Source organism: Rhinolophus hipposideros (assembly GCF_964194185.1).
Source record: "Rhinolophus hipposideros genome assembly, chromosome: 7".
NCBI lineage: Eukaryota > Metazoa > Chordata > Mammalia > Chiroptera > Rhinolophidae > Rhinolophus > Rhinolophus hipposideros.
Window position 1 is genome coordinate 89,274,625 of NC_138053.1, and position 72,089 is coordinate 89,346,713.

Sequence of the window (72,089 nt, forward strand, 5' to 3'; positions counted from 1 at the left end):
GCTCTCGGAGATCTTATGATCTAATAGGAGAGACCAGAGGTGGATTTATCCTGGAGCCCAGGCAGCCAAGCATCAGGGCCCCTCACTTGCACAAGTCTTTCCAATAGGATCTTGTTCCTAATTTTGCACTCATGATTTTGGATTATTTTCTTTAAACAGGTTACTAAAATTGTGTAAGCTTTAGGCCCCAACAACATTTGGATTTACCCCTCTATTGCACAGAGAGTAAGTGAGAAAACATATAAACAAGATACTAATTTCAAGTACTGACAAGTGCTATACAGGAAACAGAAGTTGATTTGATAGAAAGTGACACAACTATTTTAAAATGGAAGATCAGAGAACTCATGAGCTAAGACCTAAATAAAAATGCCTTAGAGGGATTTGCAAGAATGACTGAAAGTTTTTAAGCATTACTTTGTATTGAGTTTATTTACATACTTACCGTGTATTAGCTAAAAATTTATTCTTGCAGTAGAATGATGTTAAATTTGGAGAGATTAATAATAACCTTGTAGAAGTTAAGCCCTGTTCATATTTTGATTTTCACAGGTTTGTTCACTAGGATTCACAGAAATCGATCTCTTTTATGACTTACAGACTTTATAATGAATGCATTGGCGTTTGTTCTAGTTATTTTTATTCTAATATCTCATAATTCTTCTACTAGAAACATTTGAATATTTAAAATATATGTATATAATATATATATATTACATATATACCGTGTTTCCCCGAAAATAAGACTTAGCCGACAATCAGCTCTAATGCATCTTTTGGAGCAAAAATTAATATAAGACCTGGTCTTATTTTACTATAATGTAAGACCGGGTCTTTAATATATAATATAATATATATAATATGTTATAATGTAATATAATACCCATCTTATATAACATAAGAACGGGTCTTATATTAATTTTTGCTCCAAAAGACGCATTAGAGCTAATTGTCGGCTAGGTCTTATTTTCAGGGAAATAGGGTGTCTGTATGTATATATATCTATATATATATGTATGAATATTTTAGCAAGCCTAGTAAACTAAATTATTCTGAATTAAAACCACAATGTGTGTATTTGTATGTCTATGTGTGTCTAGCTCTGGCTTTATCATTGTTTTCATTATTCATTACAGTCATGCACTAAATAAGGACTTTTCAGTCAGTGAAGAACCACATATAAGACAGACTATATATCTGATGGTGGTTCCACAAAGTTATAATGGAGCTGAAAAAGTCCTATCTCCTAGTGACATCGTAGCCATCATAACATCATAGCATAACACGTTCTTCACATATTTGGGGTGACACTGTGTAAATAAACCAACCGTGCTACCAGTTGTATAAAAGTCTAGCACATACAAATACAGTAGTAGGCTAGACCACCCAGGTTTATGGAAGTACACACTATGGCATTTGCATAACAATGAAATCACCTAACGATGCATTTCTCAGAATGTATCCCTGCATGAGTATATTATCTAATACATGGGAAAAATAAACAAAAAACTTATATTGAAAGTAAAGTGTAGAATTAATGTTCATATAATCTTTAAGTGGCTTTTATATCTCCTACTGTAAATGGGATAATTAGGAAGTAGGAAATGGTTACATTCTAAACACCATTTTCCAGTTCTGATAACAACATAAAAATATTAACCATAGTAATTTATATTCATACCAACCAAGTAGCATTCTTTGTCTCTTTTCATATTAAAAATTAGAGATACCTGATGATGTCCTAGGTAATGGATGTTAACTAGATTTATTGTGATGATCATTTTGCAATATACACAAATATCAAATTATCATGTTGTACACCTGAAACTAATATAATACTGTACGATTCCATTTATATGACATACTTAAAGTAGTCAAATATTTGAAGACAGGAAGTAGAAAGGTGGTGTCCAGGATCTGGGGGGAGTGGAGAATGGAAAGTTATTGTTTAATGAGTACAGAGATTCAAGTTTGCAAGATGAAGAAAGTTCTGGAGATTGGCTGCACAACTATGTGAATTGACCCAACACTATTGAACTTTACACTTAAAAACAGTTAAGATGATAAATTCTGTTACATGTATGTTATCACAATTAATTTTGTTTTTAACTGTTAAAGGAAAAAATATAGATGTTTATTGTAGCATTATTCACAATGCTAAACCACTAGAAAAAAATAAAAGTCTATCACTAGGAGAGAATGGCTGAACAATTAATGACACATCCACATCATAGATAATATGAAGAAATTGATTTAAGGTAAATCAGTTGGTTTGGAATGATTTCCACAAAGTCTAACTGAGCAAGAAAAGTGAGAAGAACATTTTGCATTTATGTACACATTTTTAAAAGCAAACTATCAACAAATGTAATAATATAATAATTATACTAGTCATTGACATTATTGAGTATTCATTATACACCAGGTACTTTTGTAAACACATAGCAGAGAACATGACTAAATCTTCACAACATCCCTGTTAACCTCCCTTTCAAAGTAAGAAAACTGTCAAAGACATAAGAAATCTTCTCCAAATTCACACGGCCAGTGCCACATCAAGGTGCAAATCCAAAAAATTGACTTCCAGAATCCTATCCTTCAATGTGTGTATGTGTGGGTGTGTCTTCACATGTCTGATTCCAGATGAAATGTATGGAGTGATATGTAACATATTGACTATGTGAGTTAAGTGGAGTAGTGAAGGGAATGCTAACATGGGCAAAAGAATGCTAACGTCACAGGTGTGTAAGGGAAAATATTAAAATTCCAAAGAAAAAGAGTGACTAAAATTCATTCTGAAGATTTTTTTCTTGAAACATCAGCAATGCTGTTTATGAAAATGAAGTTTGAAATTATCAGACACCATAGACAAAGTTATGTAATTGTATTTATTTTGTATAGTTGAATAATGAAATGGAAATCAAGTATATGTGACTTTTTTTGGGGGGTGGGGAGGGTACAGCTCAAAGTAGCTCATGCGGGGATCGAACCAGCAACCTTGGTGTTGGTAGCAACACGCTCTAACCAACTGAGCTAACCAACCACCCTTGTGACATTTTATACACACTTTTCACTTTGTTTCAAAAGTCTGAGATTAGTCCTACCAGTATTTCCAAAAATAATAGCAAACATGAATCCATGGTCTATGAAAAGATACTTGGTGTTTGTGGCTGGGGGTGGGGTTGGGGAGGAAACATGCTTCATGGTCAAACCAATATGGAAGATATGGAGTTAAAGAAAGTTAAACAGATCATTAGTACCTCAACTCATCCTATTTTAGTTAACATGCTATTTATTGCAAATCTCCAAAGGAAACTAAAATACTCATCACTTTCCAAACTTCTTTGGCTAAGAGAGTACTTTTTTTTAATGTGACGCCAGTTAAATATTGTCCAAAAAAATGATTCTACAAAATAGAACCTAGGAGCCAATTACCTACAATATAGCTTTTCTTAACCTTCAAAACTTTCACAAAACCCTTCTGGAAGAAGGCAATGGGAAAAATAAATATTGAATTACAGAAAGGTTTTGCGTTTTGTTTTTCACAATTCACCAAATAACGTTTTCACGTTTGATATTTTACCATACACAATATATTGATAGCAGAAAACCAAACATAAGCTCAGAAAAATGTTTCACTTATTTGAAAATAAGGAGTTTGCTCACATAATAAGTCAATTTATTGGCCAATAGTATTATAGTACCTGATTTTCATGTATGAGCTTTCTATGATTTACAGAAATCATAGATTATTATTTTATAATAATTAATATATATTAATATAATATTGGTATTATTCTGTAATGTCAGCCTAGAGATATCTTTATGTTAATGTCTATTTTATTAGGTTGGTGCAAAAGTAATTGCGGTTTAAAAGGTTAAAAATAATTGCAAAAACCGCAATTACTTTTGCACCAACCTAATATGTCAGTTTACTATGTTGAAAGTTTTGTTATCAAGCTTTAATAACCTACTTCAAAGGAATAAAAAGAGTCCCCAAACCAAAAAAAAAAAAAAAAAATCGCAAAGCAAAATCAGCTAAGACCCTTATAACTGCTCTGGTGCAGTCATTACCACTTAGGCTGTAATCAGTATTTAAACTTACATGATATTGATTCAATAAGTATCTATGTTTAAGGCATATCAGTAGGGGAATCCTAAAACAAAGAATACCTTGTATTTCCCTCAAAGAGTTTATAATCTACTAAAGGAAGAAAATCTGCCCAGTGACTGAAATATGTTTAAGGAAATACGAATAAAAAGGAAAGAAAAAGACTTTTAAACCTGGTCAGAGGTCATGTCTACTAAGCAGCCACCCTCCTTAGAGATTTGACAAACATGCTGGCAGGAATACTAACGTATAATGAGATCTTATCTTAAAAGACTGTTATCATTCCACTTTCTAAAGACTACGACCCACTTTTGAGACAGGCACAGGTATTCCTGCTCTTTCAACTTTGTTGGGTTTTCATGAGGATCCAGTGATAAACAGATATGAAAGAATCTTGAAGATTTCCTAAACATAAGATAATTTTATTATTAGAACTGAAGACTATGCTTCTGTTACATGATTTATAGGCATCAACAGGGTTCCATGACAGATACTCCTGCTTTTCCTTCTAAATCTGTCTTCCCTTTGTCTTTTCATGGGACTGGCCACATATTTAATTTCTCTCCCAAGCTTAGGTCTCAATTTTATAAGCATGCCTCATCCAAATCTTCTTATCCTTAGTGCCACCTGGAATTCTTTGCAACCAACTTTCCGCAGATGGATGATGATCTCAGACAAGTTGCCATTTCCTGATTTCTAAAATGAAAGCACCTGGCTAAATTAGTGTTTTAACAAAGGTGCTTCACAAAACCCCAGTTTTTACATTTGACATCATATCAGAGGGCAGTTTTGGTAGAAGAGGAAAGGATGGAGGCCTGGGGAGGAGGAAAGCATAAGAATTATCAGGCTGTTGGTTTGCAGACCCCTCATTTATTTCCTCATTACCAGTGCAACTCACTGTTTTATATATTGTGCATCTAAAGGGTATTTCAACAAAGAATCCTTCAATTAAAAATATTTGTCAAAAACCACTAAGCTATAAAATCGTAAGATACATTTACTTTCTGAAATTCTGTACTCACAGGTGTTTAAAGTTTCTGAGTAGTGACGATGGATTTTTCTTTAAAATATCTGTGTAGTTTTCCTCATTCGACCTTTGTGATTAGTGACACATATTTAATAAGTGATCTAAGTTAGTCATAGAATTCATGATTATAAAATGTAATTTCTTTGTGCAAATTAACTAGGCTATCCAGAGATTTAAGTCATGATCTTGACCTCATTAATTGTACTTGAACCATCTGAGCTAAGACATATTTCGACATACTTAATGCATTCATCAATATGTGTTTGGTATCTTTAATATTTGTTTTGGAAGAATCCTAAATGAGTAATAAAATGAATTATTCTATCATATATTAATATCTCTTTGACCCCATCCTATGTTTCTTGTAAAGGTATCCATTATATGTCATTCTGCCATATTGGCAAAATCTTTTCTTTGACACATTGACAATCATAATCTGATAAATCTAGATACCCAAGATTATTTTTAAGAGATACCATTTCTTGTTGTCCAAATTTCATTCCTTTTGATTGTACAATATAACACTCATAAACTTATGTCTAAGACTCAATCTTTAGCACTCTTTAAAAACTTAAGTAGACAATCTTATTTTTAACAATTTCTCAATATTCATTATCTGTAGACATGTTCAATTATCCTCCAATATGTTTATTTTAAAATATATATAAACCAGCACTGACAACAAAGCTCAATCAAAAATGGCAGCTCCAGACCCCCAAAGCACTCCTAGCTGATGCCTTGGGATATAATCCTTAATAATATATTATTTTGCGTCAAATCATTATTATAAAAAGTCATGGTTAAAATATATACAAAATATAATAGTGTTTACTTATTTCATTAACTTTATGTCATGGAATTTTATGTTCTTTAGGACATTAAAAATGACTTTTATCAATTGCCATAAATTTCAGATACAAGTATCTGGAAAATGTCTATTACAGTAGATTCAGAGGCTTATGCTTCTTACCATGCTGTAAGTCTAGAGACTGCAACTTTGGCATAGGTTCAACATCTCAGGGAGGTCAAGGTTGGCTTCTCTAGGTTTAAAGGCATTTCCATCCTGGGCACAAGAAGGATAAAATCACTCCAGGCACCATATACATGCCCAAGATAGAAGAGCAGTAGAAGGTTCAGTGACACTGACATAAATTTGTCTCATTAGGAAAGCATATGCTTTCCAAAAAGACCTCCAGAATTCTAAGTAGTATTCTTTGGGAAAAGGAATATTTCAAATGACTCTCCCAGTATGGTAAGAAAGACTGCTCAGGGGGGACATTTAGGTTTTCTGAATTTGCCTCAAGTCCCAACGTCGTCCTGGAACCTGATAAAAGATATGATGTTGAATCAGTTGGGGTTTTTTGCTCAGCCATATGTAGCTTTAGAGGTATTTTTACTGTCTGTTTCAGGTGGTTATAGTCATGAAAAATAAACCTCCCAAAACTCAGTAGCAGACAGAATTCTGGGTGGCCACAGGGTTCCCGCCCGTCACTGGGTTGCAGGCCCTGTGCCCCGCTCTGCCCTTGTGCATGGGCGGTCACTCCCTTGATGAGATTAGGAATCAGGTGACTGAGGAAATCCCAGGAGATTCTCCAACCCACCGTGTTCCCACCTCCTGAGCCCTTTATAAGGGATAGGGCTTTCCAGAAGTCCCACAGATCCTGGATCCCAGGGGATAGTACAGGAGGCAGATTCTCCATTGCCAACTTTGAGGAAGGCCCCACAACGAGATTTCTGACCTCCAGACTGTAAACCAGTAAGTCAGTGGGGATATCTGTGGGCATTGGTTATCAATTGATAAAAACTAAGAGCAAATCTGACCTTACCTCTACTTAACATTCCTGTTGCCGGTCTCTGACCAGACAGCCCCAGCCTGAGGCCCCGCATCCTCCAGCGCTGGATGGACAAGACCAGTGCGTTGCCCACGGACAAAGGTGGGGTCAGAGGTGTGTGAGATCAGCCTCCTGCCATACTCATGGGCACTGGAATGGAATGTGACCATTCCAAGCCAGTGACCCCAATGGAATCCCGGGGCACTGATTTGAGGAACTGGGAGGAACTCTGACTTCCAAGGTGGGCTGGGGCGTCAGGATGGCCCGGACCTGAGGGCAGGTACGAGGGCAGTCTCTTTCTCACCTGTTCCTGCAGCCAAAAGACTGAAGAGAGACACTGAGTCAAAAGAAAGAGAGGAATCAGAAAGTAGATGAAGAGGGGGTTCAGAAGATGAAACTCCTGATGTCTTCTTTGGCGGAGGAGCAGCTGAACCGTTATGAAGTGTATGGCAGGTCAGCCTTTCCCAGGGGAATCATGAAACATCCCATCCAGAGAGCAGCCCTCAGCATTGTGTCTCCGGTCTCAGAACATGGTAACGGCCACGTCGGGACTGGCCAAGGTCTTCGCCGGGGAGGTGGTGGAGGAGGCCCCAGATGTGTGTGAGAGATGGGGGCAAATGCCCCCACGCCAACCCAAGCATCTCAGGGAGGCTGTTCACAGCTTAAGCTCCAAGGGCCAAATCCCCAACACCAAGGCCAAAAAGCTCTCCTTTTTCTAGGCCAAAGCCAGGAAGGGTTTATTGCCTAACAAAGAAGTAGGCGTTGTGGACTTCCTGTGGCCTGAGATTTTGTGCTGTGCAGCTTCTCTCAGTCCATCACGAATTCACCCAGGACCTTACCGTTTTCCTCCAAACTCCAACACTGGCTACACTTAGATGAAGGCATGAAGTCTTGGCTAACTAGGGACACCACTTAGTTCCCCTTGAAGCATTTAACTCTTTCTTGGTTAGTTGGATAAAAACAAGTAGCAAGGAAGAAACCTGGCATCCTCAGGTTGGGAACTGCTTGGGACTAGGAAAACCCTCCCAAGTTTGCCATGATGGTCTCCCATTGAAGCTGAGAGTTGCCATGACTTCCATGATTTCTTCTGTGTGGCTTCAGGAAGATGAAACGACCAGCAACGTTTTACTTGTGATTCTCTACCCTGAATGACATGGGAATACCAGGAGGAGTGAAATGATTTGTTCTTGTAAATATTTAAGGTTATCCTATGCTTTTCTTTGAGTGATCATTAAACTGTGTTTCAACTTGCAAAAATAAAAATAAAATCACAAAATCTTTTTGCCTCTGAAATGACTATTTTCATTTTTCTCCCCATAGTGTTTTATGTCACAGAGTGATCTTTGACAATGTTACATGGATAACATAGACTTGGAACCCACATGAGGGTAGACAACAAATCACACCCCCAAAGGCCACTTGGAAAATAACCATCATTATGTATTATGGTTATTTGTGAAGTTATTAACTTTTGCCATACTGTGTGAGATTGCCAGTGTTTTTAGAGGCACCAAAATGTATTTTAAAACATTGTCTTAAAATATACGTGCTTTTAGCCATTTTACCCAGAATCCTTGGAACATCAACACCTGAGTCAAGAAGCATAGGAACAGAAGTTCAATATGGATTAGGCAGGCTTATCAGTAGTTGCCAAATTATTCCATATTGTACTTGTGCATGTGTTGTACTAAAGAGTACTTCTTCGTTGTAAAATAAAGTCTGAGATTTACTCTCAAACCCTCATCACCATTCACAGCACAACTCTGATGTCTACAGTGCTATTTCAGTCTATTTAACTTTGCTATGTGGCCTCCAAAAGACCCAGTACAAGCAAAAGTATATAATAGGCCCCACAGTACAGTTCTAACACTGAATGGATAATATCTTCCATTTTTCTCTTCCTGCAGCCAAAAATACTACCCACACAATATGTTATTTTATTTCTCCTTACATTTCCTCTTTGCCTTTATATTGGGACCCATCATAGATAGAATCTATAATTATTTTGGTGTTTTGTTTACAATAGGTTTTGAAACTATAACAAAAATAAGAAAGTTCTATTTAATACCATCATATTCTGTTACACTCTCATTTCCCAACTTCCTACATCAGTGGTTATAATGAGCTAGACCAAGAAACATAAAAAAAGAGAGATGGAGGTTACAGGTTCTTAGAAAAACCCATGGAGCTGGGAGGACTGTCTCAGGAAATAAAGTGATTGAGCAAGAAAAGAAGATGAAAGGGATTGAACTTTTCCCAAGCCTTATATTGCTTTCAGCTTATTCTCCAGAGTCAAGGTCAGTGAGGAAGTTTTGGAAGATGTTTTCTGGCTAGGTGAGTCATGCCTGTGGCTTTTGGAACTATGGAGGCAAAGAAAACCTAACCCAAGCATGTGAAAGTGGAGATCAGCATTTGGCCAATAACAATGATGGTGTCAACTGGACACGCAGCTGAAAAGGTCTCATGGCCACCTATAGGACTCAATGCTTTTAGTGGGGTCTGAATCTGGCTGAATGACTGACGACTGAAGCAAGTTCCCTTTAAGGTTTCAGAGGTCAGATCAGGAACAGGACATCAGCATTATTTTCTCAGATGGGAAAATTGGATTGCCTGAAAAGGTTCAATATCTTTACACATTCTAAGACTTTTTACTATGTAATATTGACTATCCAAGGTTCTCAAAAAGGAAATCTATATGTAACCTGGTACCGTTCCAAGAGAAATCTCTGAAAGCACTCATGAATGGTTTATTGTGTGCCATTAGTGATGTAGGTTTCCCCTGGAGCTTCATTACCATTCTAAAGTACATCTTATAATACATGTGTGGAGACTTCCTAGGAAAATGTGGTCTCTGGTTGGTGCTATTTTAGTAAAATGATGCGTGACAAATAAAGGAACTGAAGTTGACTGTTCATTTTTCAGTACTTTATTATCACTCTGGGATAAGATCAATACCTTACCCCAAAAAAAGTACTCAGCATATGCCCACAGTTTATCTAGTCTAGCTCCACTGGACCAAGGGCATATTATCTAAGGAATAATCTTCAAAAGTTCAAAGATCTGTGGCAACTAAACATAACATGTACACAAAGTAGACAAGTTTAAACTACTAATGAATAGGTTTATGTTTTCTATGAAGAAGGACAAAATCAGGGTGCTAAACTACATACTCATATATAATGGAAAAGGGAGAAATGCTTTCATAAAATTAACTAAATCCTGATGACATGTCACAGTTTCACAAGTTACCTGACTATTGGAAAAGCCTCTGAAGTATCAAGGGATAATTAACAGACAAAAGGAACATAATAATAATTATAGTAGGTAACCCTCAAAAATGATAGATTTGGAAGAAAATAGAAAAGATGTGCAATGGCTAGCTTACCATCCATTAACTAAAGAGCCATCACTCTGCCTTGGGAAGGAGAAAGCAGTGAGAAAGTCCTTTGCTGTCCCAGATTTTTACCTCATTCTTCTCCCACAGGAATTTCTTTGGCTTACACTATCTCTCTTTACCCTTTGTATTTTCTGCCACTCTCCTTTAACAAGAACCACATCTGCCTTTCCAAAGCTGTCCTCTATGTATTGTCTCCAGTAAAAGATAAAGGGTGAGCATTGAGATCTGAGACATCATGATAATTAAAAACTGATAAATGTATTTCCTATGGGCTAACACTGCAGACTTCCAAAACACACAAAGCAAACTTATGTTTTAAAAAAATAAGCACAAAAATTGAACCTCCGCTATCATCATCAGAAATTACGAGCCAGATTTGAGTTAGAAACCATCATGGGAAAGGATAGAGCAGATTGTTACCTTAGCTCTGTATTTAGCTGTGAATTCAGCAGCAATTTAACATGGGCAGATAAAGCAACAAAAGAATAGTCTAATTAGTAATATGAGATATGGGTGGAATTACTGTGATGAGAGAAATTGAATCTAGATTTCTTTTCCTAACTTGGAAATTAATCTTCACCTAGATTTACTGCAACATTCTGTTTTTGAACTCTACTTTTTCACCAAACGCACTGGATGTGGAATATTTGCCTTCATGTGCAGTAGTTCTCCAACCTGGAAAACCCCCCCTCCCTTTCCTCTAGTGTATCTGACTCATTTATTGGAGCCTGGCCAACACCTGCCTTTCCTAGAAGGACTTTCTAATTCCAATGTCCTCGTTGTTCTGCTCTGAACTTCTGCCATGTCTAGCTACCAATTGGCATTGGATTATATTCTGCCTTGTTCTTTCAAGTATTGGTTTTATGTCACAAATTCTACGTGAAACCCCTCCCCAAATTTCTGAGCCAAGACATTCTCCAGCACAACAGTAAACAGTGAGCACTGGAAAGCCCCTTCATTTTTTGATGGCCAAATGTGACAATTTTCTTTCCCCTGCAGGATTCAGGTTGCTAAAAAGTCAATGCATTAAATTTGTGATATGTCATTTCCCAATTCTGTAAAGATAAAACAGGAGGAATTGTAATAGATGAAAACCAGAGGATACATTCAAGAGAGAAACTCATTTTTCCCATCAGCCAAACATGAGAACAACTACATGCCTAAAATTTGTAGGTATTATCTAATCTGGAAGCAGAAAGATAATACATAAAGTTCATACTTGATGCCATACACCATTTAATTATAACATTAAGTATTAAACTGATTCAAATTCTAAGTAACTTGCATTTTCTGTGTTACTTCAGTAATTCTAAATTTACTCCTACGAAATCAAAGATTCTAGGTTCTGATCAAATAACTTAGTAGCACTTCTCATATATAAGCTCAGTAGTCTCTATTTGAATCAAATCATTGAATCTATACTTTTAATGAGTTTTCTTCATTTTTATTGTATTGGCCTCTAATCAATACTACATTAAATATTAAAAACCTACATTTTAATATTTTAAAGCGAACTTGGTCAAGGGTTTGATAAGTGCTTCTTTGACTTGCCTCCTGGGATTTTAATAAATACAGGGTACCATAGCAAGATTTGGAGCTCATGTGACAATATTTAAACAAAGGTTCATTTAACATTAAAATTGCTGACTCTGTTCCTTATTATAAATGTAAGGATAACCTAATCACATAAATAACTGAATCTTTAGGTATAGAATTAACAATAAGAATTACAGTATGATAGTCTTCAAAATATACCACTTAAATTTAATTTGTAATTGTCAATTAACATATTTGAAGTTCTGAGCATTTATTATGCTTTGTAGCTAAGTAAAAATTGTAGTTAAGTAACATGATGAGAGACGGATGTGGTAGAAGAACCCCTGTGAAAGTCATGTTTAATTCAAAAATCTTTATTTCCCTTCTCCAGCAAGACTTATTTATACCAGAGCCTTTGCAAGCCACATAGGGCCTCGCTTTTCAACCTTCAAGATGATAACTGGCATGGTAGGTAGATAATGATCAGAAAAAAGCTGCAAGTCAAAGAATGAGAACCATCCATAAATTGAAAATCAACCCCTGGGGAGGAACAAAACAAACAGAAATATATAAGGATTGATAAAGAGCAACTAAACAATTATCTCTCAGTATACCTAACGAGAGACTGCATTTGTCTTTGCTTCTTTTATTCTCCATTTTTCTCTTAAAAACTATGTGGTTCTTAACCTACAGGCTAGAGAAAGGCCTAAATCAATAGTCTCTAAAATGAGTGGGAATGGGAGGTCATATACTCTGGGAGGCTTGAAAGATAATCAATTGGTACATGAGAAAAAAATATTAAATCTTCTACTTATGTTAATTTTTATCTAATAAGAATTAAGCATCTACTAATACTGAATATACAAAATGACTATCGCATGTGAATAAAGCCTCTCAATAAGTAGATTTTTGTTGGGTTATTTGAAAATGTTTTAATTATGAGGCATATGCTATGTTCTACTGGATATAACTCTGCAAAGAGAAAAATAGAATACAGTATATAACTGCAAAAAATAGAAAGAGAGTACTGGATATAACTGCCCATTATATGTTCATTGATCTGACATATTCCCCTGTGTAGACCAAAATTTTCTTCTCAGCAGAATCTAATAGTCCATATTCCAGTTTCATCAATTGTCTCAACAGTGACCTAAATAGCATTTTTTTCCTGGTATAGAATCCAGTTGAACATCACATATTGCATTTATTTGTATGTCTCTTTAAAAATAGCCTCTGTCCTTCTTTCTCCAGAGAGACGGGGGGAGAGAGAGAGAGAGACAGAGAGAGAGACAGAGAGAGAGACAGAGAGAGAGACAGAGAGAGAGACAGAGAGAGAGACAGAGACAAAGATTTCTACCAGAGTATATGCATTTGTCCCAAATAAGAGAAAAATGGAAGTGCACTGTGTGAAGTTCTGATATGTTGAAGGATTAGTTTAAAAATATGGCCTGGAATCTCACCTGGAAATAGGCAATATAGATTTACAACCCAGAGAATTGAGTACCTGAATAACTAAAACTTTCCAAAGACTGTAAAAAGTAAAGCAATATATAATATACTTAGCAAATCTATAAGGCAGCTATCCATTTTCTTTTGATTACATTGCTATTCTTAATATAGAGGTCTCAAACATCTCAGATATTTTTTCTTGAATATCTTTACATAAATGCATGCTATCATTCAGCTTTCTCATATCCTTCATCATTTTTATATATTTTCGGTTTATTTTTCTTTTTTGACCATTACATTAGGTTATACTTTTAAATATCTCATCTCATTGTATTTCAAACTCATCTTGTCAAATGTATCCTCTCTCCTGACTCTACCTCCCAAAGCAAACCAATGTAGACACACACATATATACCAAGATACTGAAGGATAAAAACAAATTCACAAGGGCCAATCAACAGCAAAACAGACACACTTAAGTACAAATGTTTTTACACTTCAGTTCAATCAAAGTCCTGCCCAATGAACCATTCTGCTTTGGTAGGATATCCAGCACATTGATACTGATCAGCAATTGCCAAATATTGAACTAGCAGAAAAAATAACTTTGTGGTCAACCTATGAATGATAACCAGATCAAAGCAAAACTGCTTCCAAACATCACATTGTTCTGTCTATTATTCTCAAATCCTAGGTTGTAGCCAGCCAACAAAAATTGGCCTTTGTTGGTGGCTTAATTATCTTTTTTATTTTATCACAGCCATAGCTGCCCCAGCAAGAATAGCAACCCTGACTAAAGCAAATCACAGTGTTACCATTCTGGAAGAAAGACTTGAATGTGGGCAACCACGGGTGCCAGCATCATTTGCCATGGCAAGGTGTCATGGGATTCCCCAACAAAGACATGTTTGGTTCTCTCCTGACACAGAGAATTAAATGTGACTTATTCGATATTTATTAAATTTTACTACTGTTTTTCATTCCTCTGTCTACATCAAGCCATATCTATCTGCACTTTTCTCTCAGAACCTGCACTTTTAGCAGTATCCACTTACTTTCCAAACCATCAGTCTATAATAGGGTTTATCCACTGAAATAGGAGCAGTTAAAAACATGTTCAAACAACATACTTTTACTTTTGATGTTTGCATATGTACCTTACTCTAGCAACTGTTCTAGTCTCTTGACAGCAAGCAAAAAAAAGGGGGGTATTTTGATAAGGAAATTAATTTGATATACAATTTGACTCCCTTTGGAGCCAAAATGGCCTCAATTCTGAATTTTATAAAGTGAAAAACTGAGGATCAGAGAAGTTGAGAGACTCTCTCTCAGGTTACACAAACCAGGCTAATATCTGGACGGAGGTCTTCAGGATTTCTGTTTAAACCCATCATCTTCCACAATATGCTATTCTTATTATACTATCAACATCAAGCATCCACTATCTACAACTAGTAAAAAGGCACCAACAAGTAACCTCACATGGAAGTGTGAGCTTTTATTCTAATTATTGGCTGTTTATTTTTCTTATATTAACAAAGGTAAGAAATATTCCAATAACTTTGGAAACTTACCTATTGTTAAACACCAACAAATGAACAAGTAGAAAACTCTTATTAGAGGCTAAATAGAAACATTAGTTATGGTCATAAACAGTATTGCTCATATAGATAACAGCAACCAGAACCCTTAGTAATGGATAGGCTTTTAAAAAAACTAATTTAGCCATTTTTGAGCCTCCTGAGCCTTGCCTTTGCTTGGGACCCACTCCAAACTCTTTAGAGTGTACTTTTTCTCCTAATAATACCACCTTGGGCCCTTGAGTCATTCTCTACTGCTCAGGTCCACTCCTATTTCCTTGAAGTGTACTATCTCTTCTAATAAACTACTCTTTCACCACTTAAAAAAAACTAATTTAAATATTCCAGGAGGGAGATCCAAGATAGCGAAGTAGATAAAAACTGTGCCTACTTCCTTCCATGAACACATTAAAATGACAAGTAAATTATACAGCAATTAACCTGGGAACCATGTGAAGTCTGACTGAACAGAAGTTTATAACTAAGGATATAAAAAAAGCTACATAAGACTGGTAAGAGGAGTAGAGATGCAAAATAGCCTGGCCCAAAACTTCCGTGTGTCAACTGAGAATCAGGAGGGATATTATGGCTACAGAGGTTCCCTCCAGAGAAGCAAAAGACCCAGACCCAGCCCCACAGCCTGGAGTACTGGTGCCAGAAAGAGGAGCCCCCACAACATCTGGCTGTGAGAAACAGTGGGGCTCAAGACCATCTTGGTGGGACGGAAGGCTGCAGGAAACCCGGATGTCCTCTTAATCAGCCCACGCTTAGACTCTCTCACCCCCAGGCACTCACCTTCGGCTCTGGTGGAAGAATGGTGACCCGGGGGCATTGGAGGCCTACTGGCGTAAGAATGAGATGTGTGGCTATGCAAGGAGGGCTGGAGGACATGTCGCCATTTTGTCTGTGTGGGATCCTTTTCCCATACAGGCCGCAGGTGGAAGCCATCTTTCCTGTGTTGAGCCCGCCCCCACAGATTAAATCTGAATCTTATTGGCCTGGTGAGCTCCACTGCTCCACCCTGCTGACTCACTGGGAACCCGCCCTACCCAGTTCCCCCAACAAGGAAGGCAGTTTCTCAAAAGCAGCCACCCCCGCACACATTGCACTCTTTCTAACAAAACTATTGGAGTCTGTGGGCCCCAGCAGGCACAGAGTAGCTTCGGTGAGCTCTGAGATTTTTCCTGAGTAGCTCCAGGCTCAGCACTGGCACCAAACCAGAGTCTACATTAACCTTTTGACCACAATTCTTCCCAGCTAGTGACTCTCTGAGAGCCTGCCTCACCAACTCACATACCACATGAGGCTTTATCAGTGTCTGATCCTTAAGGGAACCAGCAGGTGGCAGCAAGATTCAGGGTGTCCTGGCTTTTTAAGGAGTTGCTCCAGGCCTAGTATTCATGGCAGCCATCCTCAGTTCTCAGTGTGGCTTCTCCCATGTGCCTCCAACTTTAGCACAGGCAGTGAACAACTGAGGATCACTCTGTAGCTCCTACTAGCTAGTCCCCAGCCAGTCACAGGCAATGGGTGACCTGGGCCAGCACCGGAGCCCCTCCAAAGAGGCCTCAGAACCAATAAACTTGGAGATTAGCTTCAGACCACAGCAGAGCACCATCCAATGAGCCCCACAAGCAGACACACAAAGGATTGTCTCAACAGGCACCAGAGCCCACTGACATAAATCCCCCTCAGTGGGGTAAGCCCACTGCACAGCAGCCTGTAAACTATGGATGTGGCCAAACCCCACAGCCAGTCAGCCTGAGGGCCAATCCCACCAACTTTGATTGCCCATGGCAATCAAGGCTCAACTATGATAGTAGGGTACATACAACAAGGGAGACTGTGCCAGGGCCCCACAGGGCACCTACTACATAAGGCCACCTGGCCAAGACTAGAAGACACACACAGCAGATCTACCTCATACATAGAAACAAACACAGAGAGGCAGCCAAAATGAGGAAACAAAAGAATATGTCCCAAGTGAAAGAGCAAGAGAAAACTCCAGAAAAGAACTAAACAAAATGCAGGCAAGCTCCTACCAGAGACAGATTTCAGAACAATGTTAGAAGGATGCTCATGGAACATAATGAGAACTTTAACAGAGAGATAGCAAGCATAAATAAGGAAGTAAAAACCATAAAAAAAGAACCAGTTAGAAGTGAAGAATACAATAACTGAAATGAGGAATGCACTAGAAGGATCACTAGCAGACTAGATGAAGCAGAGGGTCATATCAGCAATTTGGAAGACAAGGTAGCAGAAAACACACAATCGGAAAAGCAAAAAAGAAAAAAGAATCCAAAAATGTGAGGATACTTTAAGAGATCTCTGGGGCAATATCCAGTGTAACAACATTTACATCATAGCAGTACCAGGAGGACAAGAGAGAAAGCAAGGGATTGAGAACCTATTTGATGAAATAATGACCGAAAACGCCTCTAACCTGGTGAAGGAAATAGACATAGGAGTACAAGTCCAGAAAGCACAGAGTCCCAAACTAGATGAACCCAAATAAGCCCACACCAAGACACATTATAATTAAAGTGGCAAAAGTTAAAGACAAAAAGAGAATCTTAAAAGCAGCAAGAGAAATGCAACTTGTAACTTATAAGGGAGCCTCCATAATATTGTCAGCTGATTTCTCAACAGAAACTTTGCAGGACAGAAGGGATTGGCACAAAATATTCAATGTGATGAAAAGCAAGGACCTACAACCGAGGGTCTTCTACCCAGCAAGACTGTCATTTAAAATTGAAAGACAGATAAAGAGCTTCCCAGACAAGAAAAACTAAAGGAGTTTATCACCACCAAACCAGTATTACAAGGAATGTTAGAGGGAATTCTTTAAGACAGAAAAAAAAATCAAAATTATGAATAATAAAATGGCAATAGCTACATATCTACCAACAATTTTGGAAAAAACCCAAAACAACATTTCGAGAGGATGTATGTATTGTATGTTCATTGCAGCATTGTTTACAATGGCCAAGATGTGAAGGCAGCCTGGGTGTGCCTCAATAGATGAATGGGTAAAGAAGAGGTGGTACGTATATACAATGCAATATTGCTTAGCCATGGAAGAGCATGGGGTCTCAGCACCTGCAGTAGCATGGGTGTATCTGGAAGGTACTGTGCTGAGTAGAGTGTCAGACAGAGGAAAACAGATGCAATGTGATTTTGCTTATATGTGGAATCTAGAGAACAAAATGAATGAACAAAGAAAACAGAAACAGACTCAGAGAATATTTGAGAATACAGAGAATACTGAGAATATTTTGATGGTTGCCAGATGGGAGGGGGTGTGGTTGAAAAAAGAGGAAAGGATTAAGACGTACAAATTGGTTGTTACAAAGTAGTCACGGGGACGTAGGTTTAGCATAAGGAGTATAGTCAATAATATTGTAATAACTATATATGGTGTCAGATGGGTACTAGATTTGTTGAGGTGATAGATGGCAGGGGTTGGAGGCAAGGTGAAAAAGGTGAAAGAATTAAGATGTACAAATTGGTAGTGACAAAATAGTCATGGGAATATAGTTATGGGAAGTAAAGCATAGGGTAGACAGTTTATGATAATAAGTATATTTAGTGTAATAATTGTGTATAGTGCCAGGTGGATACTAGACTAGTCAGGGGGATCACTTCTTAAATTATATAACTGTCTAACTACTATGCTTTACACTTGAAAATAATATAAAATAATACTGAATGTTAACTGTAGTTGATATTCAATCAAAAATTTTAAAAGGGGGAAAGGTGAAGGGGAATAAGAGGTCCAAATTTCCAGGTATAAAACAAATAAGTCATGGGGATGTAATGTACAGCATAGGGAATATATTCAATAATATTATGACAACGTAGTACAGTGTTGGATTGTTGCTAGTCTTATTATAGTGATCACTTCTTTAGGTATATAAATGTTGAACAACTATGGTGTACTCTGAAACTAATATAATATTGTACATTAGCTATATTTTTAATAAAATTTTTAAATAAATATTCTAGAAGATTTTCTTACATTTATAATCCTCAGGTTAACAGAAAACTATATGGAATAAAGACTATTTTAAAAAAATGTTCTCAGTTCAGGTTTGGCTTTGCCACAAAATTGACTAGAAAAAAAAACCTGTTCATTATTCATAGTTTTTAGATTTTGGAATTGTACATGAATGCTGAACACAAGGAGAAGCAAATAAGAGTCAGCTGGTTGGTCAGTCGGTTGGTTAGGTAACACCAGAATCTCAGCACACTGCGGTGCTCAGGCTGTAAATGGCACCCAGTAACTGAGGCTGAGAGCAGTTTCATGTCTCCCATCTCATTATCAGGGCAGGGCACAGGCCCATTGAGTGGAATGAAGGGCATAATCACTCTCTATGTGAAAATTCTCATTCTATTTTTTTCCCTTAGTCAAGCTGTAGTTACATTTTCATGTCTTTAACATTCATATAAGTCTATTGTTTCTCAGAGAGTTCATTCTTGTCGTAACTGTAGCATTCACTGGGTCCTAGAAATCAGAAAAGGATTCATGTAGTTATAAAAACGTAAGAATATTAACAAAAAAGAGAATAAAGATAAGTATTTCTCACAAGTTTCTTATTTCTTTTTTAATTTTTTTTCTTCTCTCCTTTACTCTTCTCCACCCCTAAAAAGTGTGGCATTTAAATAGAGAGTAACCCATCAAAACAAGAGACTGTGCTGAATTACCTACTTTAGGTATACAGGATCGAATAAAGACCTGAAATTTGTAATACAAACAGCTCTGACAATTTCACTTAAGAAGAGGCGATGTTGGTGGCACTGGGTTCCAAGGCTAACCTGGCACTGCTCCTTTTACTTCCCTTTCTGAAATCTTTCATCTTGCCTCTTATCTATGGCTCTTCCTGTTGCCAATTCTGTCATCTTGCCCACTAAGCTGCCCTCATCTTTACCAAAACAAACAAACAAGCAAACGAAAAGCACCTCTCTTTCTAAATTCCTACGTCGCCTCCTTTCAAGAGCTTTAAACTGAGTAAAATGATTCATAACTAGAATCTGGTCAAGGAAAAAACACACAAAACTTCTTGGAAATAATTTGTAATTTAAAATAATTTTCTACTCAAACGAATCTTTGCTCTGCATTTTACAGAGGAGCATTCCCGAGTTCTTTGCTTATTTCCTGCCACCCCAATGCCTCTCACCTATGTCTCCATGCACACCCATACATAGGTTCACACTGCGTTTCAAACAGAACTAAGTAAAACGAGTCATTCTTTCAGGAAAATACAAAGGCTAACTCAACAAACCGCAAGTCACAAATAAGGGGTAAGAAGAGATTTTTAGACTTTAGTTCTGGCAAACCACTTGAGCCAGTCCCACCTCTCCCCCCCACCCCCCACAAAGAAATATGCCTTTAGCATGGTATTTCTTACTAAAATTACCTCAAATAATAAATGTAGAGGAAACGACCAAATTGATTTTCTTCACCCAGTTTAGGGGTTTTGATCAACTTCTCTATTATTATACAAGTAATCCCAACTTTCATCCAGATGTCCAACTCAGCCATTATCATAGCTAAGTGGTTCAGTTGGCACATTCTCAAATCAATATTTTAGTCACAAACCACCCCTCAGACTTTATGATCTTATTTTATTTCCTCCATTGTCGTTAATATTTTCTGGGAAGTTTCACAATTCCCCAGAATTTGAACTTCCCTAAGTAGCTCTATATTAATTGCTAATATTCTTAGAGAGATTGACTCTCCACTATGGAAAATAATGCAAGTTAGTAATTCAAGTTGATTTTATAAGATATTAAATACATTGACATGTAATAGACATTTACTAAATATGTGATGAATGAGTGAACTAATGAATAAATTAATGGGCAAATATTTCTAAGCTTTAATGTAAAGGACTGAGGTTTTGAAGAGATGGCACCTTTTTTTTTTTTGTACTTGAGCATCATCCTCTGCTTTAAAAGTGTCCCTCTGGTTTGTCTTTATATTTACAAATACGTTCCAAATTTGAACTATACATCAGAAAATTAGTTCTCCCCATTTGGTCAAATACCCTGGTCAGACAGAATTTACTTTCTGCAAACTGCATGCTCAGGTTGCTTTGAAATCACACATCAGTCCTGTGCATACACAGGATAAGGAGGGTGCTGTGGCACTTACCTTCAGCCTTGAAATCAAGCTTTATCCTTGTACCTGGTACCACACAGCTCAGATCCTGTGCTAATCCTTCTCTCCTAATCTTTGACCAGGGTTATTAATCTTTTCTTTGCAGCGCATAGGGCCATGGATCCATTTTGCCCATTGACTCCTCCATGAACAACTAAGTTCTCTGGACCAGAAACCTTGACCTAGCCCAAATTCCAAAACCAACCACTCCAGCTTGTTGTGTCCTTTTGCCATCCCCACTTAGTATTCTAGCCAGAAACCTGGGGTAAATCACTCCCTAAAGTTAGTTCCCTGACGTTAGTCCCTGAACTAGCCTTTATCTTACCTACAACCCAGGTGTATCCGTCGACCACATTCCAATCCTCACTATGGTTTCTCAGTCTTCCCTGAGCTTTGCTTTCTCAGTCTACGAGCTGCTCATTTGCCTCTTTCTGGCCCCCACTAGTGTACTGTATTTACCAACTACAAATTTGTCCAATTTGAACTGGTATAGCAGTGGAAAAAAAACAAATAAATGAATACATACATACATACACCTAAATAAGCAAACAGAAAACTGCAAAAGTTATTTGTCTTCAGATCAAATACCCCACACTTACGAACTGATGGACAATACTTACCAGGTACAGTTCAACAGGCATCTCAGATATAAAAATGGTAATACTTCTGCTGAAATTGAGGGTAAATGGGATAGTGTTAAGTCCCAATCTATATGGAAGTCTAATGACCAACTACTCACCTACCGTTCTGCTGACACATGGAGGAACTTTAGTGCAAATTAGTAAATTTTCCCACCCAGGTGGGTGATTCACAATAAGATACCTGCTCTAGGTGTTTAGTGTACCGGAAGGTGATCCAGTTCTAAGAAATAAAAGCCCCAGCTACCCCGCCCACACTAAGCCAAGCACTACTTAATTATAGTGTAACCACAGTGTGATATCTAGAGATCCAGAATCCAGTAGAATCATGTCCTTAAGTACAATAAAGGTTAAAGAATATGTTTGTGTGTGGAGCAAGCTTCCTGAGCTCCTCACACTCTCCGCTCCCCCCCCCAAAAAAAAGAACTCTGATTACTGACTGCTTCTTGTGATAGATGCCTTTTGGAAAAGGCACAATAATGACCCCATATTGAATGCTGAAAGGGGATAGTGGGATGTAGATTTAAAATTTTTATTGTTCCTGTTTTGATCATCCCATTCCTAACAACAGACAGGCATGGCTGCAAAATGGCATGGAAGATGCAAACAGACTCACAGGGATAAAATACACATGTTGTGGGTTTCAACATGTGTCTACCTCAGCATTTCTAGATCCGAAAAGAAAGAGATAGATTGAAGACTAATCAGAGGGATTTGCTTTATTTTACATTTTTATTGTTGCTGTGTATTTTTCCCCTCAATCTAGAAAAAAATTGTTTACCAGTGAGAAGTGGGAGGTTGAGGGAGGGGTCATATAAAAATCCTAGATAACTGACTTCAAGTTTTCGATTTTATAGTTTTCCAAAATGTTTGGAGCATTTCCTTCTTTTGAGGTAGAGCAGATTCTGATTTACATTCAAATTGTTAAAAATGAAGTCTACTTTCTAAACTGATGAGAGAGGGGAGAAAATGTTTAATGTATCAGAAGTTATATGACAACTGGAACAACGGTAACCAAAGACATTATTTAGCTTTATTTCATATTTGGAATTAGAACGTGTGTCTTGTCTTTCACATACAACTATTGCTGTGGAAATGTAGCTTTGGGAGTTCTACTCATATTTCATTCTTTGAAGGGTCTCAAGACAAAGTGACCCACGTGACCTATTTTACACTGCCAAGAGAAATACACTGTTCAAAATCTATCCTTGGATTTTGAGAACCATTATAAAGACCCAGATGAAAACAAATACTTGAGAAAGTCTTCCCTACAAAACATACCAATTGTTGAGAGAAGGAAAAATGCTCAAATCAACATTGTGGTGAATGTGAACAAAGAAGCATACATTTTACATATAATTCATAATCTAGTTACACAAATAATGACAATTTCTCATTGCTTTCATGATCAATTTCCACATTCTAGAGCACTAACACCCATCTTCCTTTTCCTGAATGTGATTTTTTTTCTGCAAGGCAATTTAATCTTTATGTTTCAAATTCATACTATTTATCCCATGTATCCCATTTATATGTGCTATCGAGAATATTATTCAGCCCTTCTGCTCCAAGGGATATAAAAGAGAGGAAAAGACTAGACAAAGTAAACCTTAAAAGGAAAACACAAATCAGAGCAAATAATTAAGGGGAAAAATCTAATTTTAATGCTTAAAATGATTGGGAAAGGAAACAAAATTGGAAGTTGGCAAAAATTCCTCAGTAGAAATTATTTCTGAAGTGTCCCAATGTAAAGGACTTTCACCTGTGAATTACCAAAATTCACTGAGGTTCAAAGGCATACAACGACCACTTTCCGGATGATGAAATGTCTCATATCTTGATGTTGATGGTGGCTGTACAGGCAGATTCAACTGTCAATACTCATCATTTGTCGTATACAACAAATGAATGCCATCTACTGAACATAAATTATACCTCATTCAAGTTTATTACAAAAACAAAAAGTAAGCAAAACATTTATTTATGGTGCTCAGATGAGTTAAGTGTACTGAAAATAAATGATCTGTAAACAATTGTCAACTTTCACATTTCCACAAAATCTATTGCTTTAAATGTACGCTTATACTGCAGTATTTCCCAATAACATTTTTTTAAATTATGACATATAATAAATGTGAAGTATCACAGACATAACATTCATCTGCAATCACAAGAAAAACCACAGGAAAAAGTGGATGTTATCATTTTTAATTGTTTTCTTATTTGATCTACAACTTAGTGTTCTATTAACGCTGAAAATTGAAATGTTTCATATTTTATGGTAGGCTATAGGCTATGGATTGGAAGATAATAATCTGAAATATGATAACTGTCAAAAACTATTAAGGATCCAAGAATTCACCCTACTAGCCAGCTAACAAGTTAGCCTGCTTAAAGTTTTGTGGTTGCTGGTCCAGACTCCTGAGTCAAAGACAAAGAATAGTTTATTACTAACAGCAATAGCAGTAGCCAGAGTATCAGCATGTTTGTTTGTTTGTTTATTTGTTTTTAAGGAGGGCACAGTTCACAGTGGCCCATGAGGGGATTCGAACTGGCAACCTTGGTGATACCAGCACCACGCTCCAACCAACTGAGTTAACCAGCCACCCTATTATCAGCATTTTTCATGCCAATTCCCTAGGCCCCTATTCTTTCACAAAGATGCAAAGAGGGCCAAATAACATCTGTCCCCTCTGCATCATTTTGGAAGAATAAAGGCCTGGAGAGCAAGTTGTCCCTGTTAGGATAAAGTATGTCAGTGAGAAGTTAAGATAATAAAAGATATTATCTTATAGATAATAAAATAAAAAAAATATTTTCGTGAAAAGATAATATCCAGGCATGTTATGAGAATTTAATCATTTCAATATAATTTATGTAATAGCTTTTTTTTTTTTTTAATGTAGATACAGTAGAATTTACTGCCCATGGGGCAATGACTTGGGAGGGCATTTCAGGAAGAGCTTTTAGTAACTTCCTCATACAGAATTAATCTTAGGTACAAGCGTCTACAGGGTAAGCATCCCTCCATTCCCTGGACTACAAGGCTTACTCTAAGGCAAGAAGAACACCAACGAGGTTTTCAGGATACAGGTAAGTCAAGACCCCATCCAAAAAAATAATCAAACAAATGTATATTTTAAAATTAATTTAAATATTTACAGTTCAAATAAGAAAAAAAAATGAAGCATGATTAGAATTGGTAACTAACAGAAAACTATTCAGAAAACAAGTTATACTCTTATTTCCAACTCTGCTTAGTCTGCTCAGGAGTCCATGACAAAATGCCACAGACTCGCTAGCTTGAGAAATTTCTTTTTCACAGTTCCGAAAGCTGGAAAGTCAAAGATCAAAGTGCTGGCTGTTTTGATTTCTGGTAAAATCCCTCTTCCTGACTTGCAGATGGCTCCCTTCTTGCTGTGTCTTCACATGGTGGGGAGAGAGAGAGATTGAAAGAGCACTCTGGCGTCTCTTTTTATAAAGACAGGAATTCTACAGGGTCAGGGACCTATCTCCAAATACAGTCACAGTGTGGGTTAGGGCTGCTATCTAGAAATCTTGAGGAGACACCATTCAGTCCATCGCTCGTACCCTAAGGTGTTCTTAAATTAATTTTTCAGTTTTTGATGCAATTTTTAAACATATAAATTTGGTGTTCATATTTTTAAATCACACAAGTATTACATAAACAAATTCTCATTCTGAAAAATTCAAATCAAACAACCTTTCAGTCTATTCACCCTCACTGCACACCTCTGAACACTTTTTTCTATGTATTTACCTAGAAAGTACTAGAATTATTAGAGTATCTACCATATACAGAACCATTTTATCCATAGAAACAGCCACCCAACATGAAATGCCCTGAATTAGAAGACAGCGGTTTACCTGTCGCTGAAAGTTTTCAAGGAGGCACTTGACTGTGTTTTGGGAGGATTGTTATAGAAGGAATTCAAAATTTGAATGAATGGCTTTGAGTATGAGTTTTAAGGAGATCTCTCATATCACTATATGATCCTAACCCATAATTGTCTTCAAGTTACACACACACACTTCCTTGACTTTACTGAGATCCACTTTGCTTCTCCTCTCTCCTCTCAAGTGGGTACCAGGAGCTGTGTTTTCTTTCCAACTCCACATTGCTCAGGGTTAGAGTGGGATTGATACTATGTCTTCAAAACTACTCAATGCCACTTCCAGACAAATGGTTGCTCTCTTTTCTGTGAGCTGCTCCTTTGAGCAGCTGGCTATAAGAGCCTCTTCTCCCTATAGTCATAACTTAACCATCTGGTCATTCATTAGAGAATTTAGCTCTGACTCGCAGTCTTCCTTTCATCTCAAGCTTGCCATCTCACTAGGTAACATCACATGGATGGTCATTCACATCTTGGGATACCCAGGGATCTTTTCCATCATTCCACCTCAAGTACCAACTACCAGAGTCACGCCATGAATTTGATCTTCACTAGAAAGTGTACTCCAGATAATTCCACAATAACACACACACACACACACACACACACATACACACACAGACATACACACACACACACCTTTTAAACCTCTTCCTTTTCAAGCTGCCTCATTGCAATTCCCTCACTGCAACACTTCTTTTCGTATCAAGATGTGAAATCTAATGACACTTCCATTTTCTCTACATCCATCAGCCTCCTCAATACTTCACACCTCTCCATCAGGGCAGCCACCTCCCTCCCTCACTTCTACCCCCAGCTCTTGGCTCCTACTTCATCTGCTCTCTTTCTACTCATCCTTAGCTCTCATATCAAATACTACTTTCTTAATTAGGGTTATCCCAACTTCTAAGTTACATGAAATTCTGCTGTTAAACCATCTCATAAGTTTGGTATACTTTTCTTGGCTTTTCTTCAAATACAGTGATTATCATATTGCAATTTTGCCATTGTGGATTTGAACCTGGGAGCTCTCTTTTATCTTAGATTCTAAATTGGTTGGGGGCAGAGACCATGGTTGTTTTATTCTCAACTATATGTCAGCTACTAGCATCATACCTGGCACATGCAAGTTACTCAAGAAATATATATGGAATAGCACCCACACACCACACACAATTTTTTGCAGTAAATGAGTATCTGTGTTATGCAGGCAATGTTAAATCAAAAAGAACATTTTGGAGGTTTTTGTTAACACCAAAATTAATTAAAGCCAATTTTTGAAAAATACTGTAACTTATGAATAGCCTTTTTCAGATTTGTGGGGTAGAACAGTCTCCATTCTCTACTGGACGTGCATGGGCTGTGACAGACGCCCTACCAAGAGGCTCAGCATTTCGGCAGCAGGAAGTGTGAAGAGAAACAGCAGGGATAAAAGAATACATGGAGGAAAAAGAAAGTCAGCGGGTCCTTGCAATTCAAAGATGCCAAGAATAAACTTGCAGTCAGAGGCTATGGAACACAAAAGAGAGGAGAGAGATTCTAGTTTTATTGTGAAGAACAGAATTCATTAAAGATGGCTACATTAGTAATCAGAGCTCAACGATGGTAGAAATGCAAAAACACCACCCTTCTCATTCAGCTTATGTGGCTGCAGCATAATTTCTCAAGACTGGGAAGATGGAGGAGTCTTACTCCTTACCTTTCCAACTACCACTCCCACCCAAGCCCTGACTCCCCAAGGAGGTCAACCCTCCATCCAGAAACATGCCACAAATCACCATTCACAGCATTTTGTCATTGTCTCATTATTGCTGGCAATCTGAAAAAAGAGGAAGAAAGGGGCAGAAGAAAGAGGGAGAGTTCCAAAATATGTGCAATCTGAAAAAAAAAAAAATCACTTAACACCAATATACATGGAGAAATGAATGATAGAAATCACCATAGCAACATGTGTCATTACTACTCCTTCAACTGACCAGGCCCAAACCAAGATTTGTGAGCAAAATGGGCAGCTGTATACTTTTGACATACCTTTGCTATATAAAGTTACCTTCAACATTTATTTAGAGAAGAGGCTGAGAATCACATGGGGTGAGACCAGAAAAAGGTAGGAAAGGAGCAGAAAATAGAGATGACCGGCAGGCTGCTCATTGCATAGCCATTGTCCTGAGTATTTCAGCTCTGACCTCAAAGGCGTATGTCCAACCCAGAAGCCCTACAAGTCACAGGATCCATTCTCCTCTGTGGCAGTTTAGCCTGTTTCTTAGGGATCTCAGCTCCACCCCTCAAGTGATTTTGAAGTATCCACCGTCTGCAGAAAGTGTTCTCTTTGAAAGGAGCAATAATAGATTTTTATCCAATTTTACATAAAGACAAACTGGAATTCAAAGGACTATATAATTAGCAAAAAATAGACAGGTCTAGACAAACAAACAAAAATTCATAGACACAGACAACAGTTTAGTGTTTATAAGAGGGGAAGGCGGAAGGGATGTGGTAGAAGAGAATAAAGGGGGTCAAATATATGGTGATAGAAGGACAACTGACTGAGTGGTGAACACAAAATGCAATATATAGATGATGTATTATGGAAATGTACACTTAGAACCTACATAATTTAACTAACCAATGTCACCCCAATAAATTTAATAAAAATTTTAAAAAATAGCTGGGTCTACGCACTTACCGAAAAAAAAAGAACTGAAAAATCTAAATATATGATCATATGAAAGCATGGACTGTTATAGGCCAAACCACTGAGTGATTTAAATGAGTTGGATTGTTTTTTTAATCTGTCAATTAAGTACTTCTTAATTCAGTCACTTTGGCAAGATTCAAACAAAATCTTTGAATCTACAACACATTGTAGAAATAGGAAATACCACAACTGTTCTCTTGGCAAAGATGGTTTCAAATAAATGTCCTGATATCCCAGGTACAAAGAAATGTTCTAACAAGATCCACTTGTATAAAATCAAATCCCTGGACTCGGGCATCTGATGCCTTACTATTTACTCAGAGCAACAGGAGAGGAAGACAAGGCTTTGAATTTATTTATAGAAGGCTCTAGCACAGGTAAGAAAAAGAGGAAGAGGTACAATATAATTTAATTTACTGGTGCATGAATTTGCAAGCAAAGAAGTCTAAAAAAGAAAGATTATGCTGATCCAATGCTCACAGCTTGCTTTCTAAAGTTGTGGGGAAAAGAAATGACATAGCTTTCTATGTTTGTAAACTTTTGTTCTAAAAAATCAAATTAAAAATAACAATATCCAACCATCTTTAAATTACTTCCACTGAAAACACCACCAAGAGACTTATAATATTTTTTAAATACTTGATTCTCATAATTTCTTCCTTGGCCCTGAAAATAATAGTTTAAAATAACTTTATTTGCATGTTATTCCTTCACAGCCTTTCTACACGTATATTTTGAAATGCTTACTTATGGGAAAGCCATACTTAGCTTCCGTCATTTATGAAATCTCTCTACTTCCTTCCCCTCAAACTGGCATGTCCTCTGTTTCCAGCAACATGAAAGACTTTCCAATAAGGAACATCTTTTGCTAAAGACATGTTTAAAACATAGCTAAATGTATTTTAAAATACATAACCGAGTTCCCAAGATGCCAAAAGCAAGGAAAAGATTGAAAGCCAGACCTGGAAACATGTGAGCAGCTCTAAGTATGGCAAAATACTGGTGTTGTTGAAGTCACCGATACCTCTAATGATATCTGCGTTTGTAGCTATGGTACCTGGTGTCATCTTCACAGAGCTGCAAGCATCTGGCTGATACACAGCAGTCCCCCCTTATCCATGATTTCACTTTCCACAGTTTCATTTACCTGTGGTCAACCACAATCTCAACATATTAAATGGAAAATTCCAGAAATAAAGAATTCATAAATTTTAAATTGAGTGCTGTCGTGAGTAGCATGATGAAATCTCACGCTGCCCCACGCTACCATAAAACATTCCTTTGTCCAGCATCTCCATGCTGTCTATATTAGTCCCTTAGGAGTCATCTCAGTTATCAGATCAGTTAGAGACAGAGAAAGAAAGACCACGTCCACATAACTTTTATTACAGTACACTGTTATAATTGTTCTATTTTGTTATTAGTTATTGTGGCCAATCTCTTATTGTGTCTAATTTATAAATTAAACTTTATTATAGGTATGTATGTATAAGAAAACACATAATACACGCAGGGTTTACAACTATTTGCAGGTCAGGTTCAGGCATCCCCTGAGAGTTTTGAAACATATTCCCCACAGAAAAAGGGGGATTACTGGATTATGTCTTCAAGTGGAGATGAAGTTATGACTGAGCATTTACTTACTTAAATATTTGTTAGAGTCAGGACATTGTTTATTTTTAAAGCATGTGTGTATATAAATTGCATTGTCAAAGATTACTGTTTCAGAATAGAAGTTATAAAATATTTGGTCAAATCATATGAAATTGCTGATGTTTTATCATTTTTCTAAGTTACAAAATTATCAAATGAGAACATTGGGTCCAATAAGTTCGCTTTGCCCTATACAACTGACCCTGCTTTTCAATGAGCTGGGAAATCCCTCATTCATTTCTCAGTTCCCCCATTAATTGTCTTTCTCTCAGTTGATCAGAACATCTCCCTGAGGAAGACAGCCTCCCATTCCCTCAAGTCCCTCCTCTCCTTGCCTCAGCCTAAACATCCAGTCATTCAGTTCTGTCGTTTCCTCTAGATGGACTTATGGGAGGAAAAAAGGTATCCAGTCCATGAGTGAAGTTGAGATTGAATGAGAGTCTGAAAGGAACTTGGACCTCAAGGACAAGTTCAAGGTCAAGCCATCTCCAAGATCATCAGACCTTTCACACTTCACCTCATGCTCTATAATTCAGAGAGTCTTTATAACTTTTCTACTTTGAGTTAATTTATGTAAGTCCCCTTTCTGTTATCTAAGCTTGGTGAGTGCCAGGCTCCAGAAAGGAAGTTATGGAAGAGGGTAAAAATTCCTTCCATATTTATTTGTATGGAATCTTCACTTTTCAACTATATGCCAGATGTAAAGAAATGTTCTTGCTCTAGTGCCATCTGTCATCTCAGAGCTAGGATCCATTCACATAATCATATAGTAGGAAAAAAGAAGTAAAATGACTTGATTTTAAATCTTCTCCCTGCTGTGCTTAATTTCTTGAACAGTGGTTTTCTTGTCTATAAAGTGGGATGAAGGCCATGATGAGCCACATAAACTCATTGTAAGGATCAAATAAAATAAAGTGTGTTAGGTATTTTGAAATGCCAAGGTACAACCATGTAGCCAGGGACATTTACATAGAGAGCAGAGCTGGGTTATCATAGTGGTAGAAAAACCAGAGATAAAAACCAGAGTGGGCCAAAGTGAAAGATTTCAGAAGTTCCATTCCAAAAGGACTATTTATTAAGGACACATAAAAGGGTCTACTGAAGTTGCAAACACAGCACCATTTTTAAGGATAAAGGCAGCCACTTCCTTAGTTCCACCGACTCAGTTGATCCAACACTCAGCTAGTTCACATCCACATTAACACCACCTCTGGCGCTGAGGCTTGCAGCACAGGCTGTGTGGGCAGCCAGACATCTCTCAGTGATCAGTGTACTCCCTCTACATGACGTAGACAAAAAGGAGATTCAAGCTTTTCATGGGGGTAAGCCAAGACTTTCAAAGTCCCTTTATGGCATGCAAGATTCAACTTCAAACACTGCACTATTTCCTCATACAGTAATCACTTTAACAAATATTTCCCATATTGAAAAAAAAATTAAGCAATAAATTTGGTTATTGAGATACAGTCTTTATTACTGTATATGACATGGGTGCAAATTGCCAGAGAATATAATTCTGCTTGAACTTTTGGCATACAAATTTAATATTTAAACTCTGTGTTCACATAAATCCACACTTTCCTTTGTGATAGTCTCACCTGAATCTCTTGGGAAAAAAGATGAAGATCTCCTTATAGGCTCTTAGATTGAAGGACATGGCCACCCCAGACTTCTTAAATGTTGACCCAGGGAACTTTGGGTTTCAGTTGGTTGCGGTGGAACACATTCTTGCAAGACCAATGGAAAGATACTAGTTGATTTCAAAAATCACATTTAAAAAGATCAGAGAATTGTGAAAACAAACAGAATTAAAGGTGAGTTGTGTTTCACAGGCTGTTTTCTCCCCCGGGGCATCTGCCAATTTTTAGCACAGTCTGTAGATTGGACCTGGTCCATGCAGAGAGACTGTAGGACAAAGAGAAACCAGCAAGGCTTTTGCATTCTTACAAGGGACCTCAACGATTTGGAAACTGAACTGTCTCTAAATGCTTGGCCAGTCCTGACCATAGTACATTTCCTGAATTCTGGGGCTCAACGCAAGATTAGTAAGCTTCTGTAAGGTAGTGAAACCTCTAGTAATCCCATAATAACTGGGAAAAAAAAGGTGCCACTTGACAAAAGGGGCCTGGCTCAGAAAGATGGCTGGTCTCCCCAAAACATCCATCAAATTTGGAAGTAGTATATGGCAAGGTGCTAAAGAACAAACCTAATCTTCCAGTCTTTCAGAGCTCTCAATCAAAAGTGCAGGGGAGACAGATCTAAGGGGAAAAGACAGAACTGGAAGCAGAGAGAGTCTTTACTAACATTCCAACCCCAGACCCATCTCTGCCCCTATGGTTGAGGTGATCCGCTCCTCACCTTACCTGCCTCACTAAGGACAAACAGAGCCTGCCCTAGTCGAAGTAGCATCATACAGAGTTTTGATACTTGCTTTGTACATAATATCTGGCTACAAGAATAAATTAGTAACATGAAAAGAAGCAGAAAAATGTGACCAATAACCGAAGGGAACACACAATATAAGCAGATACAAAGAAAAAAAATGAAGATTGTGGTCAGCATCTAAACACTTTGATACTATGATTAATATGTTGGAAGAAAATATGGACAAAAGTGATGAAAGAATGTGGAATTTCATCAAAGAACTGGAATCAATAAAATAGGAATCATTCTAAGACTGAAAAATACAATATTTGAAATTAAGACCTCACTGAAGGAGGTTAACAGCACAGCAGAAAATTAATTAAATGATCCCAAAGACAGATCAGTATAAAACATTTGACTAACGCACAGAGAGAACAAAGAAATATATATATCAGTCATGCACAGGTCGTAGTGCAAAATTCTACATCCTTATTATTAGAGTTAACTGAGAAGAATACAGAAAAAATATGGCATGATAAGTACATAAGGAAAACATGGTCAAGAATTTTTCAAAGTGCTTCAAGAGAGCAACCCTCATACTCAAGAATCTCAGCTGACCTCAAACAAGATAAGTATAAAGAAAAGCATGACTAGATCATCACCAAATAGCTGAAGACAAAAGATTGTCCCTGATTCCAATAGGCTGATCACTGTGCCACAGTCATTATTTTAAACTCAAATGGAATGTGCTACAAATTATTTTTTAATACTGCTCCTTTTAAAAGGGAAATTAACGTCAAGTAAAAGATGCATAAATCGTGTTTATTGTGTGAACATTTTAGTTGTTTTCCAAAAATAATAGAAACCATTTGTTTCAAACTGTCCTAAAATCGAGATAAATATAATGAAACCAAGTTCAAGGAGAATCTCCATTCCTGACTAATATGAGTGAACTAGAACATTGAGAAAGTAATTCCAAAGAAGGAGACTTAGGAATTTGAAGTCTTAACTCTTACTTTAGGTATTTGCTTTAGAAAGCACAGATACACTTTAGAAGGCTTTGGGGAGGTTGCTGATGATACCAAAATAATAGAGAATCAGGCACAAATTGTAGGTGGCATCTGACGTCAAGAGTCAACATTTATTGAGCCCTTAATAGACGCCAGGCATTATTCTAAACTGTTTACAGAGATCACCATGGATGTGCAATGAATTTTATATGGATATGATCATATATGAAGATAAAAATGAACTCACTCATCACCTGAACCTCCATAATGTAAATCACTTCTTTAAATCAGTCCAATATCTTCAGGACCATTCAACCTCCTTTTTTCCTTCTCTTTACAGATAAATATTCATTCCAGCTGAGAGCTTCTGGGTTTGGGCTGTAGTATTGCTGGTCCTGGTGGCATCACCTCAGTTCCTACTGAGTCCTTTATTCAAGGACCAAGTCTGCTCTCCTCTCCTCCAATTACTCCTCTCAGAAGCTTCCAACCCCTCTCCCTTCCTCCAATTACACCCACCCCTCCCCAACAGCCAGCCTGGCAATGAAATGGGATATAGTCCTCTGAATTTTCTCTTCCCTTCTAGCACACACATCCATTTCCTTTTAAATTGCTTCTGCTAATCACTTTGGAAAACAAGGATAATTAAAACCATGAACACGAAGGAATTTTAAAACTCACAAGATTCTTGGAGCAGCGCTTTCTGGCTCACTCTTTTCCCTGAATCTAAAATTATAACTAAATACAGTTGGCATTCTGGGCCCTGTACCTTGATTAAATTAAATCCTACTGGTGCCATGAAAATGTCTGGTTTCTCTGGGCTCCAAGGGCTCAGCTCACAACTTGGAGGCCCAGATGAGGTCTCTGCTCTGAGTCTACAAGCAATTTCCTCCACAACATGGGAATCTCCAAGGTAAATGATCCATCAGCACCTGGCACCTCTCATTTCCCTTCCCTCTTGGATGAAAAGATAAAACTTGGAACAGATTTTATCAAAATCTAATAAGGTGACATCTTGTCCACCCTTTGGATGGTCCTAGCCCCTTTGGATGGACCACCTATCGTAAGTCAACCTATACAGTAAAAATTTTGCCATCTATTAAGATATTCCTGAAGTACCTAACTGTCAAACCAACTATGCACATATCTCCCCATTTCACTCAACTGGGTCATCTTTCCAAACTAGACACATAGGAGTTATCTTTCCCTCCTTTTGTATCCTTCTCACTTGGTCTAAGCCTGTTACTTATTTTCTTATGTATTTTATAAGTCACCCTTTCATCTTCAATCATTTCCTTTTTCTGTTGAATGCAAGTATTGCTGTCTATATGTAGTCACCCTTGAAATATCTTAGAGGAAACGGACACCAGTTGGTGTTTGAAAGATTTACTTTCTATGGTAATTCTAATTTCCTTTCAATGATTGCTAGTTCTATTGTCTTAGGCTAATACTTATTTTTTATGCCTTAAGTAATTTTGCCTCCCACAAGGTAGAGTTTTTTTCTTTTTTTTTTTTTTCAGCATTCCCTGCTAACTCTTTATAAACACAATAAAATAGGAAAGGGAGTATTATTTCACACATACCTTCCACTATTCTGTCTTTGATTCTTAGCATTTAGCATCAAAAACAAGCACCTGGAGCAGCATAGCCGTTAGCAACTTTCATCACTTTTCATGCTTTCCTCCTTGTTATTGGATCTGCCTAAAGAATACATCACTCTGACTGCTGGGAGATGTCAGTACTCAGAAAGGAAGCTTAAAATTATGTAAGAAAGGAGCTCAATGACCTTCACTTCCTTGCCTAATTGATAAATAATGTGTGGTTTTCTGAAACTGGAAGCGTATTTTAGAGTTCAAGCAAACTTGGTAATAAATTGTCCCAAGGCTCATAAAAATGTGCACACAGGGTTGCAGACACCAAATCAAATAATGAAAGTGAAGTGAAACCAAAACAGAGCTGATACGTGTGTGTTCACAAGGTACCCAGTCCCAGAACTGCAGACCCAATGGTCCATCTTCTGTGTACCATAAATTCTGTGATAATAAATAATTCAGTGGACGGGTAGCTTGTTCAAGTTGCCTTCTTTTTTCAACTTTTAAAATATCTCTAAACTCATTTTTGACTTCTTCACTGACACAAGTTATGGGTTGCAACCTACAATCCCAGCACGTCTCAGGGCCTAGCAAGGCCATTGTCCATTGGCCTCTTGCCTTCCACATGTGCCAAGGAAGTTTCGAAGGGAAGTCAGAGTTGACAGTAAGGACCCTGTGAGGACAGAGGGAAAAGATACAAAAACCAAACTTGGCAATCTTAGTGGGCTGCAAATTGTGGGGAGTAAGAGGAAATTAGCTCAGACATATAGTGTTAGCTGTATTTCCTTTTCTAGTAAAACATTAAGCACTTGTCCTAAGAACCCCCAAAAGTCAGTGAAAAGAAGAGTCCCAACTAGAATATAGAACTTGAGACCATAAGTGCACTGCTCCTTGGCCGTATGCCCAGTTCACCATCCCTTACAACTAGAATCCCCTGGGTTCATCCATACCCTCTTACTGTTTTTTCTCAAGGCATCCAACAGATGATCCTATTTAAAACAAGTCAGATAATAAAGCATGTTCACTGCTCTGCTCAAATCACCCAATGGACCTCCATATGACACAGAAAAAGAGGCAAAGTCTTTATAGTAGCCTCTAGAGTCATCCACCATCTGGTCAGCCACACCTTCACTCAACCCTAACACCTGACACTCAGATCTTGCTTCCTACCAAACCTGTTTTCTACCCTGTTCCAACCACAAGGGGTTTTCTGCTGCCTCAGTGCCTTTGCACTTGTTATTTTCCTGCTATTCCCCCAGGTATTGCTGGGACTTGTTCTTTCACTTCTTTTAAGTCTCTATCCAGATACCACCTTCCCAGGAGGCCTTTCTGACCATCTTATCTAAACTTAGAAACTATGATTCTCCAAGACTCCTCATCTTCCCCATGCCACTCTGCTTTTTTCTACACCTTCCTCATCACCTTCTGATGTTCTATATAATATGATTTCTTTTTGTCTCCCTCACCAGAATGCAAGCTCTATGAAGCCAAAAGGTATCCTCTCTTTGGCTCACTGTTGAATCCCAGCATCAAAAATAATGCCTACTTCACGGAAGAACTCTACCACTGTTTATAGAACAAATGAGTACAATAGACAGACAACTAACACTTTCTTCATGCTTCAATGTCATCACTAGCTAGCTTTCTGATCTTAGACAGATAACTGATACCTCAGATAACTAACTAGCTTTCTGATCTTAAAGACATAACTACTCTGAGCCTTTGTTGTCTCATTTGAAGATAATCATCCTTCCCTCTAAGGATCACATAAGACAATGTAACACAAAAGCAGTGCAAAAAGCATTAAATATACATAATTTAAAGGTGTAATTAGAAAACTTATTGTTTTAATTAGCAACTTCTTATAAAATAAACAATACAAATCATCCAAAAGAAATAATATATCTCTCTATATCTATATCTACCTATCTGTCTATCTAGAGGGGGAGCAATAGAGAGAGAGAGAGAGAGAAAGAGAAGGAGAAAGAAAACATCCATGAGTAAACTTAAGAATAGACTAATGGAACAACCATTTATTTTCCCAATTAAGAAGTTAATGAAGAAATGGGAACTAACAAACACAAGTCTAAAGCACAATATCATAATTAAGGTTCTCTCTTTTAATTTAGTGACTAAAGTTATTATGAAATAAATTATTTGGCAGGCTGTACGTTCCTTGGGGGCCAGGAATTTTGAAATGTTCATCAGTATATCCTCTGGATCTCACAGAAAATTGTTTTCTCAATGTTTGAGTGAATAAGTAACCAGCAGAAGTGGTGAACAACTATAGTAGAAAAACAGACATTTCAGAATAAAAGCTGGCTGTATCAAAAATGGCATATCTGGAAGCTATCTCTTCCTTGATTTAAGACTTTCAGGATGAGTGGACAATTTTGAAAAGGTACATGGTGATTCCTTTGCAGTTCAGCACAAGTCATTGCACACTCAGGGTATCCTAGACACAGGGAGACTTGAGTGGGTGGCAGAAAAGTTGGGGGGGTGGTGGCAGGAAGTAACAACCACCAGGGTGCTTCATAATTACTGTTTGATCCAGCTGATACTTTTTCAGAATCCTAAAAAGTTGGTATTTCATTGCCTACTAAACCTTTTAAGTCCTCATGGCCATTTGACCTGTTCAATCTAAAATTTAAATAAATAAAAAAGGGGGGGAGGCGTTGGTGAATGACAGTCTCACCGTACAGCTGCCCTGAAAAATAAAACACAACAAAATTAAAGACTACTGAAAATTAACCTACTAATATTGACATTTCTCAAAAAAAAAAAATCAGCTTTAAAGAAATTGAACAGGGAGTGGAGAGGAGATCAAGTGTTCTTTTATTGTTCTCTTTTGATCTTTTCACTGCTCCAACTTTACTTTAATAACATGTCCAAAGACTGATTCAACCTCTCTCCCACTTTAATAAAGGTTCATTAGTGGATTAGGAGAGATTTGAAACTGAGCCCAGTGGAGTCAGCAGAGACAAGTTCCAAACAGCCACTCAGCTCATTTTGAAAAGTACCAAGCTAGCAACCTGGAAAAAATCCACCCATAAAATTGGGTTGTACTTGTGTATGTGGAGCCCCGCTGGACAGGCAAACCAACTCTACTTTGGGCAAGTGTGGCAACATTACCCACTGAAATTAACAAGGCAAAGATTGTTGCATTAAATTGGAGCTCATCCCAACAAAGCAAACAACAGCCCATCAGCATGAAAAATAATGAGAAAACTAACTGTCCAGCATATATTCTTGTGATAAAAATAAGCAAATAAGTACTGCCACATGGTATCTGCTACTAAGATCCCATTGTTTCCTTTGAAATCTTCAAAGTCTGTTTCAATAGAAACACGACCCACCACCGCTCCTGGTCTACAAAGAGAACGGAGAATGGAACTGGGGAGTGAATTGTTACTTCTCCCTTTTTCCCCTAGCTCCACAGGCCTTCTTAAAATTATTTCCAAAACTGATGACATCTTACAAAAATACTATAACTTCTATTAATATTACCAAAAATGAGAATAAATAATAGCAAGTATTTAAACACTTATTATGGAGCTTTCTCAGAATTTTATAGCTATGAGTTCATTTAATATTCAAAACATCCCTACAATACACTATAACAGACACTCTTGGTTATCTGATTCAACCTATATCTACAATCCCCTTTGCTTCCCAAATTCACACAATGGTGGCCATAAGATATAAATTAGGCCCATGAAACATAAATGAAATTCTGCTTATTGGAACTTGGAGGAAAGCTTTGATTTTTTTATAAAAGGGCAGACTTAGCCAAAATTCCCCCAGCACTCATTCCCCTTTTCCCTGGATGGAAAATAACCACACACAAAGTGGGGCAGAGAATCAAAAGATGGAGAGAATCTCATTTCTCTGACACTGTCGGTCAGTAGCACCAGCTCTTTGGTCCTTTCTTTGTTTGAGCCGCTATAAGTCACAATTCTGTCACTTGTAGTCAAAGGCATTTCCAACAAGTGCTGCTATTATTACCATGTACAGAGGAGGAATCTGAGGCACAAAATTTTTCAAGATAATCAGGTGGTAGATGGAAAAGTTTAGGTTTAAACCCAAGCTCTCTCTCTCCAGAGCCCCCGTTGTTAACCACTAGGACATGCTGAGATGCTCCTGACCACAGTGAGTTTGGAAATATGGCCATTTTTAAAATCAAAATAAAGCAGGGATTTTCCCTCAAATTTTTAAAACTATAGCCATTAGCATGATTATTTTACACCACCTCAACACGTGTTACTCATCAGCTGCAGATACCCAAAGACACGTTCTGGATCACCTCACCTCACCATGCATCTCTGTTGTCTTTTCTCCCAGGGAAAGCATCCATCCTGGCTCTAGCCAAGGTTTTCTTTTAATTCTTTAATCTTACATTATTTTAATCTGCAGAATATGCCCGTAAACCAAAGTTTCCCTAAGTATATTCATCTGTAAGATCTGGAAGGAAGGGGTAAGAGGGAGGGCAGGAGGGGGAAAGGAAGGAAGGAGGAGGGAAAAAAAGAAAGGGAAGAGGAGGAAAAGATGGGGAATAAAGAAAGAGGGAATGGAAAGAAAGGAAACATTGTTATTAACTAACTTTACAATATTTAATACATGATATTGTGCTCACTTTTTTAAAGACTTTTTATTTGAAAATAATTTCAGAGTTATTAAAAGTTGCAAAAAATAAAAATGGATGTACAGAATTGGACACCTGACACCTATGTACCTTTACTAACCATTGTCACCCCAATAAACTTTAATTTAAAAAAATACGTAAAATAAGTAAATAAAAAAATAAAGATTTGAGAATAAAAATAAATAAATAGAAATAGCACAAAGATCATCCATTTAATCTTAATAGATTCTACTGTTGTTTAAAGTGTACCCCGTTTGGGAGAAAGTTATGGCCAGTGCCCCATGAGGAAAGTGGCAAGAGAGACAGAGCCATAGGACTCCGCTACAAAAGGCTGTCGGGAGAAGGAGGTTAGCCAAGGCGGTACTCACAAGGCTAAATGGCCACACACGGAGCTCAGGTCTTTGTGGAAAGATATCCTGGATCATGGTCATGGGCTAGTGTTAGACTAGCCAACATCTCCAAGATCTGCCTTTGTGTTTCTTTTTTCTGGGCCTGTTTGTTGGAGGACTCACTTATGGAAACAGTGTTCCTGCTGCTAGCAGTTCTGTAGCCTCACTGAGACACACCTTCTACCTCATCCCCCTAAAAAAGAGTTTATCCATGTGTTTGTTATTTGCTGTAGGTGATAGATGATAGGTGGATAGATGATAGATAGATAGATAGATAGATAGATAGATAGATAGATAGATAGATAGATAGATAGATAGATGATATATACATACATACATACATAAATACATAAATAGATTTTTTTTCCGAACATGGTTCTTTATCCCTAAATGCTTCAGAGTGTACTTCCTAAATAAAAGAACATTGTCTTATATAACCATTGGATAGTTATCAACTTTATACATTTACATTGATGCAATGACTTTATCTAATCTACCAACCGTATTCTAATTTTATCAGTTAACCTAATCATGTCATTTATAGCATTTACTCTCTCCAGTGCAAATTTGCTGAGCAGTTATTGTAAGAGCTCTTTTTATCATTGTTGATGTTGTTGTTTATATTAAGTTCTTTGGTGAAGTGGTTTTCAGCCTCTTGAATAGTGTTCCACCCATGGACATCCTTCCCAGGACTCAAACTTGTAAGAACAGCTCACATTTACCTAATCTCTCCCATATCTGTCCTCTGTTTTATTCTTTTCACTTGTTTTGTCACAGGAAGCAAACAGAAGGCAATGCAGACTTTAGTCTCAGGTCAGCTGGCCTCCTGCCTGGGATCTTGTGCTTCAGGGGCCCGAAACTTCTCTGTGCCTTCTATGAAATTTTCTAAGACTCCCACGCCTCTGGTGCCTGGACCTGATTGGAGCTGGTAGTGCTGTCTGGGCAGGTTCCCTGAGCCTGCGTAAGAGCTGACATGTATCCAGTTCCTGGTTTTACCCTTTAGGCTTCCCTCCAACTGTCCAACCTGAGCATGGCATGGACCCAATGCCACAAAGAGCTCCAGAACTTGTACCTGTGGGGTCACCCTGGAGCCCTGGAGCTGGGCTGCAGTGTCCCGGTGAGTGTATCAATTCTGCTGACCGGTGCAGCATTGCTTTCATGGGATGGCATGAGACTGGGCTACTAGAATGATGCTGACACTCTGATGTTGAGTGATTCCCACGCACTTGGACACAGAATGAATTCAGGACTCTGAGCTCCCAATAGCCATAGACCACCCTTGAGTTCAAGCTGCATGTGTGGTCTCCTGCGTCCTCAATCACACATGACACCCCCACCGTGCTGCTGCCATGGCGCTACAGCACCCAAAGTGACAGATGTCATTTACCTGGTATAACTTCCCCCATCCCCTCACTGCCAGCACCCAGGAGTTCCCTCATCCCTCTGCAGGCTCTCACCATATGTAATACTGCCCTCAGGGGTGGCCTCACCTATCTGCTCCAAGGGCTTTCTAAATGGTTGCTCTGCAATGCCCATGGGCCCTTCCAATGCATGTCCTCTCTTGTCCACAATTGGTGTGGTAACTGTGCTGTCCCAGGTTAAGCTGAGTCACATGGGGGTCAGGAATTCCTTGCAAGAATGGGGTCACTCTTCTTGCTCTATCTACAGAACTCTCCCCTGTCCTTCCCACTGGCGATGGTGAGTAGAAACCATGGGTGCAGTCAACATGGAAAGAGATCACATATTAGGAATGTTGTGATCACAGCCTGAAGAGTTCAAGAGAAGACACAGTTGGAAAACAAATTATTGTCTACTCTTTCCTGTATACTGTGTGCATTTGTGGTCATCTTCAAAGAAGCACAGGAACAACATTTGAAAGCGCCATCGGAAGCCAGTACTCACCGGCAGGAGGAAGCATGATGCACTGTCATAAATAATGACATAACCAGCATGAAACAAATGGTATTAGGGCACTTAGAGCCCAGAAGAGCTCTATTGTTTCAACCCAGACAGGTTCTGAGGAGCTTGAATAATAATAATGTCATGACCTTTTTCAGTGGAGATATGAAATTACCCAGTAACAGCACATTCATCAAGAAAGAATATGAAGAGATGATTCCAGGATTTAAACAGAAAGAGGTGGTGTCTGGATACTAGGATCAGTACTTCTTCTCTATCCATCATTCTAAATCTTTAGTGATAAATCACTCTGCCTCACACATGTTCACAAATTTTGCAAAGTATTTTTAAATAAAATTGATTATATAAATAGAGACCCACAAAAAAATATATTTATCCAGGGAATGTATCCGAGATGGCTCTGAAGCAAGAGGTGGGTTGTAATAACCACCATGTCCCAATTCTAACAAGTGCATCACAAAGGATAAGAATATCAGAAAGACGATGAGCTTTTCCAACATCTTGATGAATTCATTTTTCTTTTTGGAATTATAAGAAATAGAAAAATTATAATTGGAAAATTTGTCTAGAATAGAAGTCAGGTTCTGCAACACGCAGAAATGCCAGTTGAAGCTTGAGGTCAACGTAGGAGACACTTCAACTTCAGCCCAAAAGGATGAAGTCACCAAGGCCACATAAACACCCTTTGACCAAAGAAGAAAAAATAGGGAAAAAACCTGGCTTTACAATTACCTGTACAACTTAAAGAAATAGCACACGAGGGATAGGCTGCCAGTCTGAGTAGAGAATGACGTTTATAATAACATTACTGCAAGTGAAGATGAAGAAGACATGGCAAGAAGTTTCCATGGCAACGTCTAGGGAGTCGCTGTGGTTTTATTCACTATTAAAACAAAACTTAGAAAGAAGTGACCTGTTTTCGCAACTGGTTGAGTCCTAGACCCTGTGCTTTGGCAATGGCTTCCTTTCCTTTCCACTCCACTTTACCAGGCACACACCATATTCCCTGGACCCACAGGCCACTGCTCTGTCCTGGGAGCCCAGCCAAATACAGTCTGTTCTGTTCCTCACACACAGCACACGTGCACACACAGAAGTTCTCACCTGGATTCTTCTACCGGCAGCTCCATTCTTTTAAGCACAGATATTCCCTCCTTTGTTTCGTCATCCTTATACGTACTGGTATCCCCACTCATTTTCCCAAAGAACAGTGAGAAATGCATGATCACAGAGCAACAGAAACATAACCCTCTGCATTTCCTTTTCTTTGGAGTCCCTTGCTTAAGTCAGGCTACCACTTACTATATTATACTCGGGAAGAATTACAAAAGTAAACAGGTCCTATTTGTAATAGAACTCTAATGTCAGCCATTACTGGAAGCCATAGTTAATTCAAGCAAGAGGCATTGCAGTGATTCTAACATTTAGAGAAGTCAAACTATGCTATCCTTCCATTATTTAGTAAAACATACTCTCCTAAGGGGTAATAATCTCATTATTTCTTTTACTATGTTGGTAGTAAAAACCTGACAGAGGATGTAGCTTCTTTTGGCAAACTTCAGACAAAACAGACAGAAGGAAACAAAAATAAAGGAAATAAAGAATATGGTGCAAACAGTAAACAGGAGAGAGGAAATGGAAAAATAAAAGAAAGAGGTGCTTCTGATAGGAGGTACCACCAGCAATGGCCCATCTATCACATAGCGGCCCCCGGTGAACAGTTACCTGCTAGGTATTATATATGTATAAAAGTATATATAACAGGAGAACAATATCAGAGGTTGTGTCTTTTTATTATTATTATTAAAGTTTATTGGGGTAACAATGGTTAGTAAAATTACATAAGTTTCAGGTGTACAATTCTGTATTACATCATCTATATATCACATTGTGTGTTCACCACCCAGAGTCAGTTCTCTTTCCATCACCATATGTTTGATCTCTTTTACCCTCATCTACCGCCCCCTCCCTGCTTACCCTTTGGTAACCACTAAATTATTGTCTGTGTCTATGAGAGGTTCTTGTCTTGAAAATGAATTGACTGATAAGCATTGCCTGCCTTGCTCAACACATATGTAAAATTTCACAACTAATTGTTACAAATCAGCATTAGTTTTCACTGTTTCTTTTGTTGCATTTCATTATTCCTCTTAAAATAAAAGTGAAAATTGTGATGCAGTGAAAATAAAGACTGAGTTCACCAAGCACAATACCCTTTGTTCCAGCAGTTTTACTAACATAACAATAATTGTGCCAAATGCCATAATACAAAGGCCAAAAAGAAGACTTTAAATACATTGTTTTCCTTCTGGCTTTACAAGGACTTCAGTATATGAGGAGATTTCCTTGCTTCAATTATTTTTCTGAAGTATATAAATAATAATTACCATTTATTAAGTGTTTATGATGTTCTGGTATGTTTATGATGGTTTAAGGTACTTTAAATGCAATAATTTATGGAACTCTCACAGCCCTACTCTCTTTGCAGAAAAGGAAACTGAGGTCAGAGAGACTAAGCAACACTCCCAAAGTGCCACAGCTAGTGTTGGAGCTGGGTTATAACTACAGAGCAGTGTCTTCGAAGATATTTTTGAATTCTCAGACATTTCAAAACATTAAATAAATTAGCATCAGCTAGGGGTGAAAAATACAACTTCTTGATTTCGTTCTGCTTACTGCATCTGCAATTAATGCCATTCATCTACAAAATAAATATGCTTCCTCACTCTCCTGATTTTTAGAGTGCTGTGTTCCCCTGGATCTGGAGAAAGCTGAATATTCATGCAGAAAACAAACAACTGGTAAAATCTACTAACACTGTCATGGATAGATTAGTAATCTTTGAGAATCCAAAGTACCCTCAGAACTGGACAGAACATGAAAGAATGTTGTTCCTGTCTCATTGTTCCTGTGTCATCCTCTAAAATAAGTCAGAGTGTCCCCCAAAATCATGAAAACTTTCCATTGCCTGTATCACATCATATGCTATTAGGTATATCATATGCATCTGGGCATTTGGTTTCTCATTTTTCATTTTGTACCCCAAAATGAAAACCAGCAGAAGTTTCCAAGTAATCCCGTGCTACTTTAGTAATGGGGCTGATGAGGTGTGGTGTGCTGTTCTTCTTTAATTCTGGGAACTAACACACATAATGGAAACCTAATCCTACAAAACTGTACCTCTGGGATAGCATCACCTTTCAGTCTCCCAATCTTTAACTACCTGTGTAATTCACGCTTTTATAATGTAATTATGAGCTAATATCACATTTACACACAAACTTTACAAGGCAGTATAATGGGCATAAATCAATTACAGCAGCCTGAAATAAAATCAAAGACACATCTCTCAGGTAGCTGCTTTTCCACATGCCTGTTTTAAAAAATGTTCCCTACCTTTTTAATCTGTCTCCAGGGCTAACAATCTAAATCAAAAAAAGACAAAAGAAAGAAAAAAAGAAAAAAAAAGAAAAAAGAATAGACCATCCCTTCATTTCCATATCCATTTTTTCCAGCGAGCCCTCCAAACTCAATTTTAAGCCCTTTTCTCAAAAACATTCTCTTAATGGTAGTCTTTAAATATATATAGAAATATTTCAATATTAATAACCAAGTTCTGTGGGCTTTCTGGTTTGCAGAGCCTTACCTAATATATTATTCTTATAACACTCCAAACAACACTGTGAAAGTTCAGGCCATGTGATTATCAACACTTCACACATATAAAAAGTGTGAAGTGAGAGGTGATGTAACTGATTACTGGCCACATGACTAGCAGGTATTACAGTTAAGAATCAAACCCAGGTTTTCTGAGGCTGAAATGTTCAGCACAAAATACACTTTATTATGAATCAATTCAGTTCGTATTCTCATACATTTTATTAAACAAAAACCAAGAAAATATTCCAAGGGTAGACTGTAAGCATTCCCCTGAGGTTTTTGCAACAAATTCAAGCATACTATAGCTTACCACCACATAAAAGACAAAGGAACAAAACCAGACACAAAATGAAAACCAACAGAGCTATTTTTACTGCCCAAGCTGTATAAAAGGCTAGAGGAAGAAAAAGCCGGAAGATCAAATGACAAAGAACTTTCTAAATCTGTCACTTAGTAACATATTGCCACATTCTTGGTGTTTTTACCCCAAGAAGTTTAAATTCTGCATTTCTGCAGCCCACTACTAAAGGTTCGTTTCTCTCTCTCTCTCTCTCTCTCCCTCCCTCCCTCCGTCCCACCCCCCACACCACTTTCTTGGGCACAATGGGAGAATGACAGGATTACTGATTAACATGTACATAATTCAGAAAAGCAAAAAGAACTGTTTTCCCACCATTGACATTTTCTCTTTCCCTCCCAATTTTACCTATTTTCTAGAGATGCTATTATAATAATGAAGACACAGAGGAAAACAAAAGACTTAACTTACGCCTGGAGAAATGCATATGTACACATACCCACCAGCTTCCTCTTTCTTTGTGCCTGCATTTCAAACCACCCAGAAAATACATGTGGGCAGCCTGTACTTCTCTCCAAATTTATATTTAACCTTCGGGAGTCATATTAGCTGACAGGGCTTTGGCATTCATTGAATAGAAAACAGATCAATATACTCTATATTTTGAAGGGCTTCAAATTCTGCACCTCAGGAGCAGAGAGACTGTGTAGCAGGAGGAGAGCCAGCAGCCATCAGATCCAGCCCCAATGAACTGCCCCGCCGGATGGAGAAGAACCTTCTGGTCCTGTGTAGCATTACTCACCTGGCAGAGATTAAGATGCTGTGCTTTTGCTGGGCCCCCAGAAATCCATCAACCTGGATTAATAAATCATGGCCAAAGCCCAAACTAATCACAGTCAGGGTGGGGGAGGAGGGTATCCAAGCAGACCCACAATACCTTGTGATTAAACCTTAGGGAGTTCTGAAATAAAATATCTGCAGGTAGGAACATTTCAGTGGCTGCCTCATGCCTACAGCATCTAGATCCTTCAACAAACTGTCGAGGAAGACTTCGGGAGATGCTCCCTTTCCATAGCATGTGTTTCTGTAACAACTGAGTCTTTTAAAATAATAAGTAGGTATCTCTTATTGGAAAAAAAAAAGATGCTTAAAAACTACTTCTAACTCAATGTTCTTTCTAGCTATTGGTATATCATTTTATGATTAAAGTTTATTGGGGTGACAATTGTCAGCAAAGTTACATAGATTTCAGGTGTACAATTCTGTAACACATCATCTATAAATCCCATTGTGTGTTCACCACCCAGGGTCAGTTCTCCTTCTGATCACCATATATTTGATCCCCTTTTCCCTCATCTACCACTTCCCGCCCCCCTTACTCTCTGGTAACCACTAACCTATTGTCTGTATATCTTGAATAACATGTATAAATGAAAAGTGTTTTGCCCGTGTTTAAATTGAGCCATGACAATTCAGGGCTGAGATGCTTCCAGTTGTTAAGAATGTTCAGTGCATTTTAAATTATTATCTCATTGAGAAGTATGCATAGGTTTTGTTAGGGTCTTGGATCTATTTCTGGGTTGCATATCACAAAGGCGTAAAGGAGTAAAGTGATAATATGTAAGTGAGTAAAATGTATAATTACACACTGTTATGGGCTGAATTGTGTCCCCCCAAAGTCATATGTTGAAGCCCTAGTACCTTAGAACACAACTGTATTTGTAAATAGGGCCTTTACAAAGTAATTGAGGTAAAATGAAGTCATATGGGTGGGTCACAATCCAATCTGACTGGTATCCTTAAAAGAGATGATTAGAACACAGACAGACATGGAGAAAAGACCATGTGAAAATAGAGAGAAGGCAGCCATCTAGAGAGAGGCTTCTGCAGAAATAACCCTGCCAATCGATACCTTGATCTCAGACGTCCACCATCTAGAAAAGTGAGGAAATAAATTACTGCTGTTCAAACCACTCAGTTTGTGGCATTTGTTATGACAGCCCTACCAAACTCATACACACACACTGAAATTTGAACCTTTCATTAGAAAAGCTGAAAATTCTGACTTAATTCTGAAAAATCCTTCAATAGAGTGGTTTAGAAAAAAATCCACCAAACTAAATTTATCTTATGAAGAAAACATACCACGTGACACATCTAATCTGTCAAAAATGCTCTTGGGTCTACCTTCAAAGGTTACATAGTCCCTAACCACTGTTCTCCACTTCCATTGCTACAACACAAGCAAGCGCAAGCCATTGTCTCTCACCTGGATTATAGACGTGATGGATCTGATATAGCCTATGTCTCTTCAAAGCACATGACCCTTTGAAAACACATCAGACCATGTTACCCCTCTGTCCAGTACCCTGCAATGGCTTCCTAGGTCCCCCTAGGAAAAGCCAACGCCCATATAAATGGCTACCATGATGTACGTGAGTGGACCCCAATTAGAGCGCCCCACCTCATCCTTCTGATCCAGCTCAGTGGATGTCCTCAGTCACCACTTTGCTCTAGCTCCTCCCTCGGTTCAATTATTTGCATAGTTAAATCCCTCACCTCCTTCAAATTTTTGCTCAAATTACCCAGGTTCAAGGAGGCCCTCCAAGAGCACTTTATTTAAAATTGTAGCTACTCCCTCTTTATTCCCCCATATGCAACTCTGCTGTTTCCTTTTTCCATAGCATTTAGTCTCTTCTGGATTATAATATAAATTACTAATGTATTGTTTATCTTATGTCTTAATTCCTTTGGTTCACTCACATATCTCAAATCACCTAGAACCATGCCTGACTCATAGTAGGGGGTCAGCAAATATTTGCTTCATGAATGTTAAATGAAAGATGAGATATGGATGCCAAAATTTTCCCTTATATCACTATAACATCAAACAACCCCAATTTAGACACCCTTCCTAATACAATCCACTGTGAATGCTGACAGTTTCCTTTTTCTTATTTGTATTAGGTTGGTGCAAAATTGCAATTTACAAGGTTAAAAGTAATTGCAAAAACCGCAATGACTTTTGCACCAACCTAATAGTTTTTAATACTGACTCATTTTTCCAAGAAAATCCCCACAGCAATGCAAGAAGTTTCAATCCCTTTTAGTCTACTCCAACCAAAAGTCATATTTCTGGGGACAACAAAATGGAATATAGGCCCCTACAGCTGTGAACTTGAAAATTTTTAATTGTGCATGAATGCTTGCTATGTGTATGTGTTCCTAGAATGATCTCATAAATTATGACAGCAAGTCAGGCAAAGCTGAGTGAGCTATCCAAAACTTCACTGGATTTCATTTTAAATATCCATCAAAATCATCAGGTTTTAATACTATGAAAAAATACGTGATCATATCAAGAAAAAGAGATCTTTATTATTTAATAGAAAATATACTTTTAAATATCTTGAGATTCCATTAAGAAACCAAGGGAAAATATATTTTGCAGATCTTATGAGCCAAAGAAATGTAAAGTTCCATCAGTTAACCTGGAATCTGAAGATTTCTGTGAATAAAAAGAAGAATTAGGGAATGCGTACGCAATTTGAAGCCAGAGATGTGGGCTCTGGGACCTTTTGCAGCTTTAAAGCCCATCACATAACAAATATAACATCAGGTACCATGAGCCACTTGTAGGATGGAACATTCCACAGATATAAATTTGAAAATATGAATTTTGACAACACGAATTTGAAAATATCAATATTATTATAGAAGCATAAAAAAAGGCATAAAATCGTAGTCCTCAATCTTGAGCACACAGCAGAATTACCTGAGAGCTGGCTAAAATACAGATTTCTGGGCCCACCCCCAGGTATTAGGTGCAGTTGAAAAATCTGCATTTCTAACAAACTCCGAGGTGATACTGATGAGTTCTGGTCCAGGGACCACACTTTGAGAACCACTGAAATAACAGTGCAGATAGTTCTACATTCAATTAATTTGTAAAATGGGAATAATAGGTTGTCTTGAGTTCTGAGGAAAAAGATACCTGTTGTTGGTACCTATTGTAAATGCGGTTGTCTTCATTCACTTTAAAGGGGTATTCCTCCAGAAAGGATGTTAACCAAATCTGTGAGGGAGGAAGGCATCCATAGCAGCGCTCTCCCTCTCTCCTATTGCTGAGATGGCCTCATCACTGAGTGGCTGCTGAAAAGACCACCTGTTCGAAATAAACAATGGTGAAAAGATTCCTACCTGGCTTTAGAGAATCAGATTCTATTAGGTTGGTGCAAAGGTAATTGAGGTTTTTGCAATCATTTTTAACCTTTTAAACCACAGCTACTTTTGCACCAACCTAATATTAACATTCCCTGTTTGAGACAAAACTCAGGTCCTCATGGCTGGGTGTGAACGATGCTGGCCCAGAAAGAAGCACATTGGAGGGTATTCAGAAGCAGAAGAAGCCAGCTTCAGGTCTCAGCAGTGTGCGGGTCCCTCAGGACGTTGGTTCTGTGTGGCTGCAGCTGGTCGTCCATCTGTCTGGTCTCAGAGCAATTTGCAGACAGGGTAATAGAGTAATATGAAGGCCAGATCTAAGTGATTCTGGGTTTTGGTGTTTGTTTGTTTGTTTGTTTGTTTCCACCAACTACTGATGGTTGGCAAAGAGATTAAAATCCTAGCAGCAATGAATACAGAGAAAAAGGTATCTTACGGGAACTACAAATAGCTATCAGATAATTACACATATTTAACTTGAATAATCAGCCTACTATATTTACTCCCAAGTACCTGTCCTGTAGGCATACTGGTAGTACTTTTTAATTTTTTGGCTGAGAAAATGATTCTTGTTATGAAATAATGTCATATTTCTCTCACACAATTATTGTGTTTTTAGGGATAAAAAGGGGCTTTAGAAATAGTTGAGTCAGTTCATATGTGAAATTCGATTTAATTTAAATAGGCTTTCTCCAGTATCTCTTACCGCCATATATTTTGGAGCATGGGCCCTGATTCTTTCTTCCAGAACTTTCATCCAGAAACCAGACATCTAGGTGGTACGGTTTGACGGTCCAGATAGACTGCCCAGAGGAATTTCCAAACTGCCCTGATTTGGGCACAGTTCTAGCAGAATCTGTCTTTGGCTTTGATATCCAATGGATTATTCTGGGTCTCACCTAAATTCCAAGAAATGATCCCGCCTTATAAAATTCCCCCAAACTGCACATTTTTTCATTGATTTAAGCTGGGCTTATCCTTGTTCTGTCTTGCAAATGTTCATGACATTATTCCTTTCTTGTTCCTCCTCTCTGTTAAAACCCACCCTCGTACTATTTGTGTCTACATTGCTCTGAGTATAGCTCATATTGCTCTGAGTTCTGCATTTTTTAAATAGCCTGGAGTATGTATGTTTTCCAACTTCTTTAGTCTTCTAAACTCAGCTGTTTGGATTTTTTCAAAACTCAGCAACCTGATTCGCATTGCCTAGAAAGTTTTGAATAGTGGCTTGTTTCTAAGGCACTCTAACACCAAATATGTTCACTATTCCCCAGTGAACACTGGAAAGCCTGTTTTTGCTGTTTTGGGCACAGGAAAACTGGGATAATCAGATCATGTATTTATTTGGCATTACATCAGAACAGATTTGCTTCCTTAACCTAGAAAAGAAATAAGAATACCACCCTACATGATATGAAAGCTACAACATGTGTTCATTTCCCACATTAGATAGGATTCTCGTTGTTAATGTAGAGCTCAAGACACCTGTTCGTAGAATATTAGGTTTCAGGAAAAGGCCGAGTCATTACAAAAATTCCTTCCCCGGTGCTCGTTTGTTTACTTGTCTATTGTAGTCTAGTGACTTCACTTTAGACTTAGGTTTTCCTTTATCATGCTCCCTTTTTTTTTTCTTAAGATTTTTGGGTAACTCAAAAAGCATTGAGTACTTTCTAGGTACCAGGTACTATATGCTAGGTGTTTTGTGCATACAGTGGTAAACTGAGATCTTTTAACTTAGACTACGATATAAGTTCCATGAGAATAAGGGGTTTACTTTGTTTATTACTACTCCTTCCGTATGATGGAGAAGTGTTACTTAAAGCCAAAAAATTCATTATCATCTTTCGCAAGAGTGACTGTGGGTTAGAGAGAAATTCTACTCAGATACCAGATAAAATAATAGCTAACACATTTGTTGAGGGTTTATTATATTGATATGCAATGTTCTTATATCTTTATATATCTATAACTGTGTAGATAGACATACATTGATGTGTATGTGTATCTATCTAGATATAACTAGTTATATACATATATCTATGTATTTCTCGCCACACACACACACACACACACACACACAAACACACACACACACACAGAGGGTGACAAAAAATTGTATACACATTTTAAGAAAGGAAAAAACTGTATTAAAATCATAGTGCTCGATATATACTGATAACAGAAGATGAATACAAGTCATGTGTATACAGTTTCTTGGCACCCTGATATATAGATACAGAGATATAGATATAGATAGTGATATAGATATAGATATAGATATAGATATAGATATAGATATAGATATAGATATAGATATAGATATAGATATAGATATAGATATAGATATAGATATATTCAATTGATTCTCACTATTCATAGTCCTTATATTCTACAAAGTCATAACAAACACTAAATTAGCAAATAATAAATCATAGCTCTAGGAGAAAGGGTTAGGTTTAGGTTCCTGCAAGAATTTGGTCACATTTTCATCAACTGATCAATACATAATCTTGTTTGTGTTTAAAGACATCTTATTTCATATATGTTGTTGATTCATTAACATTAAACTCACAGCCCGCAGCACTGTAGCTTGTGGCATATTTTCTCCATAAGGCACATCCCAGACTTCCTGTGCTGAGGAACACCAGACAGGAAGTACTTCAGCACTCCACTTCGGGGCCATTTCAACAGCAGAATCACCAACAAAAAAGCACAACAATATGGAAAATTGTGGCATTAAACATGTTGATCAAAGGATGCTTGTTTATATTAATAAAACTGAAACAAGAAGGCAGGGCATTGCCTTGTTCAAGCTCACTGGGAACATGGGCAGCAGGCGATTCCCATGTTTGGCCACTTTACACATGTCTGCAAATGACCACAGAAGTGCCATAAGTATTGATTTGGGGGCTACAAGTACATGTTAGCCAGTAGGAAGTTCTCAAACACAGAATCTGCAAATAATTAGGATTGATTATGTATGTATTTATACACATACGTTTATGTATATATGTCTATGCATAAGACTATTGCGAGCAGTAAACGTGTGGACATACGTATATATACATACTTAATGCTCACAACAGCCATTTGTGGCAGATAATAACCCTACCTCTATTTAATAAATGAATAAAACTGAGGGACAAAATGTTAAGTAGCTAGCTGAAGGTTATATTGCTGATAAATTATTTGATCCCAGGGATTTGGACTCTAGAACCTGTCTACTTGATACTCAGTAAGTGTTAGTTATGCTTTTGTTCTGTTTTTCCTCTACTTTTGGAATATGATTTATCGAAACATAGTGTGAAAGCAGAAAAACGCACATGTCATAAGCAAACATCTTGATGAATTTACATTTAATAAAGAAACCCATGCAACCAGCATTGAGTTCAGAAACAGATCAGATACCCTCGAAGCCTTTGTGACCCTACACTCACCCCACCCCCAAGTCAGTATCTTGACTTCTGAGTATTAGCGTCTATTTAAAATGTGATTCATACCACCTAGTTTCTGGTTTCTAATACCATGTTTTCCCAAAAATAAGACTTAGCCGGACAATCAGTTCTAATGCGTCTTTTGGAGCAAAAATTAATATAAGACATGGTCTTATATTATATTATATAAGACCCGGTCTTATTTTATTATAAGCCTGGGTCTTATATTATTTTTGCTGCAAAAGACGCATTAGAGCTGATTGTCCAGCTAGGTCTTATTTTCGGGGAAACACAGTACCATTCTCCAGTAAAAGGAGCTGGGGCTCCTTGGAGAAATGGCTGATTCTAGGACTGTGGCAGGAAACATACAAGGTGCATCTGATACTGGCAGAAAGGAAGGAAGAGCTCAAGAAACAAACAAAAAGCCCACAATGATGGGCACATCAAAAGGACACAGGAGCCAATTGAAGAAGCTCCAAACGGCCAAAACATGAACAATTTGAACAAGAAAATAAATACAATCTATTGGGTTATAACCCAAAGTGTAAAATAAATACTCATGGGTCCATAGTGATATAAATAAGTATTTGGGGGAGAATAGGCCAATCTTTCATGCAGAACAATTCCAAACAGTTTATCTAGATAATCTGCCCTCAAGAAAGTAGAGAACAACACTCCACTCCTTAAGTGGCAGCTATGCATAGTTACTTCCTTCCAACAAATACAGTTCTCCATTGTTGTCCCAGCCCTGTACCCAGTCTAACCTTTACTGGTGTCTTTACTGATTTCCCCATGGAAGACAAGCATGCTGGCATGCTGGAAATAACATCAAACAAAGATTCAGGAAACATGAATTATTATCTTAATTCCAACACATACAGTTGGGCAAATCACAAACCTCTAATTCTCATATTCTTCTTTGAAAAACTAAGGAGAGAATTCCCTTTGCCTCATCAATTCTCCAAATTATGGTTACACGGTCAGGCTCTCTGGATTACGTTCAAATCACAACACTGCCACTTACTAGCTGTAGGATCTTAAATAAGCGATTTGACCTCCTTCAGCTTCAATATCCTCACCTATAAAATAGAGAGAATAGTAGTGCCCAAACCCTTGAGTTTTTGTGAGGATTTTCATGATAGAATACACAGAAAACAGCCAATATTTGGTAGAAATTAATAATAACAACAACAACAATATGTCTGCCATCGGAAATAGTGTGTGTCCCTGAATTGGAACATCAGCTCTCTCAGACAAGTCTTAGTAGAACAGCGCCAAGATCTCCTTCACTCGATTTCTTCTTATGCTCCACGTGTGGGACACATTCTTTCTTCAAATATATTGGTCCGTTTAACTGACAAGAGTTGTGTTCCGACTAGCTTAGGAGTCATTGTGCCTCTAATCAGTATCTTTGCAAATCTCTACTCTGCTCATTTGTAACTCATTTTTACAGTGTGCTCAGAGCGGTCTCTCATTTTTCCTAAAGCTGCATTCTTAAGGGACTCAACATAGCCCCCAATTTTATCCATATGCTCTGATTGGGGAATCTCGGTGGTTTCTCTCAGTACATGAATAACTATGATTAGATTTCAGTAATATACATACCAAATTTCTACATATTGATTTTTAGCACATATAGATCTCCAGAGATAAATCAACTGAAAAGAAAATGATGAATGAGGCTGTCACCACAGCAAATTGAATGAAAATGTTCAGCACACCCATTTCTCTACCAACAGAGACAGAAATGTAGTATCTCATTACTCAGTACATGGTTTCTATACTGGGGATGCCAAAAGAAAATGTATACATAACTTAAGAAAAGAAAACTGTATTAAAATTGTAGTGCTCAATATATACCGATAACAAAAGATAAATACAAGTCACGTTTGACTTCTGCAATTACAAGAGGTGCTCAGAGTGGTTCCCATCACCATCCAGACACTTCTGATTACAGCAAATTACTGCTTGAGCAACACTGACCAAAGTGTCCATTTGTATACATTTTTTTGGCACCCCTAGTATATGTCATATGAATACATACTAGAAAAAACTGCAGTTAAACAATATTAAATTCATATGTACTTTACTTTTACATTAAAATGTTTCTTTATTAAAGAACCAAAGTGAGCTTCTAACTCTTTCCATCTGAGATACAAACAATTTTGGCAGGCAATCAGAAGCTCCTTCAGTCTTCATCGTCTCTCTCGTATCATGCTTGCCAAATTCTCATCAACTACACACTTTTACACACTTTACAAACTGACCTGCTTTCTTATTAGTAGTCATTATTAAATGTTTGCAATGCACGAAAAGATTTAAATACCTATGTAATAACCACTAGTTAAAAAATGTAGAGTGTTGGTAACAAATTGAACAGCATACAATAGGCCCCGCCCCAATCAACAAGCCTATGAAATGTACAGAGTTAATATAAATTATCCTCTAATAAAGATCAGGAAATATAATATGATGATCAGCAATTTGCCCAATGTCATAATGAGATAAATGAGCATCCAATAACAAGGGAAATAAAGAGTAATAACGGGAAATTTACTCCCGAAACTTGAACTCCCAGACAACTATGAACAGAGTAAGTCCAGAGGGTAAAGAGAATAGGCTCTAAATAAGAATAGATAAAGTCTTTATAATGGATAATGTATGTTATATCTTCACAGTATGTGTATTTATTTCCCAAATTATGACTAGAAAGAAAACAAGGCCAGGAAAATACTGAGCTTTGAATTTAAAAACCCAGGTTTAAATATCTGCTGTTACCAACAAACATGAGATTGAGAATGAGTCAGAAAAATGTAACAGATCATCAGTTAGCATTCAGCCACTAGTGGGGCATTACACAATTATCCCACATATGATGAAATCCGAGGTAAGTGGTTCCAAATTTGACAAGGTAACTAAATGATGTCATCAGAGGCTGTTTTTTTCCTCTCCATACTTCCTTCTATCCTTCTGATCTTTTTTCTCTCTTCTATCATCCCAAATATAATAACTTTTTGTCCTTAAGCTTTTTTCCTCCTGATTTTAATCAAGGAGGCTGTCTCAGGTCCAACCATCATTTTTTCACATACTCTTCTTCAGGACAGGAAAACAGGAGAAAGGTCAGAACCATAGAGCTCTCCTCTTGCACTAGACCCTTTCCTGCAAAAGCAAAATCTTTCCCAGAAGCCCCCAAGTGGAATTCTACTTATATCTCATTGGCAGAGTACATGGTTCTACGTGTGATTACCTTACCAGCAGGCTAAACATTTTTTCATTTCTGCAGTATTTTCAAGGAAGAAGAGGGAACGATTGCATTGCTTGATATTCAACCAATAGTGCCCATCAAAGATATACCTCATTGTTAATGTAATTTCATGTTGATTTATGTCTATATGTGTATACACACAGTCCTGTGTATGTTTTGATCCTAAAATAACAAATCTCTGTGCCCTGCTTGCAGCTCAGTAAATATGATCATAGGGAGATTTCTATCTTTCTCAAGGAAACAAAAATTTGAGGCCTTTCCAAATTAATTAAAAAATCAATTTGCTAATAAAAAAGTACCTTAAATATTCCTTAAACTTTGTACATGTGCTTAAAAATAATAAACCATACATGTACTAATCACCATTTTAGTCATATGGGTCTTCACAGAATTTGTAACAATCAACAGGATTTTATTAAATCTTTAACTAAAGCCATTATTAGTTTCATGTTTTAAAACTTCTTATATTTTTTTTCATTGTTGCTTTTAAAATAATTTGTTAGAGGAAATATATTACCTTTTACAAAAGCAATTTTGGGTGTAAACTAAACTTTTTCTCATTCCAACTCAGACTGTTTATTGATATGGAAGAAATTAATACAAATTTTCAAAATAGTAAATAGCTAATAAGTTCAATTTCTACTGGGAATGAAGAAAATTCTCTACCTCTTATAAAAAGGAAAATCTATACATGTCTGACAGGAGTCATAGGTATATTCCATAACCTCACAGAGATTGGCCTAAATAGTAAAGAAATAGGAGATCCAAAAAGAGAAAACAGGAAAGTGGACAAACACAAATCATTAGTTTTATCAAACATCTAAGAAATACGTGAGAAGAAAATTCAACACCTAAAGGAAGTAATTCAGGGACTTTGAATGCCACATTGCTTAGGGAACAACTATGCTTCTAAAATATCTAACACATTTTAAGAATTCAAGAATAAAAAACAAGCCCAGGTTAAATGAAGCTGTGGCTGATAATGGTTAAGGACTGATGATTACACATAGATACTGATTTATTTACACCTTGCACTACACATTCATCTTTTAAGATGATGTATTATTATACTGTTGCTGTAAAGAGTTGCTCTTTTTTGTTGTTGCTGTTGTTTTTTTAAAGGAAAGATAGAAGTATGTAAAAAATCTTACTAACATTCCACACCTACTGAACATAAGCTCCATTGGAAGAGGGACAGTTTCTGACATGTTCTCTTTTAAACCTCCAGCATATAACACATGATAGCACTCAATAAATAGTATCGCTGAAATGAGCCAATGTCCTTGAAATCATGAATACCAAAGTGCAGTTAACTGGAAGGCCAATTGATGGAGATAAACTTTCAGTACCAAGATTAGAGATAAAGTGCTAAAAGAGGTAAAGAGATAAAGAAACACTGTAAATATCCCAGTAGTCCAGGAAAAGAACAAAAACATCAGGATGTTTCTCCAGAGAATAGCCATAGCTCTCATGCAACATTCAATAACCATTCACTGAGCGACTACTTACCTGATGCTTTTAGAATCATTTACGTGGAAAATTCATAGATTCTCTTTCCTTAAACTTTGACATCACTCAATCCTCTCTCAAGAAAAGACAACTCTATCTCCCACCCCACTGCCACCTCACCCCCACACATACAGAATTAAGGATAGAAAGAGACTTCCTGACACCTTCACATTGCTCCTCTAAACCACATCTCTCCCACCTGGAAATAAAACCTTCAGTGTTGAAGCTTACATTATCTAGCTCAATCAGTCTCTTCTGTCAAACTCCTGGGTCTCCCTGAAATTTGTTGAGAACTTGAATAACTAGCCACCAGTTTTTCTTCTCTACCTCTAGTCCTGAAAACACAGTGTATGACATTCGTGTCTTAAAATAGATGATTGATCATATACCCTGGTATGGAGTACTTAATACCCTTGATCTCCTCAAGTACAAACACTTTCCCCCTGAATCCTACTTAGCTACCCCATTCCATGGCAACTGTAGGGCTTTGTCTTTACTCTGAAATCTTCAACTTGAACTTTGCTTTCTGTTGCCACAGACTCCCTTTCTTCCTTGGCCTTCCATGCTTAAACTTCTTCACTATGTTGCCCTAGATTTTAAAATCTAGTTTAAACTCTCGTCTTGGCACATCAAGTGCTCTGGAATCCATCCACAGCCATTTGTCATTCTCTTTCTTTCCACACACTCACAGGATTTTGTGTTTTCAGACACTCTGAAAGACTTGAGTTTCCAAAACTTGAGTTTTCAAGCTTCAAACATGGTGTCCCTTTTGCCTTGTTTTTCCTTCTTTAGTTTACTCCTGCTCGTACCTCAGAACTGGTCTTTCAAGATGCATTCCTCTTAAATGCCTTTCCATGCCCTCCTGCCCAATCTACTGTCAATCTACTGTCCTCCTGGTTCTCAGAACATGCATTGTGTAACTCCAGCTCACACTACCTAAAGCAGGGAGCATGTTTTGTTCACATCTGTAACTGCCACACCTAAGGCGATGGCAGGAAGATGATAGGTAATTCAAGCCTTGAGAATGCTTTCCACAAAATGCTGAGAACTGACTACATTTCCATAAAATATAAAGAAACTAGAAAACAGCAATAGTTTCCAATTTAAATTTTTTCTGCTATAGTTTTATACTGGTTTGCTGATAACTGTAAGTGTCATTATTTACACTTAGATAGTTATTGCACTTCACTTTCTTATTAAAGATAAACACAGTATTGCTGCTACACAATGGTGATGGACAATATTAAAACCTGAATGGAGGATGATCAAATGAGGCTAGGCTTTCAAACTGAAAGACAGAAGGGAAGATAGAAGAAAGTTAGTATTCCTGTAAACTTTAAAAGTTAACAGACACAATTTTTTTTTTCTAAAGGGGTGTTCTGCAAAATGCGAAGAGGCTCCCCACTTGGTTGCAATTTTAGTTTCCAACTAAATTATTTGAAACAAGGAAATTGAACTTGGTTCCATTTTCATACAGAAAGAAAGCCAGCAAAATAGGTCTTTAAAATTATTATATGATAATCATATAAGAAAAAAGGAATTTATCAACCTTATCCAATCCATGTGCTGCTATACTATTATTAAATAGCTATTACACAGAAATATAGGTTTAGTACCATGTATACATTGGTACTTTAAAATAGAATTATAGCTAATACATACAACACTTAGAGTCCTCTTTGTATCTTAGTACTCCTTTAAAATCACCACCAGTACACCAGTGGCCGAAAGGTTAGAGTTGTAACTCAATCTGTACCATTAATTGTGGAATCCTAGGTTACTCAATTAACCTCTCTGGGTCTCAGTTTCCTCATTTGTAAAATGAGAAGAGATGAGATGAGTAATTTTTCAAACATTATGTTAATGGACAGACCCCTTTTTCCCAAAGGAAATCTTACTGAGCATCCTAATACAGAAAATGTAAAACATAACAGCTCTGGTAGAGGCAAGCTAAAGATTCAGTGTCCCCCTTGTCCCTCCAAGCACGCGCCAGGGCTCTGGGACAGAGTTGGAAAACTAGTAGCACTGTAACCTTTTGAGTCTTTTCCAACAATTTTGGCAGATCCTTGAGTGGTCTTGTGAGTAATGATTAAACCAGGGCAGGTCTTCTAAGCTGAGCACCCACCTTAGCCCAAGTAGAAAATAACACAGTGTCCCTGCTTCTAACTCAAAAGTAGAATGGGAGATTTGTCCTGAAGTGGCCTTGGAAGAATCTGTCCTCTCCTCCCTGATTGTGAGGTGTTACCGACTGCCAACCTGCCTTCCACCTCCACTTCCTCAGCTCCTCCACAGTCTCCCCCTACCAGCTCTGTCCCCTGAGACACTTCACCCTGTACTCCTCCACCCCATGGCCTCCAATACCTGCGGCGTGGCCCTCATCTCCCTCCATGATCCAAGGCAGCAGGAGGCCCTGACTCAAGAAACCCGGCGTAAACGAAAGAGACAAATGATTAGAAACCTATAGCAACCTTGAACGACTCAGTTAAAAATTTGATCTCATCTATGTACAACCCTTACCCAGCCACTGCAATCTTCTAGTACACATGTAACATTTACAAATAGTGATCGCACCATAGAATACATGGATGTCAAAGATCATACAAATACATAGATACAGCACAGACCCAAATATATATAACTGCAAATTATTAACAAAGAGATAATAGCCTACCCGTATATTTGGATGTTAAAAACACACTACGGCGTTAAACATGGGTTAATAGGGAAACCGTAAAGCTCTGTCTCTTTGTCTCTCTGGCTGTCTCTGCTTCTCAGTCTCTCTGTCTCTCTGTCACTGTGTTTCTGCCTCTGTTTCTCTATATATCTATGTCTCCATACTTTCTCTATCTGTCCCTCTGTATTTTTCTCTGTCCTTTTGACTCTGCCTTTTGGTCCTTCTAATGTGTTTAATTGGCACCTACTTGTTGACATATGTTCCGATAAAATGCATATTATTTTGTGAATATATATATATCACGAAGTGACTAATGAGGGAGTCAAGTGTTTAAAAAAAGAAGAAGAAAAGAAACCAGGTGATCAACCAGGGAACCTCAGATTTCTTGAGGACAATAAAAGGAACTTCACAATAAATGATCTCGTGGGCCCTTTCAGACCTAAAATCTCTAAATCTCCTACTCTGTCTTGCTCAGTTAAAATAACCGGGGGCTTTGCTTTTCCTCTCACCCACATCCAAAGATCCAGTGCAAATAATACTTAATTTTCTTTATTTTCAATCACTAAGATGAAGTGAGAAAGTATATGAATATAACTAATATAACCAATGTAAGGTTGAATACCAACTATAGTTATATATATATATATACATATATATATATATATGTATATATATATAAATTTTAAAATGTTTTTTAAAAAAATACTAGCTGTAAATTTGGCTCATTTTAATTCTTTGGGGAGAAAAAAGAGAAAATCCCATTTGGCTGCTTCTATAACTTGTTTCAAAATTTGCAAAGGAATTCCCACAGAATTATTATAGTTTAAAAAAAATAGATTAGCCCACAAAATATCCACAAATTTGTCAGCACCCATAGCCTCATCAGCAGCTGGTGGCACATGGATTGCCTGTTGTTCTCACCCTGGGACTCACTGGCAAAACCCTCACACACACACACACACACACACACACACACACACCAAAAAAAAAAAAAAAAAAGTCAGATAGCAAACATGGAACTCACACCAAGCTCAAAGAATTCAAATTCTCATGACTTTATCTGTCTACTGTCTAAATATTTCCCTGTCACTTTAATGTTTTGGGCATCCCAGACATGTGCCTTAGAAGCCCATATTTTAAAAGTGGGGAGACAAATAATGCATTCCAGGGGTCTCCTAGGTGATTTCCACCCAGCCTCATTGCAATGGCCTTGATCAGTTTAACTATCCTTTCCTGCTCCTTCAAAGTTATCTCATGAGGCTCAGCAATTTCTCTTTCCAAGGGGACTAGAAATGAGAGGATGTTAAACTCCAGAGCCAAGATTTCTTGGCCTAATGAGGTTTGTTGGTGCCCGTTTAGTTAGTAAATGACAGGTGAGGAGATAGTGGTCTTGCTTGCTGGGATGATGAAATAACAGACTCGTTCTTCCCACTGATTTCCCTCTGCTCAAGTGCTGGCTCACTACAGAGTTCATGCAGTGCCCATGGGAGTGGAGAAAGGGATTGCTTATCAATAATGCATGAGCACAGAGAGCCCCAGAAATGTGTGCTTAAAGCCAACTTGAAATGGAGGAGGGGAGGAAGCAGGATGAGTCACGTGGGAGATACAGCTGATAAAATAGCTTTCTTGGAGTCTACAATCTGCTAACAATTTTCATTACGAAAACCAACTTTTTTCTCCTACTAGCACGTCCACTTTCTGGCTAGATTTCATACTTAGAAATCCTCAAACAGAAAGCGTAACAAATACAGCCCTTTCTGTAAAAAGGCAAGGGAGGGAGAAGAACAAAATAAAACAGGAGAGCACTGCTCCGTCAGTGTGTATGAGTGTGTGTGTATGTGTGTGTCTTAGGTCATCTTTATATTTATTCCTTTCATTCTCCAACATTTATGTCTCACAAATTGCCCCCACTGCATTGGTAATCATTTCAAGGCAATATTTCTTTTTTTTTTTACTTTGCAATTTAATTTCCGATCTTTTTATCTCAATAATAAGGCACAACATAATTTCCACATCAATTTTCCAACATTTCAAGGACTCCATGGCTCTATGTAGCACTTTCACAGATCACTGAGCATAACCCTTTCGCTCAAATTTTAACTTTTAAATTAAACATTTCATTTCTTATAAACTTCTTTTCCTTCTTTAGCAAAATATACAACATAATTCCAACTTTTCCTGGTGGCTGAAAATCAGAACAACTAGCAACTATTTTACCATGCTGTGATGTAATCAGCTCCTGATGTCCAAGACACGTAGGATGGTAAGATTCTACACAGCAAAATGGCTCAGGTTTTCTGCCACCCAGACCTGGCAACTCTTCTCCACTATCACAGACTGCCACTCCCCGAGAGCCTGGGTAAACTACCATCTCCATTGTGGGCCAGTCACTGCTCCTGTACCTTTCCACTAGGCTATGCTTCCCCTAATTTATTTTCTTTTGTATTCCTTTCTTTTATTCTACTTCCACCCTCTCATCTAAGCTTCTTTTCCTAACGATCTCCTGTTCTTTCAGCTCTCAGGATGGTTCTAGCAGAAGTGTGTGCTGTTTGGTTTGGCTCAAATAACTTTCACTAAAACAAGGTATTTAGGTCTCTAATTCTCTCTCTCTCTTCTCTCTTCTCTCTTCTCTCTCTCTGTCTCTCTCTGTCTCTCTCTCTCTGTCTCTCTCTCTCTCTCTCTCTCTCTCTCTCTCTCTCTCTCTCTCTCTCTCTCTCTGTCTCCCCCCACCCCCCCCCCACCAGCTCATATTACTATCAGAAACACTTTCTTCCCCTCCCTCAGTACCTCCCAATTTAAGGTTTGGTGCCATTCTGAGTATGAGAGATTGCCCCCAAACTGCCCTTCAGATCATCCAGACTCTACAATTTCCAGATAGGAGATAAAAACTTGACAGTTGGAGAAATCAGAGCTGGAGGCTCTTCCTTAAAAATACACTAACAACAAAAAGACATAGAATAGGCACGTTTGAGGATGAATTGGAATTTTTGCTCTGAAAATGTAAAGGCTAATATGAAACACATGCGTAGAAAGTAAATTCAGCAGAAGAGAATACATGCTATGCAAACTGGAAGTTGCATTGAGTCTCCTCACTGGTAACCCTCAATTAAATACTGATGTTCACAGAATCTGTTCTCCAGGGAACTCTCACTTTGGGACCAGACTGTGTTCACCCTCCATAGTTAGGGAGCACCATCTTACCCACCCCTTGTATTTCTTCCTTTATAGAAGCCACATCTGAGGGTGCAGTGGCCTGTTTCGCCCTCCACAGCCCTCGAGTTACCAAAATCGTACTTAACAACAGTTTGTCGAAAATAAGACAAAGTGCCCAGTTTCCGTTTGCCTACTCAAATGTTCAAGCTACCTGCCTAGGGAAATGTTAGTTTCAATTACATTTGCATGAAACTTTAGAGTAGGGGAGGGGAGGCGCATAGATGAGGTGTTCATTCATTTCCACATTTCAATTCCTTTAACTGCTAAATAATCATACTGATACCTAGTCGGTCTTGTTTCCCGAGATTATCAGCAGGCATGCCTAAGAAATGAGTTGAACTATTTCAGAGAAGTGCTACTTTATGATAATACCTTTCAAGGAGCTAATTTTCAAATTCCTTTGATGAATATAATCAATCACCAACCACCTCTTTTCTCCAGTCCCCGGTCCACCACTTAAGTAATTAGTTCTTTCATGGAAAGTGAATATAGCCTGGCCCCTAAATGAGTTGAGAAACACTTGCCACAGCCTGCTAGGTGCCAGGCACATCTGTATGGAATTATCCACACCCTCACTCTCTGGAGCTGCAGGTGGTCCATGGAGCCCTGGCTGACTGGGGAAATGGCATTGCCTTGATTCAGGTGGAAAATGCACGAGCCTTTCCAACTCAACTGCTAAATGGGCAACCACATTCCATTCCACCTTGGAAGGTGATGCTGCTTTATCAGGAAAATATATATACATATAGCTCACCCCATCTATGACCAAATCACAAGGCAAAGCTGAATGCTTCAATCACTGGTTCAATCATTAGGAAGTGGGCAAACATTTGACTACCAAGGTCAGCATTGGTTTGTCATCACTATAAGGTCTTCAGTAGACAGAAAACTGTCAGGTTTGAAGGTGATCTTGGAAGGCAAAGACTTTACATACGGCCAAGAAGAATACAAATTTCAATGTGATCCACACCATGGAACAATCTTAGATGAATATTTAGTAGAAGTTTCTAGTTGTAGTAAATGAGAAGTTGCATATTTCTTCCGAAGTCTATGTCCAAGATAAAACGGAAGAACGAACCATGCTTTGAGACACCAAAGCTGGCTTGCTCAGTCCAACTTCAATTGCCTGCTATTTAATCTGCTAGGAGTACTGTAACAAAAATATGACAAACTGGGTGGATGAAACAATGGAAATTTATTGTCCCAATACTGGAGGCTGGAAGTCCAACATAAAGGTGTTGGCCGCGCTGGTTCCTTCTGGGCTCTGTGAGAAAGCATCGGTTCCATACCTCTCGTCTAACTTTTCTGGTGTGTTCTGGCAATCTTTGGTGGTGTTGGCTTACAGAAACATTGCCCCAATCCCTACCTTAATCTTCACATAGGGTTCTCCCTGTGTGTATGTCTCTGACCAAATCACTCCTTTTTATAAGGACACCAGTCGTGGGATTAAGGCCGATTCTAATGGCCTCACCTTACTAATTACATCTGCAAAGACTCCATTTCCAAACAAGGTCACATTAGAGTCTCAACATCTGACTTTGGGGAGAACACAATTCAACCCCTAACATCTGCTCTGGGGATGGCTGCTAACATCCAAGAGAGGAGGCAGCAATGCAAATCAGGATTGACATCCATTTGTCAACTGAGTGAAGACACAATTGAAACTGAAACTGAGACATACAAATGTGCAGTTATGTGGAGTTTGTCGAACCCAAACTTTAGTTTAAAATCAGTGTGTTTAATATAGTCCATATTTAAAACTCAGCTTCTCTTCATCTGAAGATGAAAATACATTCAAAATCATGTGCAAATCTCCCTCCACTTACTTCCACCATAATCCTGCATAGGTCAATATGTTGGGCAGTTTAGACAAAAGATTCAAGAGAGTCAGCATAGCAATGGACATGTGTTCTTTACTCAGGACCCAGACGATAAGAAAGAGCTTGCACTTGGCCTATATGTACAGCATTTCCATTCTTCATGTGCACAAAATACAGGTCCACTGAGACTAACATCCTCAGATTTAAAACATTATCAAAATATGATTTTGAATTCCAAATAGTCTATATAGATACACCCTCCTCCACAAGGTGGAGCTTAATCCCTCCACTCCACTGAATGTGGCTGGATTTAGTGACTCATTTCCAAAGAAAGGAGAAAATAGTAACCTTACAGTATAGAGACCTGGTAGGCATGATCTTAACCAAGTGATCAAATGAACATCACCAATGATAAATCACATGGATATCATGTAACCTCTGATACCTTGTGATGAAAAGGGCATTTCCTGTCTGTGGTTGTCTGCCCCCAAGCTCATAACCCACTCGAATCACGAGAAAAACATCAGACAGATCCAAACTGAGGAACACTCTATGAAGTATGTGACCGATACTCTCAAAACTCTCAAGATAATGAAAAACAAAAAAAGACTGAGAGACCCTCACAGAACAAAGGAGACTAAAGAGACGTGAGAACTCAATGCAACGTGGTATCCTGAATGAGATCCTGGAACAGAAAAAGGATATTAGGGAAAGACTGGTGAACTCTAAGTATAATCTGGAGTTTAATTAACAGGAATGTAGCAATGTTGGTTACGTAGTTTTGACAAATATACCACAGTAATGTAAGATACTAATATGAGGGGAAGTTGAAGCTGGAGGGGGCGGGTACATGGGACTCTCAATAGTATCTTTGTAACTTTTCTGCACAGCAAAAATTTCTCCAAAATAAAAAGTTTATTACAAAAATATGTATGTATAGCTATATGTCATTATGAAGCATAATATCAAGCCTTATTTCCTATGATATCCCTGAAGCTTAAATACTAAACCACATTTAAAATGCTGTATATAGTACACAGTCTGAAGTATAATACTTCAAATTTGAACAAAATAATAACGAAATGCTGCTACTTATTTACTTTATAAAGACTTAAAAGTCGTCCTGTGTTTCATAATGTTAAAGGGTCATGAACCATGTCATGTAGGATTATTCATGACACAAAACATACTGAAACTCCCTGCTCATTAAACCAAGGCTCTTATTCTCAAGATAATTCAAAAGATATATTCTATCACGTGTCAACGTGACTTATCCTGAACCAAACAAAACACATCCTGGTCGGTTTTTAAGTGTAGTTTTTCTGCCCCAGATTCTGAAAGAATCTCAATTGAATGGCTTATCATTAAAGCTAATTTGGGGAGGAAGGAGCCACATTAGAGTTTGCCTGTATTTTTCCTTGAGTCTCTGGTACTCCATTTTCGCATAGTTATTCACAATTTGAAGTTCTGCTTGTTTAGATTCAGTAGAACATTTTGTTTACACACACATAAAGAACATTAAATACAAAGAATTTATTTCAAGGTTCATGGAATTTTAAAAAGAAATAAAGCAGACCTCGACTGTAAAGTGGATGTGTCATAAACTAACATAGCAAGCACCATGCTCAGAGTGGAGGAAAACATAGTTTTTATGTTGAAGAAATAATAGAGAAGAAAAAGTGCTTCTAGGCAGAAACTACTCCACTGCCCTGTACCATGCAACAAACTTTGAAAACCTTTAAAGCTAATCTCCATGGGTACTTCAGCCGTTCCTCATTCTACAAACCTGTTGCCTGTTTAGGACCTTAAAATTGGTTCCTTCAGCCCAGATCATCATCTACACTCATACCATAAGTCCCCGAAAATAAGACCTAGCTGGACAATCAGCTTTAAGGAGTCTTTTGGAGCAAAAATTAATATAAGACCTGGTCTTATTTTACTATAATGTAAGACCGGGTCTTTAATATATAATATAATGTAATATAATATAATATAATATAATATGTTATAATGTAATATAATACCATCTTATGTAATATAACATAAGACCCGGTCTTAAATTAATTTTGGCTCCAAAAGATGCATGAGACCTAAATGTCTGGCTAAGTCTTATTTTGGGGGAAACATGGTACTAAGAAAGTGGAAAGAAAACTCTCTTCTACACCCTCACTAACATTAGATAACTTAGGCAATTCAGTAAGGCATTTCTGACCCCCAATAATGCAATTCTAGATGTTTTACCCCCTTCCCAATTAGTCGCATTCACACACTTCAAATTCCTGGGGGTATCGTGCGTGTTCCTAAGATACTATTCAGTAAGGAAATAACTGAAAGCAAGATTCTGCTGTACAGCCCCTCACTCACAGATGTCTCCAGGGGTAGTTCACATTCCACACATACTCCTAAACATTTATCCCTGTTACCAGGACCCACAAACTTCACAGGCTCCAGTTATTACTGTCTTCAACCTCTCCCTTCCAACCATCCAACAAACAAGTGTTTATTGAGCACCTAATACATTTGAGACTCTGCCAACATTTAAATGCTACCAGATCAAGAAGAAACTGTCTACTTCCTATTTTCATAGACTTGTGTTTCTTCTCAAAATTCCCTAGGAAGTGTGGTAGGCAGAATAAGGTCTCCCACCCACCCAAACATGTCCATGACCTAATCCTTAGAACCATGTGAATATTTTAGGTTCCATGTCATGAGGCAATTACAGTGGAGATGAAAGTGAGGTTGCTAGTCAGTTAATCTACAGACTTACTCCCTTTCCACTTATTTAATGCCAATCCAGTGGAATTGGGGTGAATGAGGAGTTGCATACATGTGTTCAGTCCAACTTCTTTAACCAGAATGAAAGTATTAAAAATAATCATAATAACTCTAATAGTCGATACAGGTGAAGAAGTAGTAAAACTGACACTTAAATATGCCTGATAGAACTGGCAACTAATAAGGTAATACAACCATGTATATGGCTATACATAACAAAGACACTTAGCTTACCTAAGGTCTTCATTCTTTAGAAATAGACCTGGAGCTCTGAAACCTGCCTCTGTTACAGAATGGCGTCTGCTTTGCAGGAATGGTCTCATCCATAGCAGCTCCTAACCAAGCCAGGCCAGGACTGAGGCGGTTTTCCAGGACGTTTCCTCTTGGAACTAAATCCAATCCTGTGTTACTGGTAGAGCCCAAAAGTTTCAGGTGGACGTATTCCCTTTGGGGGCAAAAAAATAAAGAGTTGACCAGCAAAGTAATGAAATGAGGCTGAGCACTGAGCCCTGGAAAGAAATAGTCAAAGAAAGCTCCAGGGGCATTTAAGTCCTTGGTTCCAACCATCCAGATGTACTTTCCCTTCCTGCAGTTACATGTTTACAATAATTTTCACCTAATAAATTCCCCTTTTATTTCTAAACTAGTTAATGTCACTTGAAAAAAATTAGATCCTGAATCATACTTGCTTCAAAAGTCATTAAAAAAAAGATTTATAAATTTGCATTCACTAATTTCCCTTGTAGAATTTTCTCCTAAGAAAATAGTCAAAATCCTGAAAGAATCTATGTGCATTAAAAAAAAAAAATGCATTACAACATTTGTCTCATTTGTAACAACAGAAACAAAAAATAGAGTCTAGGTAGCCAGATATATGGAGATTGTTAAATACATTATTTTATTTTTAAAACCAGTACTTTTAAGAGTGCTGTGTGCCCACTGAGTATAGTGCATATTAATTTTGTTTTCATATTTTTGTTGTTATAAACATAAGTAATATTTATAACACTAGTTTTTATAAAGTCAGGGTAAATTATAAGTGCAACATAATTGCAACTATTCTAAAAAATATGCACTAGGAAAAAGTCTAGAAGACAAATAAACTAAAATTACAGCATGAATAATACATATTAAACCTTCTGGCACCATTTTACATTTTTACAGCAAGCAATCACTGGAAAATTGTTACAAAATTAATAGCTATCAATTGCATAAGTGAAGAAAGTAGGCCTTTCTGTCTTTCTACCTTCACAGTACAGGAAGTGGAGACGATACTTTGGCCACGTAGTATTATAAACATTATATTCTAATTTTTTAAATTCTTGATCACCATGTCAAGATACAAATCAGGCAGTTCACTGCTCTTTTGTATTCAGTTAACCTATTTGTGCTTTGCAGAACCAAAAAGCAAATTGAGATCACTACTGGACACGGTTCATGTTCTCCATGCCATTACTGTTAGTTAATCATGCAGTTAACTACCTAGGGAGACCAGTTTTTCGATGTCCCGTAATCATTCCATTGGGGTAATTACATGTTCTCCACTTTCATTCTTAAACGGCTTTGCAATGGAAGCAGAAATTCAACAACTTAAGCCAGTTGTCTTTTGCCATGTGCTTGCACAACTGAGAAAAATCTTCTCCTTGGGTAACAATTATTAATAACTTCCAAATTATTGAAAATCTCTTAAGTATTTAATATTAGTGAACATGCTCATCATTATAGTAAAAAAAAAAAAAAAAAGAGAAAAAGAAGAAAAAGAAGAAGAAAAAGAAAAAAAAAAAAATGAATCCCTATCCAGTAATTAATACTTGTGATTCATTTCCCCAGAACAGACTAACAAAGGAAAATGCTAGACTTTTCAGGAGACTCAAATTACTCAAGAATTATTAAGGTAGTTATTACAAGTTAATTGAATGTCAGTTATTATACAAAGGAATATTTACTGAGTTTTTCAGAGTGCAAGGATTCAATTCAGCAATCACCTTCCTATTCAGGTAGCTTTCTTCCACTTCCACGTCTAGCTAGTCTACATATGACCCTGTTACTCATGCCAGTTAATACCTACCTATTTAGTGCTTACTATATGCCATGTACGCAACTGGATATCCAGAGAAAGGAACAAGAGGAGATTCCTGCCTGGATAGACATGACTCTCCACCATCCTCTAATTCCCCACTTGCATTCAGGATCTCACATAAACCAATACTCACACACCGCTTCATGATGGAGTCTGTGGCCCCTGTTATGGGCCCACTGGACAGATCAGAAACATGTTTGTGGACCTAGCACCTAAAAAATACCTCTGATTTCTTTGGGAAGCTTTTCCTTTTGAAAGGGCTAAAATTAAACACCATGTCAGCCTTGGGCTGCTGTATACTGTGATCACCCAGAGTCAGGCTTCCCAACCCAAGCAAAGCGGAAAGTGACTAGAATACGGACAGCTTCCAAGGACACCAGCTCTTTCCTCCTGTTCTGTCAGGTCAATGCTATGTTAGGTCATCAAGAAAACTCTACATCTTCTTCTAAACTAATCATCTCTTTTTCTCTCCCAAGGGAATGTGTTGTGCCTAATTTAATTCCTCATCTATGTCAACTAGGTTGGAGTATGAACTGGGATGAGATTGAAAGACTCAAATTTGGAGCAAAGTAAGAAGAGAAAAGTCAACTAATAGCCAATTATAGAAAAATATACACTAAGATATTTAACTTTGTGTTTATCAAATGCAATGAAAAGGTTTTAACTCAGAGACCAAACTTGTATTTATGTTCTGCAAGCAATGTGGTGTGTTATTCTGCTTATGAAAATGATGGAAATGTGGAAATACTAGTAGACATCATTGCCAGCCCAAGTAAAGAACACACCTCAGAAAAATGCCAACAGAGCCCAGGCATGGAGAGACACGGTCCTAAGGACAAGCTTTCCACTACTCTTTGTCACCGCGAGCAAGTCAAAGAGAGTGCAAGCAAGACAGAAGTCACAGCTTTTTATAGCCTAATCCTGGAAGCAGCAACCCATCAGTTTTGCCATATTCTGCTCATTAAAAGCAAGTCACCAAATCCAGTGAACACTCTAAGTCAGGAGATTGCACAAAGGAGTAAATACCAAGAGATGAGGGCCAATGCAGAAGTTGCCTACCTCGTAGGACAAAGAAGCATACTGAGCTAACCTGAGAGGATCAGTCTTAGAGGGAGAGGACCACTTCCTCCACCACCAGAACTGAGCAGGAGAGGAATAGATGCGTGTAGATGGAGGTAGATTATCATTGGTGGTGACAAGTGGCAGGATTAGGTCTGATGGCATTTTTTTT